Source organism: Salmo trutta, unplaced genomic scaffold, assembly GCF_901001165.1.
Source record: "Salmo trutta unplaced genomic scaffold, fSalTru1.1, whole genome shotgun sequence".
In the NCBI taxonomy this organism is placed as follows: Eukaryota; Metazoa; Chordata; class Actinopteri; order Salmoniformes; family Salmonidae; genus Salmo; species Salmo trutta.
The window spans coordinates 3687528-3759616 of record NW_021822911.1 but is presented as its reverse complement, the minus strand read 5'-3'; the positions used below and the strand labels follow the sequence as shown (position 1 = coordinate 3759616).

At 41.3% G+C, this 72089-nt stretch overlaps 2 protein-coding genes across 2 annotated transcripts; both read left to right on the top strand.

Annotated features, from left to right (window-relative positions):
* Nucleotides 1–31783: 31783 nt before the first annotated feature.
* LOC115186766 (zinc finger protein 135-like) lies at nucleotides 31784–33124 on the top strand (the record flags this gene model as incomplete). Its single annotated transcript, XM_029746272.1, has 1 exon — nucleotides 31784–33124. A coding segment is annotated over one exon (1185 nt), but the record flags the coding sequence as incomplete, so codon positions are not given.
* Nucleotides 33125–44050: 10926 nt separating this feature from the next.
* LOC115186408 (zinc finger protein 271-like) lies at nucleotides 44051–45436 on the top strand (the record flags this gene model as incomplete). The annotated part of the gene is made up of 1 exon (XM_029746049.1): nucleotides 44051–45436. A coding segment is annotated over one exon (1386 nt), but the record flags the coding sequence as incomplete, so codon positions are not given.
* Between the last annotated feature and the right edge of the window lie 26653 nt (nucleotides 45437–72089).

The following is a 72089-nucleotide window of genomic DNA, read 5'->3' as shown; positions in this document are numbered from 1 at the left end:
AACTTTATGCTTTCACCGTAAAACCTTTTTGAAATCGGAAAACGTGGTTAGATTAAGGAGATGTTTATCTTTCAAAGGGTGCCAGATAGTTGTATGTTTGAAAAACTTGAATTTTGACATTTATTTGGTTTCAAATTTGCCGCTCTTGAAATGCACCTGCTGTTGATAGGGTGCGCCACGGGTGGCACGCTAACGTCCCACATAGCCCAAAGAAGTTAAGAGCAGTTGGAGGCCACGGGTGGAGTGTTGTATGGCATTGAAGCTCGTTTGGAGGATTGTTAACAGTGTCCAAAGGGCCAGATGTATACAGAATGGTGTCATCTGCGTAGAGGTGGATCAAGGAATCACACGCAGCAAGAGCAACATCGTTGGTATATATAGAGAAAAGAGTCGGTCCGAGAATTGAACCCTGTGGTACCTCCATAGAGACTGCCAGAGGTCCGGACAACAGGCCCTTCGATTTGACACACTGAACTCTGAGAAGTAGTTGGTGAACCAGGCGAGTCAGTCATTTGAGAAACCAAGGCTATTGAGTCTGCCAATAAGAATACGGTGATTGACAAAGTCGAAAGCCTTGGCCAGGTTGATGAAGACAGCTGCACAGTACTGTCTTTTATCGATGGCGGTTATGATATCGTTTAGTACCTTGAGCGTGGCTGAGGTGCACCTGTGACCACCTCGGAAAGTGGATTGCACAGCAGAGAAGGTACGGTGGGATTCAAAATGGTCAGTGATCTGTTTGTTAACTTGACTTCCGAAGACTTTAGAACGGCAGGGCAGGATGGATATAGGTCTGTAATAGTTTGGGTCTAGAGTGTCAGCCCCTTTGAAGAGGGGGATGACCGCGGAAGCGTTCCAATCTTTAGGAATCTTGGACGATACTAAAGAGAGGTTGAACAGACTAGTAATGGGGTTGCCACAATGGCGGCGGATAATTTTAGAAAGAGAGGGTCCAGATTGTCTAGCCCAGCTGATTTGTACGGGTCCAGGTTTTGCAACTCTTTCAGAACATCAGCTATCTGGATTTGGGTGAAGGAGAAGATGGGGAGGCTTGGGGAAGTAGCTGCGGGGAGCTGTTGGCCGGGGTTGGGGTAGCCAGGAGGAAAGCATGGCCAGCCGTAGAGAATTGCTTCTTGAAATTCTCGATTATCGTGGAGTTATTGGTGGTGACAGTGTTTCCTAGCCTCAGTGCAGTGGGCAGCTGGGAAGAGGTGCTCTTATTCTCCATGGACTTTACAGTGTCCCAAAACTTTTTGGAGTTAGAGCTACAGGATGCAAATTTCTGTTTGAAAAAGCTAGCCTTTGCTTTCCTAACTGACTGTGTGTATTGGTTCCTGACTCTCTGAAAGTTGCATATCGCGGAGACTATTCTATGTTTTTGTGCTGGTCGAGGGCAGTCAGGTCTGGAGTGAACCAAGGGCTATATCTGTTCTTAGTTCTACATTTTTTGAAAGGGGCATGCTTATCTGAGGTGGTGAGGAAATTACAATTAAAGAACAACCAAGCATCCCCTACTGACGGGATGAGGTCATTATCCTTCCAGGATACCCGGGCCAGGTCGATTAGAAAGGCCTGCTTGCAGAAGTGTTTTAGGGAGCGTTTGACAGTGATGAGGGGTGGTCGTTTGACCGCAAACCCATAACGGATGCAGGTAATGAGACAGTAATCGCTGAGATCCTGATTGAAAACAGCAGAGGTATTTGGAGGGCAAGTTGGTCAGGATAATATCTATGAGGGTGCCCATGTTTACAGATTTAGGGTTGTACCTGGTGGGTTCCTTGATCATTTGTGTGAGATTGAGGGCATCTAGTTTGGATTGTAGGACAGCCGGGGTGTTAACCTCACTAGGGTAGGGGGCACTATTTTCACCTCTGGATGAAAAGCGTGCCAAAGTAAGTTTAGATTTGGATAGAAAACACTCTACAGTTTCCAAAACTGTTAAAATAATGTCTGTGAGTATAACAGAACTGATATGACAGGCGAAAACCTGAGTAAAATCCATCCAGGAAGTGGGATTTTGTTGTTGTTGTAGTGTTCCATTGACTGCCTATACAGATTCCATTGACTTAGGTCTCAAATTGCACTTCCTATGGCTTCCACTAGATGTCAACAGTCTTTAGAAATGGTTTCCGGCTTGTATTCTGAAAAATGAGAGTGTAAGACCACTCTGAATGAGTAGACCATTCAGTGTCCCAGAGATTTTTCATGCGCGAGACCGAGAGCGCGCCTTTCTTGTTTACCTTTTATATTGAAGACGTTATTATCCGGTTAAAATGTTATCTATTATTTAGGCTAAAAACAACCTGAGGATTGATTATAAACATCGTTTGACATGTTTCTACGAACTTTACTGATACTTTTCTGATTTTTCGTCTGGCTGTTGTGATTGCCTTTGAGCCTGTGGATTACTGAACAAAACGCATGAACAAAACGGAGGATTTTGGATATAAAGAGACTTTATCGAACAAAACGAACATTTATTGAGTAAATGGGAGTCTTGTGAGTTGCAACAATATGAAGATCATCAAAAGTAAGTGATTCATTTTATTCTTATTTCTGACTTGTGTAACTCCTCTACTTGGCTGGTAACTGTTTGTAATGATTTGTCTGCTGGGCGCTGTTCTCAGATAATCGCATGGGATGCTTTCACGGTAAAGCCTTTTTGAAATCTGACACCGTGGTTTGATTAACAAGAAGTTAATCTTTAAACCGATGTATAACACTTGTATGTTTTATGAATTCTTATAATGAGTATTTCTGTTTTTGAATTTGGCGCTCTGCAATTTCACTGGATGTTTGCCATGTGGGACGGTAGCGTCCCACACCCCCTAGAGAGGTTAAGCATATCCCAGTTTAGGTCACCTAACAGAACGACCTCTGAAGATAGATGGGGGCCAATCAATTCACATATGGTGTCCAGGGCACAGCTGGGAGCTGAGGGGGGTCTATAACAGGCGGCAACAGTGAGAGACTTATTTCTGGAGAGATTCATTTTTTAAAATAGAAGCTCAAACTGTTTGGGCTTAGACCTGGAAAGTATTATAGAACTTCGCAGGCCATCTCTGCAGTAGACTGCAACTCCTCTCATTTTGATGGAAAATGTTGTATTTGGGGATGGAAATGTCATAATTTTTGGTGACCTTCCAAAGCCAGGATTCAGACACGGCAAGGACATCAAGGTAGGCGGAGTGTGCTAAAGCAGTGAGTAAAACAAACTTAGCGAGGAGGCTTCTGATGTTAACATGCATGAAACCAAGGCTTTTACGGTTACAGAAGTCAACAAATGAGAGCGCCTGGGGACACACAGGGCCTGGGATAACCTCTACATCACCACCGGAGTAAGATGAGGGTACGGCTAAAGGCTTTCAGAACCGGTCAGGTCACGTTGACGACTGGCTCCCTCCGGTCAGGTCACGTTGACGACTGGCTCCCTCCGGTCAGGTCACGTTGACGACTGGCTCCCTCCGGTCAGGTCACGTTGACGACTGGCTCCCTCCGGTCAGGTTACGTTGATGACTGGCTCCCTCCGGTCAGGTTACGTTGATGACTGGCTCCCTCCAGTCAGGTCATGTTTGACGACTGGCTCCCTCTAGTCAGGTTATAGTGATGACTGGCTCCCTCCAGTCATTTGTGTGTTTTAATTATTTAATCAAATAGCATGCTTAAAGCATCAGACAAGTTCAGTACATATAGTTGACTGTATAAAAACACATGGGGCGATTTGTAGAAAGTATTTCCTAGTATTTCTGTCCGCCATCTTTGATCCAGATCAGTTCTGTGTAGGGGTACCCCTCTCTCCTAGTATTTCTGTCCTCCATCTTTGATCCAGTTCAGTTCTGTGTAGGGGTACCCCTCTCTCCTAGTATTTCTGTCCGCCATCTTTGATCCAGATCAGTTCTGTGTAGGGGTACCCCTCTCTCCTAGTATTTCTGTCCGCCATCTTAGATCCAGATCAGTTCTGTGTAGGGGTACCCCTCTCTCCTCGTATTGCTGAAGAAAGTCTAACAGTCACTAGTGCTGCAGCAGCCTCCCCTGGTCCTAGTGCCGCCCGGCAAGAAGTTTAAGAAGCGATGGAACGGTTGACGAAAAAAAATAAATCACAGAAAAAATATATTGACTAAATATTGATTTATTTAGGGGGGGGGGGCTAATGAACATTTTACTACCAGCGATGTCCCTTATTCCTACCCTTATATAAAATAAAATAAACATTTTACTCAACTGCGTTACCCACTCCAGTCAGCAGATGGCGGTCTGGGAATTTAAGGCGATGCTGTTGGTGTGACGTATAATCTAGTGGACGGAACTCTTCTTTCAACAGTAGCAACAGTTATTCAGCCACCTCGGTAGCTTGCTAGACAAAATAGCCGAAACAATAAAGCTCTTTAGACGTTTTCGAGTATATTAGCAACTGTGTTTTAAAACCACTTCTGTCGTCTAGTTAGTTATCAGATTTAATTTCATATTTACGGTGTTGTTGTTACTAGTCAGCTAGCATTAGCTTAGCTAACATCCCTGACCATGAGTTCACTAAGCTACTCTCCTGCTAAAGAAAATGAGGATATCACAGTAAAACAAGAAGTAGAGGGTGAGGCCGTTACTGTGAAAGAAGAAAAAGACGCGTTCAGAGTGAAAGAGGAGGAGGATGTTACAGTAAAAGAAGAGGAGGATGCAGTTTTTGGAGTGAAAAAGGAGGAGGAGGAGATGACCGTTACATCGATAAAGGAGGAAACTGGATATCTGGGCCCGGTTTCCCAAACACATCTTAAGGCATCCAATGGTTCTAACGGTGAACTTAGACATAAGACCTGTTCCCTGATTAACACTAGTAAGTACTGTCTTAAATACAGAGGCACAAACTCTGCAGTTTTTGAACTGATGTTTGGTGTTAAATCGGAAATCTGAAATTGCTACATCCATATTTAGACTTTTTAAATTATTTATTTATAGCCATTGATTCATATTCTTGAAGAATATAACACATGCCTCATGAGCTTAGTTCAACTGTAGTACCCCATCAGAACCCCAAATAAGCTTTTTTTTTACTCCAATGTTTAGAAATGTAAACCAACACTGTATAGCCTCAACATGGTTAAAACTATAATGTTGATATCATGGATGGTCAGTCCTTGCATCCATAGGTCTGTCTATGAATTTTGAAAGTAGTTACATTTCTCCAGCCCCATAGTCATCTTATAACCAAAACAGTGGAGGAATGACAGATTTGTTATTGTTTGAACTGCAGATTGCTGGGTTGTGTGGGTTTTTTAAACAGCAACAAAATGGCTGCCCAGAGACTTGGTTTGGTAAACAGCTGAGGGATGGGGGCTGGAGAAATGTAACCACTCCCAAATTCATAGAGAAAGCTATTGTAGCAACCGTAACCAAACACCTAGCGACCTCTTCAAGAAGTTCAGACATCTTGGCGTAACAGTTATAAGGTGTTGGCTTGACAGTTGCTGGACCCAGGTTTGCGTTCAGCTCAGGGCAACCCCCTGAATTCACTACACTATGAATACAAGGACTGGCCATCCATGATGTCATAATGATAGTTTAACCAGGTTTCTAGGCTATATAGTATATTCTAGAATTCATCCATGATGTCATAATGATAGTTTAACCATGTTTCTAGGATATATAGTATATTCTAGAATTCATCCATGATGTCATAATGATAGTTTAACCAGGTTTCTAGGCTATATAGTATATTCTAGAATTCATCCATGAGGTCATAATGATAGTTTAACCAGGTTTCTAGGCTATATAGTATATTCTAGAATTCATCCATGATGTCATAATGATAGTTTAACCATGTTTCTAGGATATATAGTATATTCTAGAATTCATCCATGATGTCATAATGATAGTTTAACCAGGTTTCTAGGCTATATAGTATATTCTAGAATTCATCCATGATGTCATAATGATAGTTTAACCAGGTTTCTAGGCTATATAGTATATTCTAGAATTCATCCATGATGTCATAATGATGGTTTAACCAGATTTCTAGGCTATATAGTATATTCTAGAATTCATCCATGATGTCATAATGATAGTTTAACCAGGTTTCTGGGCTATATAGTATATTCTAGAATTGCCAGTGTAGATTTCCTGTGGAGGCAAATTATTAGAGCTGTTGATAAGTCATTGTATAATATTCAGCCAATTGTTTTTCATGCCATTACATTAAAGGCAAGACATACCTAGATTCAATTACATTCATGAATTGGTTTGAAACCTTTGTTTTAAACCCGTCTCAAAATTGGTGCCTTGCCGGATTTGTAAAAAATGGTTTGTCATGAAACTCTATTTTTTAAATGTATTTAAATGTAACCTTTATTTAACTAGGCAAGTCAGTTAAGAACAAATTCTTATTTACAATGACTGCCTACCCCGGACAACGCTGGGCCAATTGTGCGCTGCCCTATGGGACTCCAAATCACGGCCGGTTGTGATACAGCCTAGATTTGAACCAGGGTGTCTGTAGTGACGCCTAAAGCACTGATATGCAGTGTCCGCTGCGCTACTCGGGAGCCCCAAAGTCATGTTCTAGTGCTGTCCCCAACTAAAATACATCTTGGTCAACCAAGAGTCATCTGTTCTTTCTACCAATCGCCCCATGTGTTTTAATAAAATCAACTATATGTACTGAACTTGTCTGATGCTTTCAGCACGCTGTTTGATTAAATAAATAAGACACACAAATGACTAGAGGGAGCCAGTCGTCAACATAACCTGACTAGAGGGAGCCCCCCTTCCCCCTCTGCTGCTGGACTTCGTAAATTCTGCCGTTCTGCTCCTGAAATTTTCAGTAATTGACTACACCAGCAATCAGCAACCTTTTCCAGTTTGAGTGCCAATTTATCTGACCATTTCTACCAATCTGTGTGCCAGTTATGATTTTCATATGCACATTTTCGTGGAACAGTTTCATTTAATTTATAATAGTATCTCAAAATTATTGTCTGTGATTAATCTACATTCTATCTAAATCTAAATGAAAATTTTACAAATCTAAAAGTAACTTTTATTGCCATTGCCAACTATGTAAAAATAGCCTCCATAAAGCCAACAAATAAAAACATTGCATTCTGCATGTAGAAAATATCCTGATAAAAATAAATATCATAGAAATCACATTGGCTGCACATGGCCTGTCTACAACAAACTTGAAACATTGTATCAACTGGGTCAGTGAAACTCAGATAGCAAGCTTGCAACATTGTTGTTCTCAAATTGTTGTTCTTGTTCTCAACTTGCCTACCTGGTTAAATAAAGGTGAAATAAAAAATAAATAAATAAAATTGTATCAAATATTCTAGGCCCTCAGTTTCCTGCTCCAGTGAGTTCTGGACAGACACAGCTGTAGGCTATTTTTGCAAAGAATAAGAAGTAATCAGGTATTTTATGACATTTCCACTGGATCAAAGCATTACATTTTTCCCTTTTATGCTGAGTGGTTATCGAAAGGTGGAAATATTGCTGCTGGAAATATTTAACGAAAATACTTTGAGGAACTATTGTCATTTGCAATTGATTTTGATTAGACTTTGTTTACTTGCTGTTTGGGGTGAAGAAAAATTAGCTTTGAGAAGCTCCACAGCTCATTAGTGGTGGTGCATTAAGACAATCAGAAATACTATCAGACATCCCCAAATGGGCACATTTACAGGCCAGGTAGACTAGTCCTACTTCTATATGTGTAACCAGGTAGACTAGTCCTACTTCTATATGGGTAACCAGGTAGACTAGTCCTACTTCTATATGGGTAACCAGGTAGACTAGTCCTACTTCTATATGTGTAACCAGGTAGACTAGTCCTACTTCTATATGTGTAACCAGGTAGACTAGTCCTACTTCTATATGGGTAACCAGGTAGACTAGTCCTACTTCTATATGTGTAACCAGGTAGACTAGTCCTACTTCTATATGCGTAACCAGGTAGACTAGTTCTACTTCTATATGTGTTACCAGGTAGACTAGTCCTACTTCTATATGTGTAACCAGGTAGACTAGTCCTACTTCTATATGGGTAACCAGGTAGACTAGTCCTACTTCTATATGGGTAACCAGGTAGACTAGTTCTACTTCTATATGTGTAACCAGGTAGACTGGTCCTACTTCTATATGGGTAACCAGGTAGACTAGTCCTACTTCTATATGTGTAACCAGGTAGACTAGTCCTACTTCTATATGTGTAACCAGGTAGACTAGTCCTACTTCTATATGTGTAACCAGGTAGACTAGTCCTACTTCTATATGTGTAATTAGGTGTGCGTCATTACTCAACATTGACAGGAGTGTTTCAAACAAAAGACAATTCATAAATTGACAAAACTGACGCGTCTTGAAGAGGTCAGGTCTGGGTGGTCTGCCAGGGGCCGTTTCATTTAGTATCTGTAGGGGTCGGCATGGGGAATGATTGTATTTCCCCATAGTATGTTGTACCGAAGTTGACAGACTGAAAGGGAGTGTAACTTTATGACTATAATTACTGTTCCCTGAAGGAGGGAAACGAGGTACAACACCTTCCTGGGTCGGTGAAGAGCGGTATTACATTTAAGGAATAAATCCAAGCCTCACTCTCATCACCTGTGGAAGGCGGGGCTTCCAGCGAGGCGTGGATTTGATAGTATGTTGTACCTAGTTTCCCTCCTGTTTCATATATTGCTGTTCACTGAACCCTATGATCACTTGGCTACATAGCTGATGCCTGCTGGACTGTTCATTAGTCACGGTACTCCATTTTGTTTGTTTTGGTTATCTGTCGGCCCCAGCCTCGAATTCAGGCCCTGTGTGTATTTAACTGACCCTCTCTGCCCATTCATCACCATTTTACCAGTTGTTGTTGTCTTAGCTGATTAACTGTTGTCTTACCCGTTGTTGTCTTTGCTAGCTCTCCCAATCAACACCTGTGATTGCTTTATGCTTCGCTTTATGTCTCTCTAATGTCAATATGCCTTGTATACTGTTGTTTAGGGTAGTTATCATTGTTTTATTTTACTGCAGAGCCCCTAGTCCCACTCAGCATGCCTCAGAGAACTCTTTTGTCCCACCTCCCACACATGCGGTGACCTCACCATGCATAACTAGTGCCTCCAAAGATGCAACCTCTTTTATCACTCAATGCCTAGGTTTACCTCCACTGTACCCGCACCCTACCATACCCCTGTCTGTACGTTATCCCTTGAATCTATCCTACCACCCCCAGAATTCTGCTCCTTTTATTCTCTGTTCACAACGCACTAGATGACCAGTTCTGATAGCCTTTAGCCGTACCCTCATCCTACTCCTCTGTTCCTCGGGTGATGTAGAGGTTAACCCAGGCCCTGCACCGCTCCCATTTCCCAGGTTCTGATAGCCTTTAGCCGTACCCTCAACCTACTCCTCTGTTCCTCGGGGGATGTAGAGGTTAACCCAGACCCTGTGTCCCCAGGTGCTCTCATTTATTGACTTCTGTAACCGTAAAAGCCTTGGTTTCATGCATGTTAACATCAAAAGCCTCCTCCCTAAGTTTGTTTTACTCACTGCTTTAGCACACTCCGCCAACCTTGATGTCTTTGCCATGTCTGAATCCTGGCTTTGGTAGGCCACCAAAAATTCTGAAATTTCCATCCCCAACTACAACATTTTCCGTCAAGATAGAACTGCCAAAGGGGGAAGAGTCGCAATCTACTGCAGAGATGGCCTGCAAAGTTCTATCATACTTTCCAGGTCTAAGCCCAAACAGTTCGAGCTTCTAATTTAAAAAAATGTATCTCTCCAGAAATAAGTCTCTCACTATTGCCGCCTGTTACAGACCCCCCCCCCCTCAGCTCCCAGCTGTGCCCTGGACCCCAAATATGAATTGATTGCCCCCCATCTATCTTCAGAGTTCATTCAGTTAGGTGACCTAAACTGGGATATGCTTAACACCCCGGCCGTCCTACAATCCAAGTTAGATGCCCTCAATCTCACACAAATTATCAAGGAACCCACCAGGTACAACCCTAAATCCGTAAACATGGGCACCCTCACTGATATTATCCTTACCAACTTGCCCTCCAAATACACCTCTGCTGTTTTCATTCAGGATCTCAGCGATCACTGCCCCATTGCCTGCATCCATTATGGTTCCGCGGTCAAACTACCACCCCTCATCACTGTCAAACGCTCCCTAAAACACTTCTGCAAGCAGGCCTTTCTAATCGACCTGGCCTGGGTCTCCTGGAAGGATATTGACCTCATCCCGTCAGTAGAGGATGCCTGGTTGTTCTGTAATTATAATTTCCTCACCACCTTAAATAAGCATGCCCTTTTCAAAAAATGTAGAACTAAGAACAGATAAAGCCCTTGGTTCACTCCAGACCTGACTGCCCTCGACCAGCACAAAAATATCCTGTGGCGTACTGCACTAACAGCTCCCCACCCCCCCAAGCCTCCCCAGCTTCTCCTTCACCCAAATCCAGATAGCTGATGTTCTGAAAGAGTTGCAAAACCTGGACCCGTACAAATCAGCTGGGCTTGACAATCTGGATCCTCTCTTTCTAAAATTATCCACAGCCATTGTGGCAACCCCCATTTACTAGTCTGTTCAACCTCTCTTTCGTATCATCCAAGATTCCTAAAGATTGGAACGCTTCCGCGGTCATCCCCCTTTTCAAAGGGGGTGACACTCTAGACCCAAACTGTAACAGACCTATATCCATCCTGCCCTGCCTTTCTAAAGTATTCGAAAGTCAAGTTAACAAACAGGTCACTGATCATTTTTTGAATCCCACCGTACCTTCTCCGCTGTGCAATCTGGTTTCCGAGCTGGTCACCGGTGCACCTCAGCCACGCTCAAGGTACTAAACGTATCATAACCGCCATCAATAAAAGACAGTACTGTGCAGCCGTCTTCATCAACCTGGCCAAGGCTTTCGACTCTGTCAATCACCATATTCTTATTGGAAGACTCAATAGCCTTGGTTTCTCAAATGACTGACTCGCCTGGTTCACCAACTACTTCTCAGACAGAGTTCAGTGTGTCAAATCGGAGGGCCTGTTGTCCGGACCTCTGGCAGTCTCTGTGGAGCTACCACAGGGTTCAATTCTCGGACCGACTCTAACCTCTGAAAATACTAAAGATGTTGCTCTTGCTGCGGGTGATTCCTTGATCCACTTCTATGCAGACGACACAATCCTGTATACATCTGGCCCTTCTTTGGACACTGTGTTAACAAACCTCCAAGCGAGCTTCAATGCCATACAACACTCCATCCGTGGCCTCCAACTGCTCTTAAATCCTAGTAAAACTAAATGTATGCTCTTCAACCGATCGCTGCCCGCACCCGCCCGTCCAGCATCACTACTCTGGACGGTTCTGACTTAGAATATGTGGACAACTATAAATACCTAGGTATCTGGTTAGACTGAACTCTCCTTCCAGACTAATATTAAGCATTTCCAATCCAAAATTAAATCTAGAATCGGCTTCCTATTTCGCAACAAAGCCTCTTTCACTCACGCTGCCAAACACCCTCGTAAAACTGACTATCCTACCGATCCTTGACTTCGGCGATGTCATTTTCAAAATAGCCTGCAACACTCTACTCATCAAACTGGATGCAGTCTATCACAGTGCCATCCGTTTTGTCACCAAAGCCCCATATACCACCCACCACTGCGACCTGTATGCTCTCGTCGGCTGGCCCTCGCTACATATTCGTCGCCAAACCCACTGGCTCCAGGTCATCTATAAGTCTTTGCTAGGCCGCCTTCACTCAGCTCACTGGTCACCATAGCAACACCCACACACAGCACGCGCTCCAGGAGGTATATCTCACTGGTCATCCCCAAAGCCAACACCTACATTGGCCGCATTTCCTTCCAGTTCTCTGCTGCCAATGACTGGAACGAATTGCAAAAATCGCTGAAGTTGGAGACTTATATCTCCCTCACTAACTTTAAGCATCAGCTATCTGAGCAGCTTACCGATCGCTGCAGCTGTACACAGCCCATCTGTAAATAGCCCATCCAACTGCCTACCTCATCCCCATGTTTTTATTTACTTTTCTTGCTCACACCAGTATTTCTAACTATTTGTTTCTAACTGTGTCGCACTGCTTTGCTTTATCTTGGCCAGGTTGCAGTTGTAAATGAGAACTTGTTCTCAACTAGCCTACCTGGTTAAATAAAGGTGAATAATAGTCACATGTTCAACTATCATTTGCTGATCCAGGAAATCATTTTCTGAATGCCAGTCAAATGACAAACATCACGACATATGTGAGGTTTGGGTACTACAGTAGGTCTATGTTATTGTTAGGTGAAGTTATGGGCCAATTTGGCAAAAACTTAGTGTACAACCCCTCATTGTCAGGCTGATGGAAAAGCTAGCCAAAGAGCATTTTACTGTTTGAAGTGTTTTTTAAGTATAAAGCGGTTGATTTGCGAAGAACATTAAAACGAGCCTTACAATTATAATCCAAAGTAGTGTGAAATGTACTCATAATGTACTCATAAGCAACCTGGAAATGGAGGTTACTTGCATTTTACTGTTTGAAGTGTTTTTTAAGTACAAAGTGGTTGATTTGCGATGATGACACAACCATTATATTAAGCAGGACATTCAAACGAGCCTTACAATTATAATCCAAAGTAGTGTGAAATGAACTCATAACCAACCTGGGTTTTTTCACATTCAGAATACATTGTGAAAAACTCAAATCTTTGCTCACCATTTTTGCTCCAGGCAGATATAGTACATCCATAACTTGTGGTTTCCTCATTACCAGATATACTACATCCATAACTTGTTGTTTCCTCATTGCCAGATATACTACATCCATAACTCGTGGTTTCCTCATTAGCAGATATACTACATCCATAACTCGTGGTTTCCTCATTAGCAGATATACTACATCCATAACTAGTGGTTTCCTCATTAGCAGATATACTACATCCATAACTAGTGGTTTCATCATTCGCAGATATACTACATCCATAACTAGTGGTTTCCTCATTACCAGATATACTACATCCATAACTATCGGTTTCCTTATTAGCAGGGAGGTGTTTCTGCAATCAAATTGCATGTGCATCGCCCTCGTGCCGCAATTTTATTAAACACAGAAAGGGGCCTATATTGGAGACCAAACGTCGTCTGGCACACTGCTTAGGATTTCAGCAACTTTAACTTATTTCTAGCCTACAATCATCGATTTCACTACTAATGTGAAAACAAGACAAAATATGACTATTCTTGCTCATTTTAAGACATTTGTCCAACAATTTTAACATGACATTACAGACGTCAATTGTTGTACAACAACATCATGGCTACGCTGTTGGCATCACCTTTTACAGTGGATTTCTACTGTTGTGGGCCTTTAATCATCTGTCTGACTTTGTTGTTCACACAGGAGAGAGACGTGACTATCGTGGATCCTCTGGGGAGCCTCAACAACCTCGTGATGCTGAAGAGGCAGAGAAGAGTCTCTCCAGATCAAAACACCTGCAGAGATCCACAGGGAAGAGAACTCACTGCTGCTCTGACTGTGGGAAGAGATTCACCTCATCAGGCATTAAAATTCATCAGAAAATCCACACAGGAGAGAAATCTTATAGCTGTGATCAATTAGGGATCAGTTTTGGTCAATCTGGCAAGCTGACAGTGCACCAGAGAATACACACTGGAGAGAAAGCTTATAGCTGTGATCAATGTGGGAAGAGTTTTACTACATCTGGCCATCTGACACTACACCAGAGAATACACACAGGAGAGAAACCTTATTGCTGTGATCAATGTGGGAGGAGTTTTGCTACATCTGCCTCTCTGACTCTACACCAGAGAATACACACAGGAGAGACCCCTTATAGCTGTGGTCAATGTGGGAAGAGTTTTGGTCGATCTGTCTATCTGGTATCACACCAGAGAACACACACAGGAGAGAAATCTTATAGCTGTGATCAATGTGGGAAGAGTTTGACTACATCTAGCTCTCTGACTCTACACCAGAGAATACACACAGGAGAGAAATCTTATAGCTGTGATCAATGTGGGAAGAGTTTTATAACATCTGGCTCTCTGACTGTACACCAGAGAACACACACAGGAGATAAACCTTATAGCTGTGGTCAATGTGGGAAGAGTTTTGGTCAATCTGGCTCTCTGACTCTACACCAGAGAACACACACAGGAGAGAAATCTTATAGCTGTGATCAGTGTGACAAGAGATTCACCGATAAAAGACATCTGATCAAACATCAGAAAATACATGAAGGAGTTATTTCATGATATCAATGATATAATGTCACAATGTAGAATGTTTTAACATTGTAGTTGGAGTATTTTAATAGTTTCACAATGTAGAACCCTAAACGTTTGCCCCTGTTCTATTGATTTCAACATGATATGGATATTAGCCTCAGGGGGGTAAATCCAGGCTCTGAAATGGAAGAGTTACTATTTATGAGATTTAATAAAAAGTGACTAACAAAAAGAGAGTTGTGTTACACTTACATTTTGATTCAAGTGCGTAACCAACATGGTATCTGTCTGTTTTCTACAAATTGTCCTCTAACCAGGGATGTACACATTATTCCCAGATTCCATGTGATTTTTGAGCTGTTAGTTTCAACAGGACGTGCAACCTCCTCTCGGTACAATTGATTACAACATGATATCGATGAGTTATGACAAATAAGTGTTGTGTTCCTTTGTTCAGCGACCCCTAAATTTAAATGCATCACTCCAAAATGTAGCTGACTGTCTTCTGCAGGTTGTCCTCTAACCAGTGAGGTAAAATATATCTCCCATTTCCATGTGTTTTTTTAGTTGTGTTAGTTTCAACATCATGTACAAGCTGATTTTCCCCCCTGATCGATATCAGTGATTTATTGCTACCTTTCAAAACAACAGCGTTTTTCGTGCTTATGCAATTTATAAGCTTCTTGTTTTAAAAAATACAAGTAATATGATTATTGTGGCAGATGTTTGTGTATATAGCACATTTTATGTTTAGATTTGGACATGTTAAAACTGTGTTTTGACATTGGGGCTATCCCACCTAGCAAAATGTAATTGAAAAGATGTTGAAAATAAGACTATGCAATCAAATATTTCATATTTACATTTCATATAACATTTAGTAATGATAATTATTTATGAAACCAACTGACAATTTTTTTGGTACAATTATATTGACATTGTTCCCCTGCTTTTAGAATCTCAGGTTTCATGGTGAGGACAACTTGGTTTCTGATTGTCTCAAGGTGGGCAGTCAAACAGTTTTATGTTTTGCGTTTAGCTAGTGCGTTGCCATGGATCACAGTTTATTTTGACTGCACGTTTTTCCGTATTGGAGATGAGTTTTGTGTTATTTGGGCTCGTTCCAAGGGGATGAGAGTTCTAGAAGCTAGTAAGTTTTAGGAAGACAAGAGTTCTAGAAGCTAGTGAGTTTTAGGAAGACGAGAGTTCTAGAAGCTAGTGAGTTTTATGAAGACGAGAGTTCTAGAAGCTAGTGAGTTTTAGGATTCTATTGAAAGAAAAAGGAGAAAAGATACTATTGTATATTATTATTTAGAAATACGTGTTTTTTTCTTGTTTTTAATTGTTGACATCCAGTAGACACCATGTTTATATTGGTGAAGGTGAATCATTCTAGTTGATTATAATGTGAAATGGAAGTTGTTTTCTGTTGGTGGTGAGCAAACTTGTCCAACAAAAATATAGGATATATTTGTTGTCTTGAAGGGAAAGGTGTTACAGGCTTTGGTTTTTCCATTTTATGTTTTGAGGTTGGACGCCAGCACGTCGTCTTGCTCGTCGTATAGCTCGTTAGCACGTCTAGCTCGTTAGCACGTCTAGCTCGTTAGCACGTCTAGCTCGTCAGCACGTCTAGCTCGTCAGCACGTCTAGCTCGTCAGCACGTCTAGCTCGTCAGCACGTCTAGCTCGTCAGCACGTCTAGCTCGTTAGCACGTACAGCTCGTTAGCACGTAGGACGCACTGATTGGTGTCACCTCGTTAGTCAGTATGTGTTACACCTGTGCTGGCTTGTCCATCTCGTTAGTGGGAAGGTGTTTCACCTGAGCTGGTCCAGGTTCTATTTAAGAGTGTCTGGCCCAGTGCTCCAGTTGTCTTGATACATGTGGAGAGTCAACACCTTTAGTTGCTCCACCATTTTGGTTTGTTTCCTGTCTTTAAGTTTGGTGTGGGATTTTCTTTTGTTTGCCTCTTCTTGGGCAGATTTAGTGGGTCTCATGGTGGGTGTCTTTTAGGTCCCAGTTGTTGTTACTAGTCAACTTCCAGTGGACACCCCCATAGTGTCTTTCAGAACCCCTCCTAAAAAACAAACATATTGCATCCAATTAATATTTTAATCAATGGCATTTCCTTAGAATGTTCATTAGTCTTTCAGTTGTTTATCTTCTGTTTGTTGTGTACTAAATATTTCTGTTTATTTTCATTTTTTTATTAATTTTTTTCCTGTGAAGCCATTGTGTTGCATCCATGTCTGAAATGTGCTGTATAAATAAAGCTTGATTTGATTTCAACAAATTAACCCAATGACTGACCAATCAACAGACTCCTGGTCAATCTTAGTATGAAAACAGTATCAATCCCACTTTTCCAGCCTGCTGAAGGCGTGGTGGAGTGGTAAACACCACCCCCGGCTCTACCAGGGGCTTGAGGTGGTCTCCCACAGCTCTGCTTATGTCATGTTCTGTGGCCTTGCTGTTCCATTTCTGACTGCCCCTGTAACACAGAAACACATTTAGTCATATTATATAAAACACTCAAAGTAATGGATATGGAGCATCTATGGCCTCAGTTACACCTGGCACCTAAATGCGACTTTTGTCATCTGATCACTCAATGCTGCATTAGGTTCAGATCTACCAGGATGGGCCTTTGACAGTCTGGACACAGTCAGGCCACTGAATATGCATAAGCATTGTAAAGAGATGGGGTGAATGAGTGGGGAAAAGTACATTTTACACAAATTACCTTGAGAAATCAAATGTTGTTGGACACATACAGGTGTTCAGCAGATGTTATTGCGGGTGTAGTGAAATGCTTGTGTTCCTAGCTCCAACAGTGCAGTAATATCTAACAATTTCACAGCAAATACCTAATACACACAAATCTAAGTAATGGAATAAGAATATATAAATATATGGACGAGCAATGTCAGAGTGGCATAGACAGATACAGTAGAATAGTATAGAATATACATATGAGATGAGTAATGCATAGACAGATACAGTAGAATAGGATAGAATACAGTATATACATATGAGATGAGTAATACATAGACAGATACAGTGGAATAGGATAGAATACAGAATATACATATGAGATGAGTAATACATAGACTAAGATACAGTAGAATAGGATAGAATACAGTATATACATATGAGATAAGTAATACATAGACAGATACAGTAGAATAGTATTGAATACAGTATATACATTAGAGATGAGTAATACATAGACAGATACAGTAGAATAGTGTAGAATACAGTATATACATATGAGATGAGTAATGCATAGACTAATATACTTTAGAATAGTATAGAATACAGTATATACATATGAGATGAGTAATACATAGACTAAGATACAGTAGAATAGGATAGAATACAGTATATACATATGAGATGAGTAATACATAGACAGATACAGTAGAATAGAATACAGTATATACATATGAGATGAGTAATACATAGACAGATACAGTAGAATAGGATAGAATACAGTATATACATATGAGATGAGTAATACATAGACAGATACAGTAGAATAGTGTAGAATACAGTATATACATATGAGATGAGTAATACATAGACTAAGATACAGTAGAATAGTATAGAATACAGTATATACATATGAGATGAGTAATACATAGACAGATACAGTAGAATAGTATAGAATATACATATGAGATGAGTAATACATAGACAGATACAGTAGAGTAGGATAGAATACAGTATATACATATGAGATGAGTAATACATAGACAGATACAGTAGAATAGGATAGAATACAGTATATACATATGAGATGAGTAATACATAGACAGATACAGTAGAATAGGATAGAATACAGTATATTCATATGAGATGAGTAATACAGATACAGTAGAATAGGATAGAATACAGTATATACATATGAGATGAGTAATACATAGACTAAGATACAGTAGAATAGGATAGAATACAGTATATACATATGAGATGAGTAATACATAGACTAAGATACAGTAGAATAGTATAGAATACAGTATATACATATGATATGAGTAATACAGACTAAGATACAGTAGAATACAGTATATACATATGAGATGAGTAATACAGACTAAGATACAGTAGAATAGTATAGAATACAGTATATACATATGAGATGAGTAATACATAGACTAAGATACAGTAGAATAGTATAGAATACAGTATATACATATGAGATGAGTAATACATAGACAGATACAGTAGAATAGTATAGAATACAGTATATACATATGAGAGGAGTAATACATAGACAGATACAGTAGAATAGGATAGAATACAGTATATACATATGAGATGAGTAATACATAGACAGATACAGTAGAATAGGATAGAATACAGTATATACATATGAGATGAGTAATACATAGACAGATACAGTGGAATAGAATACAGTATATACATATGAGATGAGTAATACATAGACAGATACAGTAGAATAGTATAGAATACAGTATATACATATGAGATGAGTAATACATAGACTAAGATACAGTAGAATAGTATAGAATACAGTATATACATATGATATGAGTAATACAGACTAAGATACAGTAGAATACAGTATATACATATGAGATGAGTAATACAGACTAAGATACAGTAGAATAGTATAGAATACAGTATATACATATGAGATGAGTAATACATAGACTAAGATACAGTAGAATAGTATAGAATACAGTATATACATATGAGATGAGTAATACATAGACAGATACAGTAGAATAGTATAGAATACAGTATATACATATGAGAGGAGTAATACATAGACAGATACAGTAGAATAGGATAGAATACAGTATATACATATGAGATGAGTAATACATAGACAGATACAGTAGAATAGGATAGAATACAGTATATACATATGAGATGAGTAATACATAGACAGATACAGTGGAATAGAATACAGTATATACATATGAGATGAGTAATACATAGACAGATACAGTAGAATAGGATAGAATACAGTATATACATATGAGATGAGTAATACAGATACAGTAGAATAGTATAGAATACAGTATATACATATGAGATGAGTAATACATAGACTAAGATACAGTAGAATAGTATAGAATACAGGATATACATATGAGATGAGTAATACATAGACAGATACAGTAGAATAGAATACAGTATATACATATGAGATGAGTAATACATAGACAGATACAGTAGAATAGAATACAGTATATACATATGAGATGAGTAATACATAGACTAAGATACAGTAGAATAGTATAGAATACAGTATATACATATGAGATGAGTAATACATAGACTAAGATACAGTAGAATAGTATAGAATACAGTATATACATATGAGATGAGTAATACATAGACAGATACAGTAGAATAGTATAGAATACAGTATATACATATGAGATGAGTAATACATAGACAGATACAGTAGAATAGGATAGAATACAGTATATACATATGAGATGAGTAATACATAGACAGATACAGTAGAATAGGATAGAATACAGTATATACATATGAGATGAGTAATACATAGACAGATACAGTAGAATAGTATAGATACAGTATATACATATGAGATGAGTAATACATACACAGATACAGTAGAATAGTGTAGAATACAGTATATACATATGAGATGAGTAATACATAGACAGATACAGTAGAATAGAATACAGTATATACATATGAGATGTGTAATACATAGACAGATACAGTAGAATAGGATATAATACAGTATATACATATGAGATGAGTAATACATAGACAGATACAGTAGAATAGTATAGAATACAGTATATACATATGAGATGAGTAATACATAGACAGATACAGTAGAATAGGATAGAATACAGTATATACATATGAGATGAGTAATACATAGACCAATACAGTAGAATAGGATATAATACAGTATATACATATGAGATGAGTAATACATAGACAGATACAGTAGAATAGGATAATATACAGTATATACATATGAGATGAGTAATACATAGACTAAGATACAGTAGAATAGTATAGAATACAGTATATACATATGAGATGAGTAATGCATAGACAGCATCCTCTCTGTGTTAGTGATGCTATTTAACAGTCTGATGGCCTTGAGATTGAAAAACAGCTTCTGTCTCTCGGTCCCAGCTTTGATGTACCTGTACTGACCTCGCCTTCTGGATGATAGCAGGCTGAACAGGCAGTGGCCCGGGTAATAACAAAGAACAAATGTGTGTGTCTGGGGGGAAATTAACTTTCATACAGCCAAAAGGGGTGAGAAATTACACCAATATCAGTGGACAATTTGCACTAATGTAAATAAACATAGATGATGGAACATGTTCCCTTTTGCTGACGTGATGAACCACTAAGGGGACATAAATATTTACCATCTAAACCATGTGTGACCTCTCACCTCTCTGGCTGTAGAAGTGTTCTTCCTAACCAGTCCCTCAACAGCTCTCTGACTGAGCTCCACCCTCACTGGGTCTTCAGAGGAGAGGAAGGCTGAGGAGGGATGGAAGGATGAATGGATCAGTCAGTCAATAAAGTGTAGAGCTGCTGTCTATGCTGTCTGACAAAATCACTATTTTAGTAGTTCATTAAAGTAAATTAGGCTTTATGACTGCTGAATACCAACTATCAATCACTTAGATCATGTATTTTCAGGTAGAGATACATCCTTTGGACGTCCCTAGCCCATTGAAGTTGACATTTAAAATGGTTAAGGTAGGGGTTAAGGTTAGGGTTTAGGGTAGAGATGTCCCAAGGATCCCGGATAGCATTGACCATCATACATTCTTCTGTCTCATTTACATAGCAAGTGTAAAATAAACAGACAAGACAAGTAGGCATTATGGATTATGGTCATTGTAGTTAATTAGGACACGGTTGATTGGCTATCAGACAAGGTTCATTACACTGCTAGCTGGTAGGACTGCTTTGCTGGATTATACTATAGCTGAGATCCCAATACCCATGTAGACATAGCTTACTGACAGATCAATGAGGTCAGTTCCCAATACCCATGTAAACATAGCTTACTGACAGATCAATGAGGTCAGATCTCAATACCCATGTAGACATAGCTTACTGACAGATCAATGAGGTCAGATCCCAATACCCATGTAAACATAGCTTACTGACAGATCAATGAGGTTAGATCCCAATACCCATGTAGACATAGCTTACTGACAGATCAATGAGGTCAGATCCCAATACCCATGTAGACATAGCTTACTGACAGATCAATGAGGTCAGATCCCAATACCCATGTAGACATAGCTTACTGACAGATCAATGAGGTCAGATCCCAATACCCATGTAGACATAGCTTACTGACAGATCAATGAGGTTAGATCCCAATACCCATGTATTGCGAACAGGTTGATTATAGCGGTAGTTGTTTCAATGTGGAAAGACCCACCTCATTGGTTAATATTCACTGTAGTAGAAACATCTGTTGGGTTGGTAGAATGTGGAAGTAGGTTATTATTACTTATTACAAATCTGCAGTTGTCTGACTTTTATATTATTATTTAATGAAATAAATGTAAAAATGCACTTTTTCTCTGGAAATAAAATCAACATTTATCTGCTTTAACCACTCCAGTCAACAGAGGGAGATGTGCGTCTTTCAGGCGATGCTTTCAGCGTGACGTATAATGTAGTGGACGGAACACTTCTTCAACAACATCTAGTCAGCCACTTCGGTAGCTTCCTAGCCGAATCATTCAAGCTGTTCAGACTGCTTCGGTGTATATTTGTCACTGTATTTTAAACATAATTCTGTCTTATAACTATATTCTCCATTTAATGTCATATTTCCGTTTAGTCAGGTAACGGTAGCTGGCTTGATAAATTAGCCTATCACTAGGCTAGTCGCTAACTAGCTAGGTTAGCTGGCTAACATTCCCGACCATGAGCTCACTAAGTTACTCTCCTGTGAAAGAAGAGGAGGTCTGCTGGACGGAGAAAGAGGCTCTAGTGAAACAGGAGGAGGAAGAGGGTCTGTGTCTGAACGTGGTCGTGAAAGAGGAAGAGGAGGATGTCACTACAAAAAGAAGTTGAGGCTGAGGCTGTTACATTGAAAGAAGAAAAGAAAGATGATGCTTTTTTTGGAGTGAAGGAAGGAGAGAGAACTGTCATATTGAAGGAGGAAGAAGAGGAGGAGGAGACAGAAGATCTGAACACCAGTAAGTCCTGTCTTGAAAATAGTTGTTGAACTGATGCGTGGTTTTAAAACGGCATTCTACTGAAGTTCTGAGCTTAAATGCCGTTTTTTAATGTAGGAATTGATAAAGCTACACTGTAAGATGTGAATACCATCAACAAGCTGGCCAACAACAAAACTTTAACAATGGATTTGCAGCAAAATCACAACTTAGATGTCTCACAGAATGGACTAGCCCTCAATCAATACTGCAATTCCATTGTATTAAACTGGAGGACAATTCCTAGGCCAATATTAACTGCGGTCAAGTGAGCAGACAGTCGCAAAACGCGGTCAGTCCATTTGCTCTTCAGTTTCTTCCTGAAATCGCGTGCGCAAATTGACTTTACGGAATCACGTATTTTTTCTGGTAGGGAAACTGAGTTGGATGGACTCTCATGCACAGATAGTCGAGACATGGCTACAAATCATTCCAAGAAAACCGTTCGACGCACACTTTTAATTTTCGCGTTCTCAAAAAGGACTTTGATATCGTTGCTAGAGTGAGGCTGCAGTAGTCTAACATGGTGCTGTTTAGCAAATGTTGAATTGTTAAAGCAAGTTGTTTACAGTCATGACATACACAATCTATACAAAAGTATGTGGACACCCCTTCAAATTAGTGGATTCGGCTATTTCAGCCACACCTGTTGCCGACAGGTGTATAAAATCGAGCACACAGCCATGTAATCTCCATAGACAAACATTGGCAGTTGAATAGCCTTACTGAAGCGCTCAGGGACTTTCAACGTGGCACCGTCATAGGATGCCACCATTCCAATAAGTCAGTTTGTTGAATTTTTGCCTTGCTAGAGCTTCCCCAATCAACTGTAAGTGCTGTTATTGTGAAGTGGTAACATCTAGGAGCAACAACCGCTCAGTGGTGGGCCACACAAGCTCATAGAACGGGACCGCCATGTGCTGAAGCGCGTAACGAGTACAAATCGTCTGTCCTCGGTTTCAACACTCGCTACCGAGTTCCAAACTGCCTCTGGAAGCAACGTCATCACAATAACTGTTTGTCAGGATCTAAATGAAATGGGTTACCATGGCAGCCACATACAAGCCTAAGATCACCATGCGCAATGCCAAGCGTCAGCTGGAGTGGTGTAAACGCTACAGCATACAATGACATTCTAGACGATTCTGTGCTTCCAACTTTGTGGCAACAATTTGGGGAAGACCCTTTCCTGTTTCAGCATGACAATGCCCCTGTGCACAAAGCGAGGTCCATAAAGAAATGGTTTGTCGAGATCGGTGTAGAAGAACTTGACTGGCCTGCACAGAGCCCCGACCTCAACCCCATCGAACACCTTTGGGATGGATTGGTACGCCAACTGCGAGCCAGGCCTAATCGCCCAACATCAGTGCCCGACCTCACTAATGCTCTTGTGGCTGAATGGAAGCACAGCAATGTTCCAACATTTAGTGGAAAGCCTTCCCAGAAGAGTGGAGGCTGTTATACCAGCAAAGGGGGGACCAACTCCATTTTAATGACCATGATTCTGGAATAAGTTGTTCGACAAGCAGGTGTCCACATATTTATGGTCATGTAGTGTATCTACTGTAGTCCAAAGTTGCTCTATAGCTCTGTCACCGAAATAAATGTATTTCCTGTTGCCAAGTCATTTCCGGTTTCTATGCCTTTAGTTTTCCCTGTGGACCAATTTATGGGTGAATCCTGAAAGCTATAGATGGATTGTTCCAGAAGGTTGTGTTTTTAGGGATTCATATTGATTCTTGTAGAAACGTTCAATTTTCTTCCACATTGTTCTAGGGTTCTTCCACATTGTTCTAGTGTTCTTCCACATTGTTCTAGTGTTCTTCCACATTGTTCTAGTGTTCTTCCACATTGTTCTAGTGTTCTTAAGTATGAAGCTGTTAATGTTCTATATTTTATCCTTTGAAAACAGATACGTACAATTATTGTGTGGATGAGCGAGTGCATCTTCAATCTGTACCCATTGTTCCTCTTTAGTGCATTTAACTATACAGTACCAGTCAAAAGTTTGGACACAACTACTCATTCAAGGGTTTTTCTTTAATTTTACTATTTTCTAAATTGTAGAATAATAGTGAAGACATCAAAACTATGAAATAACACATATGGAATCATGTAGTAACCAAAAAAGTGTTAAACAAATCAAAATATATTTTAGGTTCTTCAAAGTAGCCACCCTTTGCCTTGATGACAGCTTTGCACACTCTTGGCATTCTCTCAACCAGCTTCACCTGGAATGATTTTCCAACAGTCTTGAAGAAGTTCTCACATATGCTGAGCACTTGTTAGCTGCTTTTCCTACACTCTGTGGTCCAACTCATCACAAACCATCTCAATTGGGTTGAGGTCGGGTGGTTGTGGAGGCCAGGTCAACTGATGCAGCACTCCATCACTCTCCATGGTCAAATAGCCATTACACAGCCTGGAGGTATGTTTTGGGTCATTGTCCTGTTGAAAAACAAATGATAGTCCCACTAAGCACAAACCAGGTGATATGGCGTGTCGCTGCAGAATGTTGTGGTAGCCAAGCTGGTTAAGTGTGCCTCGAAATCTAAATAAATCACAGACAGTGTCACCAGCAAAGCACCCCCACACCATCACATCTCCTCCATGTTTCACGGTGGGAACCGCACATGCGGAGATCATCCGTTCACATAGTCTGCGTCTCACAAAGACACGGCGGTTAGAATCAAAAATCTCAAATTTGGACTCATCAGACCAAAGGACAAATTTCCCTGGTCTAATGTCCATTTCTTGTGTTTCTTGGCCCAAGAAAGTCTCTTCTTATTATTGATGTCCTTTAGTGGTGGTTTCTTTGCAGCAATACGACCATGAAGGCCTGATTCACACAGTCTCCTCTGAACAGTTGATGTTGAGATGTGTCTGATACTTGAACTCTGTGAAGCATATATTTGGGATGCAATCTGAGGTGCAGTTAACTCTAATGAACTTATCCTCTGCAGCAGAGGTAACTCTGGGTCTTCCTTTCCTGTGGCAGTCCTCGTGAGGGCCAGTTTCATAGTGCTTGATGGTTTATGCGACTGCACTTGAAGAAACTTTAAAAGTTCTTGACACTTTCCGGATTGACTGACCTTCATGTCTTAATGTAATGATGAACTGTCATTTCTCTTTGCTTATTTGAGCTGTTTGTGGCATAATATGGACTTGGTCTTTCAGCAAATAGGGCTATCTTCTGTATACCAACCCTACTTTGTCACAACACAACTGATTGGCTCAAACGCATTAAGAAATATTCTAGTGTTATAGTGTTCTAAAACTTTTTCTAGTGTTCTAAAACTTTTGACCGGTAGTGTATATTAAAGGAGATCTAGACTGTAGATCATCAGTTATTAGGTCTGCTATCATGTTATATATATTTATATATTAAAGGAGATCTAGACTGTAGATCATCAGTTATTAGGTCTGCTATCATGTTATATATATTTATATATTAAAGGAGATCTAGACTGTAGATCATCAGTTATTAGGTCTGCTATCATGTCATATATATTTATATATTAAAGGAGATCTAGACTGTAGATCATCAGTTATTAGGTCTGCTATCATGTTATATATATGTATATATTAAAGGAGATCTAGGCTGTAGATCATCAGTTATTATTTTTTTTCCTATTGTCATTTCGTTTTTTCCATGTTAATTTTATGTCCTGAGATTTTAGAGGATTCTGAAAATATTTTTAGCAGGGGGGCATTGAGTTTTCAATATTGGTCATGTACTGTATATCAGTACATTTAGTTTATATTCATGTTTAAAAATACTGACACCTGTTATGTGCAAACAGGAAGGGGGAGAGGGGACACTTCCGGAGCGAGCAGTCGCACTTCGCTTCGCTCCACAGGTAATATTACACTTCTTTACATTACAACGGTTTGGTTTGATTGATCTGAGCAATTTTTCTTAGCTGTCAAAGATAATTGTGTAGTTTAGAGTAATTAGAGTAATTATCGAGGCTAGCTATTTTTTCGTCCTCCTAACGTAGTCAACACTGCTAGCTGCTAGCTAGTCAACACTGCTAGCTAGCCAACCTCTACCGACTAGCAGCACTGTAGAAACTATTACATTACAACGGAACGACTTGATTAGTGTAGTGTTAGTGTTAGTTAGCTAGCTACATAGTTGTCTTTGCTGTCCTTGTATCTAAGATAATTGTGTAGTTTAGAGTAATTATCGAGGTTAGCTAGCCAGCCGCGACGCGACGCCTTGTCCAGACTCCAGACTTAGTCAACTTACCTAGTCATCAAACCCACTGCTAGCTAGTGGGTTTGCTAGCTAGCCAACCGTTACCGACTAGCAGCGCTGTAGATACTAATACATTACAACGGAACGATTTGACTAGTGCAGTGTTAGCTAGCCTCGATACTTAGTCAACCTACCTAGTCATCAAACCCACTGCTACCTAGTGTGTTTGCTAGCTAGCCAACCGTTACCGACTAGCAGCGCTGTAGATACTAATACATTACAACGGAACGATTTGACTAGTGCAGTGTTAGCTAGCTAGCTACATAGTTGTCTATTTTCGTCATTTTAGTCAATAAGATTTTCGCAACGTAAGCTTAACTTTCTGAACATTCGAGACGTGTAGTCCACTTGTCATTCCAATCTCCTTTGCATTAGCGTAGCCTCTTCTTTAGCTTGTCAACTATGTGTCTGTCTATCCCTGTTCTCTCCCCTCTGCACAGGCCATACAAACGCTTCACACCGCGTGGCCGCTGCCACTCTAACCTGGTGGTCCCAGCGCGCACGACCCACGTTGAGTTCCAGGTCTCCGGCAGCCTCGGAATTGCCGGTCTGCGGCCAACAAGGCAGAGTTCATCTCAGCCTATGCTACCCTCCAGTCCCTAGACTTCTTGGCGCTGACGGAAACATGGATTACCACAGATAACACTGCTACTCCTACTGCTCTCTTCTCGTCTGCCCACGTGTTCTCGCATACCCCTAGAGCATCGAGCCAGCGGGGTGGTGGCACTGGAATCCTCATCTCTCCCAAGTGGACATTCTCTCTTTCTCCCCTGACCCATCTGTCTATCTCCTCATTTGAATTCCATGCTGTCACAGTTACCAGCCCTTTCAAGCTTAACATCCTTATCATTTATCGCCCTCCAGGTTCCCTTGGAGAGTTCATCAATGAGCTTGACGCCTTGATAAGTTCCTTTCCTGAGGATGGCTCACCTCTCACAGTTCTGGGTGACTTTAACCTCCCCACGTCTACCTTTGACTCATTTCTCTCTGCCTCCTTCTTTCCACTCCACTCCTCCTTTGACCTCACCCTCTCACCTTCCCCCCCTACTCACAAGGCAGGCAATACGCTTGACCTCATCTTTACTAGATGCTGTTTCTTCCACTAATCTCATTGCAACTCCCCTCCAAGTCTCCGACCACTACCTTGTATCCTTTTCCCTCTCGTTCTCATCCAACACTTCTCACTCTGCCCCTACTCGGATGGTATTGCGCCGTCCCAACCTTCGCTCTCTCTCTCCCGCTACTCTCTCCTCTTCCATCCTATCATCTCATCTCCCTGCTCAAACCTTCTCCAACCTATCTCCTGATTCTGCCTCCTCAACCCTCCTCTCCTCCCTTTCTGCATCCTTTGATTTTCTCTGTCCCCTATCCTCCAGGCCGGCTCGGTCCTCCACTCCTGCGCCGTGGCTCGACGACTCAATGCGAGCTCACAGAACAGGGCTCCGGGCAGCCGAGCGGAAATGGAGGAAAACTCGCCTCCCTGCGGACCTGGCATCCTTTCACTCCCTCCTCTCTACATTTTCCTCTTCTGTCTCTGCTGCTAAAGCCACTTTCTACCACTCTAAATTCCAAGCATCTGCCTCTAACCCTAGGAAGCTCTTTGCTACCTTCTCCTCCCTCCTGAATCCTCCTCCCCCTCCCCCCCCTCCTCCCTCTCTGCGGATGACTTCGTCAACCATTTTGAAAAGAAGGTTGATGACATCCGATCCTCGTTTGCTAAGTCAAACGACACCGCTGGTCCTGCTCACACTGCCCTACCCTGTGCTTTGACCTCTTTCTCCCCTCTCTCTCCAGATGAAATCTCGCGTCTTGTGACGGCCGGCCGCCCAACAACCTGCCCACTTGACCCTATCCCCTCCTCTCTTCTCCAGACCATTTCCGGAGACCTTCTCACCTCGCTCATCAACTCATCCTTGACCGCTGGCTACGTCCCTTCCGTCTTCAAGAGAGCGAGAGTTGCACCCCTTCTGAAAAAACCTACACTCGATCCCTCCGATATCAACAACTACAGACCAGTATCCCTTCTTTCTTTTCTCTCCAAAACTCTTGAACGTGCCGTCCTTGGCCAGCTCTCCTGCTATCTCTCTCAGAATGACCTTCTTGATCCTAATCAGTCAGGTTTCAAGACTGGGCATTCAACTGAGACTGCTCTTCTCTGTGTCACGGAGGCTCTCCGCACTGCTAAAGCTAACTCTCTCTCCTCTGCTCTCATCCTCCTAGACCTATCTGCTGCCTTTTGATACTGTGAACCATCAGATCCTCCTCTCCACCCTCTCCGAGCTGGGCATCTCCGGCGTGGCCCACGCTTGGATTGCGTCCTACCTGACAGGTCGCTCCTACCAGGTGGCGTGGCGAGAATCTGTCTCCGCACCACGTGCTCTCACCACTGGTGTCCCCCAGGGCTCTGTTCTAGGCCCTCTCCTATTTTCACTATACACCAAGTCACTTGGCTCTGTCATATCCTCACATGGTCTCTCCTATCATTGCTATGCAGACGACACACAATTAATCTTCTCCTTTCCCCCTTCTGATAACCAGGTGGCGAATCGCATCTCTGCATGTCTGGCAGACATATCAGTGTGGATGACGGATCACCACCTCAAGCTGAACCTCAGCAAGACGGAGCTGCTCTTCCTCCCGGGGTAGGACTGCCCTTTCCATGATCTCCCCATCACGGTTGACAACTCCATTGTGTCCTCCTCCCAGAGTGCTAAGAACCTTGGCGTGACCCTGGACAACACCCTGTCGTTCTCCACTAACATCAAGGCGGTGACCCGGTCCTGTAGGTTCTTTCTCTACAACATTCGCAGAGTACGACCCTGCCTCACACAGGAAGCGGCGCAGGTCCTAGTCCAGGCACTTGTCATCTCCCGTCTGGATTACTGCAACTCGCTGTTGGCTGGGCTCCCTGCCTGTGCCATTAAACCCCTACAACTCATCCAGAACGCCGCAGCCCGTCTGGTGTTCAACCTTCCCAAGTTCTCTCACGTCACCCCGCTCTCTCCACTGGCTTCCAGTTGAAGCTCGCATCCGCTACAAGTCCATGGTGCTTACCTACGGAGCTGTGAGGGGAACGGCACCTCCGTACCTTCAGGCTCTGATCAGGCCCTACACCCAAACAAGGGCACTGCGTTCATCCACCTCTGGCCTGCTCGCCTCCCTACCTCTGAGGAAGCACAGTTCCCGCTCAGCCCAGTCAAAACTGTTCGCTGATCTGGCACCCCAATGGTGGAACAAGCTCCCTCACGACGCCAGGACAGCGGAGTCAATCACCACCTTCCGGAGACACCTGAAACCCCACCTCTTTAAGGAATACCTGGGATAGGATAAAGTAATCCTTCTAACCCCCCCCCCCCCCCAAAAGATTTAGATGCACTATTGTAAAGTGGTTGTTCCACTGGATATCATAAGGTGAATGTACCAATTTGTAAGTCGCTCTGGATAAGAGCGTCTGCTAAATGACTTAAATGTAAATGTATGTAAATGGGACATCCCTGTCTTGTGCCCATTTCTAAAGCAATTTAATCAGATAATGATTGTAAGTTGCTTTGGATATAAGTGTCTGTTAAATGGCATATATTATGATAAGTAAAGAAAATAAACCTGGCAAATGTCTTGCAGCTCTCAGAAAAGGAATACATGCTAAACCGGTTATGATTTTAAAAGATAGAAAAGCAGTAATTAGAAACAACAATGTGATTTAATTACAATTTTAAAAGCTTCTATGAACTTTTATATAAATAAGAATAAAACAACAGTTGAATGGATCCTATGCCTTCTTAGACTCAACAACTCTGAAACCACTATCAGCAAGAAAAAATATCTATACCAACAGTACTGCCGGGAATCGGAGTTGAGATTTGTTTCCCTTTTCCTCAAGTGACTGTCTGATCGGAATGATTTCTTTTTTTCTTCAGCCTAGAAGACAGGTCCTGGACGAATCACATGGACTGGACCTTGATCTCCCCCCCCCCCCCCCCCCCCCCGCTCTCAGAATGTTGACTTTGTTCTGATAATTCCACATCTTAAGGGTATTACCAAGGGTATTTAGCGTTTTTCTGCTTAACGCCGGTTCAGTGGCATTGGGCATCTTTGACTATTGTTATCTACATTGCTCCAGATCCTCCGGTGATACAGCCACGCCAAGCTCCTCCAATATCAGCTTGATAATGGAACTGGAAAGGTCTCTTTTTTTTACCTCATTTTCCGGTAGGGACAATATTCTCATGTTTTGTCTCAATCTGTTTTCTAGCTGATCCAGCTCATCTTCTAAAGTTTGCACCTTTGTTTCCAGATGGGGTATTGTGATGTGATTATGGGGTATTGTGATGTCATTATGGGGTATTGTGATGCCAATTTTGTTGTCTTGTTTGTCCACGCACCCACCCTGCACATCTGACAGATTCCACTTTCCTTTCTAACAAATCCACCCTTTTAACAACAGATTGCTACAGTTTGTGTATTTTGGTGTTGTAGCATTGAGAGTATTTTAGCTATGCTTTCCTGGATATCCTTTAGCTGTTTGTTGCTCTCATTTGCATCTCCAAGTTGTTCTTTGTCTTTTTTCCTCTGAGGGAATCCATGGCTTGTTGGGTTCGAGTCTCAGCGTCGCTTTACTCACAGATTGGTTCACTGTTGTATGTAACTGACCTCTCACTCTCCCCCGGTTGCTTGGAGAAAGATTCATCTATCAGTTTTAAATGCTTCGTTTAAACTATGTTGTCTGGCTTCTACATGTAATCACAGTTTTGATGTTCATGCGCCTCTTTACTGAACCAAGTTTATTTTTAAGGATGAAAGGTTTTAGGATGAAAATTTGTCTCAGGTTGAGGATCTGATTGGGATTTAAAACCTAACAGGAAGACAGTGTTATCAGTTTTGATCTCTCTGTTAAACTAAATACCCTCTTTGTCTTTGGCAGGAGCGAGACCAAACTCAGAGGAACCAGAGGCAGAGGTGTCCAAAACAGCAAGACGACACCACTGCTCCCAGTGTGGAAAAGTTTTTTCCCGTTTAGCATCCCTGAAAAGACATAAAAGAATACATACAGGAGAGAAGCCTACTACTGCTCCCAATGTGGAAAGAGTTTTACCCAGTTAGGAACCCTGAACATACATAAGAGAATACACTCTGGAGCGAAGCCTCACCAATGCACCAAGTGTGGAGAGGGTTTTTCCCATTTAAGGTTCCTAAAAATACACGAAAGAATACATACAGGAGAGAAGCCTTTCCACTGCTCCCACTGTGGAAAGTGTTATATCAAGTTAGGGAACCTAAAAGAGCATGAGAGGAAACACACAGGAGAAAAGCCTTTCCAATGTTCCCAGTGTGGAAAGAGTTTTACCTATTCACGGAACCTAAAAGGGCATGAGAGAATACACACAAGAGAGGAGAGGACTTACTACTACTGCTCTCAGTGTGGAAAGCGTTTTAGTTGGTTAAAGGATCTAAAACGGCATGAGAGAACACACACTGGAGAGACCCCTTACCAATGCTCTCAGTGTGGAAAGGCTTTCTCTCGTTTAGTGTCCCTGAAGATACACAAAAGAATACATACAGGAGAGAAGCCTTACCACTGCTCCCAATGTGGAAGGAGTTTTGCCCAGTTAGGAAGCCTGAAAGGGCATGAGAGAATACACACAAGAGAGGAGAGGACTTACTGCTCTCAGTGTGGAAAGCGTTTTATTTGGTTAAAGGACCTAAAACGGCATGAGAGAACACACAATGGAGAGACCCCTTACCAATTCTCTCAGTGTGGAAAGGCTTTCTCTCGTTTAGCGTCCCTGAAGATACACAAAAGAATACACTCTGGAGCGAAGCCTTACCATTGCGCCGAGTGTGGAACCGTTTTTCCTCATTTAGGTTCCTTGAAATTACATGAAAGAATACATACGGGAGAGAAGCCTTACCACTGCTCCCACTGCGGAAAGCGTTTTACCAGGTTAGGGCACCTAAAAGAACATGAGAGGACGCACACAGGAGAAAAACATTTCCAATGTTCCCAGTGTGGAAAGAGTTTTACCCATTCACAGACCCTCAAAGGGCATGAGAGAATACACACAAGACAGGAGAGGACTTACTATTACTGCTCCCAGTGTGGAAAGAGTTTTAGTTGTTTAAAGTACCTGAAAAGGCACGAGAGAACACACACTGGAGAGACCCCTTACCACTGCTCCCAGTGTGGAAAGAGTTTTACCCAGTTTGGGAGCCTGAACAAACATAAGAGAATACACTCTGGAGAGAAGCCCTAGCGGTATACAATAAAGACTGTATACCGGGGTATTTGGAAATAGCCACCACGGGATGGTTTTTCAATACATTATAATATTTGTAGCCACTTCAGTAAATACCTGTAGTCAACTTGTGCAATACATTAGGAGATAAAGCAGATGGCGATCTTCATTTCACCTGTCACATTATTTTACATTATGAAGCTAACCGTAGTTCCCCAGAACAGTTGAACCAGTCATGTGTTTGTTTGTAAATAAGAACAGAAAGCGAGAGCAGCTGAGTTCAGATGTGTATTGACGGGGGTCACGTTATATAATGAAAGTCATCAGTGTTTTTTTGGTTCAATAGCCTGATCACTTAAGTGTCACTAAAGCTTTAGCTTCACAGAAAATACATTAGTGCAACACATTTGTCCAGAAAATAGCTTAATTTTCATCAGATGACAAACAGAAATTCAACGCTATTTGGCTGGCAGCCACACAAGTAAATGAGTTTACAATGAAAATCAAGGTCTTTTTTTTTTAAATAATGCATGGCCATCATCATATTTCTAAACTTTTTATAATAGAAAGAATGTAGCCAGCTACCGTTCCTAATGTTTTGTTTTAAAGTGAATCTGTCATTTTAGCTGATAAAAGTAGTCTACAGGAGAACAGCACCAAGTAGCTCCACAAAGTCTGATGCAGAAATCACAATAACAAGCATCTTAGCTCTACAGGTACAAAACGCAGACAGATTTTTCTGACGAGTTTTACATATTTATCCTGCATGAAAAACTCATAATTCTGCATAAACGCCAAGTTTAACTTGCTAGTTATCTCAGTAGGTGGCTGAATTAGTAAGGAGACGGGTCATCATATATTGTTAACTTTCTGCTATGTTTGAAAAGGTCAAAGCACTTTGAATTAGTTATTTTTTTAAATCTACACACAATACCCCATAATGACATCACAATACCCCATAATGACAAGGCAATAACAGGTTTTTAGATACTTTTGCAAATGTATTAAAAACTAAAAATAGAAACCTTATTTACATAAGTATTCAGACCCTTTACTATGAGACTTGAAATTGAGCTCAGTTGAATCCTGTTTCCATTGATCGTCCTTGAGATGTTTCTACAACTTGATTTGAAGTCCACTTGTTTTAAATTCAATTGATTGGACATGATTTGGAAAGGCACACACCTGTCTATATAAGGTCCCACAGTTGACAGTGCATGTCCGAGCAAAAACCAAGCCATGAAGTCGAAGGAATTATCCGTAGGTTTCCAAGACAGGATCTGGGGAAGGGTACCAAAACATTTCTGCAGCATTGATGGTCCCCAAGAACACGGTGGCCTCCATCATTCTTAAATGGAAGAAGTTTGGATCCACCAAGACTCTTCCTAGAGCTGGTCGTCTGGCCAAACTGAGCAATCGGGGGAGAAGGGCCTTGGTCAGGGAGGTGACCAAGAAGTCACCTCCATGAGTTCCTCTGTGTAGATAGGAGAACCTTCCAGAAGGGCAAACCAATCAGGCCTTTATGGTAGAGTGGCCAGATGGAAGCCACTCCTTAGTAAAAGGCACATGACAGCCCGCTTGGAGTTTGCCAAAAGGCACCTAAAGGACTCTGACCATGAGAAACAAGATTCCCTGGTCTGATGGAACCAAGGTTAAACTCTTTGGCCTGAATGCCAAGCGTAACGTCTAGAGGAAACCAGGCACCATCCCTACGGTGAAGCATGGTGGTGGCAGCATCAGGCTGTGGGGATGTTTTTCAGAGGCAGGGACTGGGAGACTTGTCAAGATCGAGGGAAAGATGAACGGAGCAAAGTACAGAGAGATCTTTGATGAAAACCTGCTCCAGAGTGCTCAGGACCTCACACTGGGGCGAAGGTTCCCCTTCAACAGGACAATGATCCTAAACGCAGAGCCAAGACAACGCAGGAGTGGCTTCGGGACAAGTCTCAATGTCCTTGAGTGGCCTAGCCACAGCCTGGACTGAAACCTGATCGAACATCTCTGGAGAGACCTTAAAATAGCTGTGCAGCAAAGCTCCCCATCCAACCTGACAGAGCTTGAGAGGATCTGCAGAGAAGAATGGGAGAAACTCCCCAAATACAGGTGTGCCAAGCTTGTTGTGTCATACCCAAGAAGACTGGAGGGTGTAATTTCTGCCAAATGTGCTTAAACAAAGTAATGAGTAAAGGGTCTGAATACTTATGTAAATGTCGTATTTCCATTTTTTTTATTTTTATACATTTGCAAAAATTTCTAAAAGCCAGTTTTTGCTTTTTCATTATGGGGTATTGTGTGTAGATTGAAGAGGAAAAAAACTATTTTAATCAATTTTAGAATAACGTAACAAAATGTGTAAAAAGTCAAGGGGTCTGAATACTTTCCGAAGGCATTGTATGGTATGAGCATTTCTTGAGTCTAAACTTGAAACCTCATGAATTTAGTCGTTTTGTTTCATTTAGATAATTAGTATTCATCAAGCTAAATTAATATGAAAATGTGATTACGTTGTTGACATGAAACATTCACTACATCATGACTGTTCCCATATTAAAACATTCACTACATCCTGACTGTTCCCATATTAAAACATTTACTACATCATGACTGTTCCCATCAGTATTATTAAAACATTCACTACATCATGACTGTTCCCATATTAAAACATTCACTACATCATGACTGTTCCCATCAGTATTATTAAAACATTCACTACATCATGGCTGTTCCCATATTAAAACATTCACTACATCATGACTGTTCCCATCAGTATTATTAAAACATTCACTACATCGTGACTGTTCCCATATTAAAACATTCACTACATCATGACTGTTCCCATCAGTATTATTAAAACATTCACTACATCATGACTGTTCCCATCAGTATTATTAAAACATTCACAACATCATGACTGTTCCCATCAGTATTATTAAAACATTCACTACATCATGACTGTTCCCATATTAAAACACTCACTACATCATGACTGTTCCCATCAGTATTATTAAAACATTCACTACATCATGACTGTTCCCATATTAAAACATTCACTACATCATGACTGTTCCCATATTAAAACACTCAATACATCATGACTGTTCCCATCAGTATTATTAAAACATTCACTACATCATGGCTGTTCCCATCAGTATTATTAAAACATTCACAACATCATGACTGTTCCCATCAGTATTATTAAAACATTCACTACATCATCGCTGTTCCCATATTAAAACATTCACTACATCATGACTGTTCCCATCAGTATTATTAAAACATTCACTACATCATGACTGTTCCCATCAGTATTATTAAAACATTCACTACATCATGGTTGTTCCCATATTAAAACATTCACTACATCATGACTGTTCCCATCAGTATTATTAAAACATTCACTACATCATGACTGTTCCCATATTAAAACATTCACTACATCATGACTGTTCCCATCAGTATTATTAAAACATTCACTACATCATGGCTGTTCCCATATTAAAACATTCACTACATCATGACTGTTCCCATCAGTATTATTAAAACATTCACTACATCCTGACTGTTCCCATATTAAAACATTCACTACATCATGACTGTTCCCATCAGTATTATTAAAACATTCACTACATCATGACTGTTCCCATCAGTATTATTAAAACATTCACTACATCATGGCTGTTCCCATCAGTATTATTAAAACATTCACTACATCATGACTGTTCCCATCAGTATTATTAAAACATTCACTACATCATGACTGTTCCCATATTAAAACATTCACTACATCATGACTGTTCCCATATTAAAACACTCACTACATCATGACTGTTCCCATATTAAAACATTCACTACATCATGACTGTTCCCATATTAAAACATTCACTACATCATGACTGTTCCCATATTATAACATTCACTACATCATGACTGTTCCCATATTAAAACATTCACTACATCCTGACTGTTCCCATCAGTATTATTAAACATTCACTACATCATGACTGTTATGTGATTTTCTTTCAAGGAAAAGGACATTTCTAAGTGACCCCAAACTTTTGAACGGTAGTTTACATCTACATGATGTATTGTTACACCATGTGGGAGCAGTATAGACCTAGTCTGTTCATTATATACATTTACATGGTGTATTGTTACACCATGTAGCAGCAGTATAGACCTAGTCTGTTCATTATATACATCTACATGATGTATTGTTACACCATGTAGCAGCAGTATAGACCTAGTCTGTTCATTATATACATCTACATGATGTATTGTTACAACATGTAGGAGCAGTATAGACCTAGTCTGTTCATTATATACATCTATACGATGTATTGGTACACCAAAATAAAGGGAAATTACATCATTTTATACTAATACAATTGCTCAGAGAGAAATATTTAGTTTAACATGTAATTCTCAAAATGTAGGGGTCTGAATTATTGCCACCCATGTTTTCAATACTCCAGCACTCTCCCCTTGGGAGGATAACGACACTGAAATGTTTTATGAGATTAGAGAACACATTGGGTGGGATCTTAGACCATTCCTCCAAACAGAATCTGTCCAGGTCCTTGATTTATTTTGTCTGCGCTTGTGGACTGCCCTGTTCAATTCAAACCACAGGTTTTCAATGGAGTTCAAGTCCGAAGACTGAGATGGCCAATGAAAATGTTTATTTTTGTGCCCAATTAACCATTTCTTTGTGGATGTTGATGTGTCTTGCTGGAAGATCCACTTATGGCCAAGTTTCAGCCTCCTAGCAGAGAGGTAACTAGGTTTTGGGCTAAAATATCCTGCTAATGGGTAAAGTTAATTTATTTATTTTATACAGTAATTTTTGCTAATCTTTATCAAGGGTATCAATAACTAGGTGCTTATTTTGATATCTAGTTATTTGACTGAATATGAAATACAGATGTGGAGTAGATGTAGAGTTTGTTTTAAATTCTCATAAAAAAATCTGAACTAATCAAACAATACTTCTTGCTCTTTGTACGTGTTGATATAATATTCATATTTAATGAAGAGAAAAAAACGTTTCCCTAAACTGCTTTATAATATTATAATTCAATGAAGAAGAAAAATAGTTTTCCGTCCTCAACTGCGTTTCCTCCCTCCAGACAGCAGATGGCGATATGTGTCTTTCAGGCGATGTTTCTAGTGTGACGTATAATCTAGTGGACGGAACGCTTCTTCAACAACTGCAGCCACCTCGGTAGCTCGCTAGCCAACAAAGTCGGAACATTCAAGTTCTTTAGACAATTTCGTGGTTCATTTACCACTTTGCTTTAAACATACTTATGTGGAAACAACTAGCTACCCCATTTAATTGAATATTTACGTTGTAAGTCAACTAGCTGGCTGGTTAAGTTAGCACTAGTCTAGTCGCTAATGCTAACTAGCTAACATCCCCGACCATGAGTTCACTAAGCTACTCTCCTCCTGTTAAAGAAGAAGAGGTCTGCTGGACGGAGAAAGAAGCTCTGGTGAAAGAGGAGGAGGAAGAGGGACTTTGGCTCAACGTTGTCGTGAAAGAGGAAGAGGAGGGTGTCACACTACAAAGACAAGTAGAGGGTGAAGCTGTTACAGTGAAAGATGAAGAGAAAGACGTTACAGTTAAAGAAGAGAAAAACGCCTTCAGAGAGGAGGAGGATGTTACTGTGAAAGAAGAGGAGGAAGATGCAGTTTTTGGAGTGGAGGATGAAGTGAAAGAAGATGAAGACGTTTTTGGAATGAAGGATGAAGAGGGGGAGATTACTGTCACATTAGAGGAGGACGAAGAAGAGAAGACTGGAGAACTGATTAACACCAGTAAATACAGTGAGTACTATCTTATAAAACAGGGACATTGATCTGATTAACACCAGTAAATACAGTGAGTACTATCTAATAAAACAGGGACATTGATCTGATTACCACCAGTAAATACAGTGAGTACTATCTAATAAAACAGGGACATTGATCTGATTAACACCAGTAAATACAGTGAGTACTATCTTATAAAACAGGGACATTGATCTGATTAACACCAGTAAATACAGTGAGTACTATCTTATAACAGTCTTCCCTGTAGCTCAGTTGGTAGAGCATGGTGTTTGCAACGCATGGTGTTTGCAACGCCAGGGTTGTGGGTTCGATTCCCACGGGGGGCCATGTATGAAATGTATGCATTCACTACTGTAAGTCGCTCTGGATAAGAGCGTCTGCTAAATGACTAAAAATGTAAATAAAACAGGGACACAAGCCATTTTCTGGTATATAAATTATAAACACACTAAAGGGAAACAAATAAATGTTTTGTGCAAAATAGTGTTTTTTTTTTAGACAACTGCAAACTAGAAGGAGTGAGTGATGTCATAGTAAGGCCTCCAAGGAGTTGGCTTGATGGGAAGTCGTGATGTCATCCAATAGGATGCTGATCTTCATGTGAATATTCATTATTCTTTTTAAAATCCTTCCTGTTCTGTCAAGTTGGTTGTTGATCATTGCTAGAAAGCCATTTTCAAGTCTTGCCATTGACTTTCAAGACGATTTAAGTCCAAACTGTAACTAGGCCACTCAGGAACATTCAATGTCATCTTGGTAAGCTCCTCCAGTGTAGATTTGGCCTTGTGGTTTAGGTTATTGTCCTGTTAGGACAGTTTTTTTGTATTCAGATCTCTGAAATGCTCTCTACCTACGTAACATTTAGTGTCTCCTTATGTTACGCTGGGAAAACAGTTTTCATGGGCACAGAAATCTTAAATCATTTCAGAGTTTGCTAAATCCAGTGGTTCTAACCGAGAGTCACCTTAACTTTATTGACAACACCCAAATGGATACTGTCATTAATGCGGTTCTTAAATAATTACGCATAATACTTAATACTGTAGCTGTTTAGTTACAGTCACATGTTCAACTATCATCAGCTGATCCAGGAAATCATTTTCTGAATGACAGTCACATGACAAACATCACAACATGCAACAACAACCAAAGTGCTTCTTCATTCATTACACCGGTAAAGACAGTTATGCCGTGCTCCATGTTGGATCCAACATCTCAAACAAATTTATGTTTAGAATGTGTTATTGTCTACTTGATTTACAGTAGGGTCTCATTAGTCTGTCTGGACACAGAGATACTTAGCTCATAATATGTAGAGAACTGTTCCTTGATGGGTAGTCTATTGCACAACACACAGAGATATTTTCCTTTATTCAGGACATTTAGAATGACAACACATTACAGAGTAGCCTAGTGGGATTATTCACAAAATTATCTGGTGATCAGGTTATGAAATGTCATGACAAAGCCAGTTTAGTTCCCATGTTTTACCTGAAATATTAAATGATTTATAGTCCTAGGTCTATGTTGTTGTTAGGTGAAGTTATGGGTCCTACACTAGGTCTATGTTATTGTTAGGTGATGTTATGTGTCCTACAGTAGGTCTATGTTTTTGTTAGGTGATGTTATGGGTCCTACAGTAGGTCTATGTTTAAAGCATTTGATTTGGGACAATAACACAAACATTATATTAATCAGGTGATTCAAGCGAGCCTTACAATTATAATCCAAAAGTAATGTGAAATGCACTCATAAGCAACCTGTAAATGGAGGCTATTTTTGCTGTCAGCCTATGAGAACTCCCCTGAGTTTTCCCCCACGGTGGTGAATTAGTGAATAGACACAGAGCTTAATGTGAGTTTCCTTGAGGAGCACTCCTGATCTTGCGATGTAATATTCAGAATACATTGTGAGAAACTAAAATCTTTGCTCATCATTTTTTGCTCCAGGCAGATATACTACATCCATATCTAGCGGTTTCCTCATTTGCAGGGAGGTGTTTCTGCAATCAAATTGTGTATGCTTTGCCCTCGTGCTGCAATTTTAGAAACACAGAAAGGAGCCTATATTGGAGACCAAAAGTCGTCTGGCACACTGCTTAGGATTTCAGCAACTTTAATAACTTATTTCTAGTTACTACTAATGTGAAAACAAGACAAAATATGATTGTTGGTAAGTTGACTGTCTTAATGGTCAAATATTTTAACAGAAGTCAATCGTTGTACAAGTTCATGGGTATGATCTGGGCATCACCTTTTACCTCAAATAAACAATGGATTTCTGCTGTTGTGGGCCTTTAACCTCTTGCTTCTAGGCGTTCCGCTAGCGGAACCCCTAGCCAACAGCCAATGGGATAGCAGGGCGCGAAATACAAAACATCAAAAATCGAATAATTAAAATTTCTCAAACATACGACTATTTTACACCATTTGAAAGATACACACACTTCTCCTTAATCACACCACATTGTCCGATTTCAAAAAGGCTTTACGGTGAAAGCAAAACATTAGATTATGTTAGGCTACCACCCCAGCAAATAAACAACAACACAGCCATTTTCCAAGCAAGGGTAGCCATCCAAAAGCAGAAAACCAGCTAAAATTATGCACTAACCTTTGACGATCTTCATCAGATGACACTCCTAGGACATTATGTTAGACAATACATTCATTTGTTGTTCTATCAGGTTCATATTTATATAAAAAAAAAACATTTTACATTGGCGCATGACGTTCAGAAAATGGGCACATCAATTTACAGAAATACTCATCATAAACGTTGACAAAATATATAACAATTAATTAACCTCTCTAGGGTAGGTGGCAGTATTTTCACATCCGGATAAAAAACGTACCCGATTTAATCTGGTTATTACTACTGCCCAGAAACTAGAATATGCATATAATTGTTTGATTTGCATAGAAAACACCCTAAAGTTTCTAAAACTGTTTGAATGGTGTCTGTGAGTATAACAGAACTCATATGGCAGGCCAAAACCTGAGAAGATTCTGTACAGGAAGTGCCCTCTCTGACCATTTCTTGGCCTTCTATACCCTCTTTATCGAAAACAGAGGATCTCTGCTGTAACGTGACATTTTCTAAGGCTCCCATAGGCTCTCAGAAGGCGCCAGAATGTTGAATGATCCCTCTACAGTCCCTGGCTGAAAAACAGTAGCGCATTTGGATAGTGGTCGATCTGAGAACAATGAGACGGGCGTGCACGTGAAGAGTCCATTTTACATTTTCAGTCTTTGAACAAAAAAGACGTCTCCCGGTCGGAATATTATCGCTATTTTACGAGAAAAATTGCATAAAATTTGATTTTAAACAGCGTTTGAGATGCTTCGAAGTACGGTAATGGAATATTTTGAATTTTTTTGTCACGACATGCTTCCGCGCGTCACCGTTCGGATAGTGTCTTAAACGCAAGAACAAAACAGAGGATATTTGAACATAACTATGGATTATTTTGAACCAAAACAACATTTGTGGATGAAGTAGAAGTCCTGGGAGTGCATTCTGACGAAGAACAGCAAAGGTAATCCAATTTTTCTTATAGTAATTCTGAGTTTAGTGAACGCCAAACTTGGTGGGTGTCAAATTAGCTAGCCCGTGATGGCGAGCTATCTACTCAGAATATTGCAAAATGTGCTTTTGTCGAAAAGCTATTTTAAAATCTGACACCGCGATTGCATAAAGGAGTTCTGTATCTATAATTCTTAAAATAATTGTTATGTTTTTGGTGAACATTTATCGTGAGTAATTTAGTAAATTCACCAGAAGTTTTCGGTATGTTTGCTAGTTCTGAACGTCACATGCTAATGTAAAAAGCTGGTTTTTGATATAAATATGAACTTGATTGAACAAAACATGCATCTATTGTATAACATAATGTCCTAGGAGTGTGACATTATATGCTAGCTTGAAAAATGGGTGTCTGATTATTTCTGTCTGGGTACTCTCCTGACATAATCTAATGTTTTGCTTTCGTTGTAAAGCCTTTTTGAAATCGGACAATGTGGTTAGATAAAGGAGCGTCTTGTCTTTAAAATGGTGTAAAATAGTCATATGTTTGAGAAATTGAAGTAATAGCATTTTTAAGGTATTTGAATATCGCGCCACTCGATTCCACTGGCTGTTGACTAGGTGGGACGATTTCGTCCCACATACCCTAGAGAGGTTAAAGAATTATAGATAAACTACTCCTTTACGCAGCCGCTTTGTCAGATTTCAAAATAACTTTACGGAGAAAGCACATTGTTCAATATTCTGAGTACTGAGCCACATCATCAATCCAAGCTATACAGTTAGCCGTCCAGCCACGGCATCCACAAAACTCTGAAATATGTTTAAAATATTTTCTTACCTTTGCTGATCTTTGGCTGAATGCACTCGGAAGGACTCCCACTTCCACAGAAATGTTAATTTGTTCGATAAAGTCCATCATTTATGTCGAAATAAATCTGTTTTGATGGCGCGTCCAGATCACCATTCCAAAATGCATGAAGCGCGTCTATCCACCGTCGACGAAAAGTTATAATGTTCACTCAGCGTTTGTAGAAACATGTCAAACCATGTTCACAATCAATCTTTAGGGTGTTTTTAACGTAGAATTTCGATAATATTTCAGCCGGACAATAGCAGTTTCATTTCAGAAGAAAAAGAAAAATGGCTAACCCTTCGTGAAAACGCGCGAGGTAAGTCAGTGACCCCAGCGAGACCACTTACTGTTCCGGGTATTATTCAATCAAATTGCATTGTAGAAGCCTCAAACAAGGTTCTAATGACTGTTGACATCTAGTGGAAGCCTTAGGAAGTGCAAGTTGTAGTTTGGATAGAACATCATTTGAAATGACTACAACCCTGAGTGCCCACTTCCTGGCTGGATACCTCTCAGGTTTTTGCCTGCCATATGAGTTCTGTTATACTCATAGACATCATTCAAACAGTTTTATAAACTTTAGAGTGTTTTCTATCCAAATCTACTAATAATATGTAAATATTTGACTCTGGCCCCGAATAGTAGGCTGTTTCATTTGGGTACGTTTTTCATCCGGCCGTGAAAATACTACCCCCTATAGCGAACAGGTTAACCGTCTGTCTGATTTTGTCATTCACACAGGAGAGAGGCGGGACAGTCGTGGATCCTCTGGGGAGCCTCAACAACATCATGATGCTGACGAGGCAGAGAAGAGTCTCTCCAGATCAGAACACCTCAGGAAACACCAGCAGAGACCCACAAGGAAGATATCTCACTGCTGCTCTGACTGTGGGAAGAGATTCACCTCATCAGGCATTAAAATTCATCAGAGAATCCACACAGGAGAGAAATCTTTTAGCTGTACTCAATGTGGGATGAGTTTTACTGACTCTAGCAGTCTGACTAAACACCAGAGAATACACACAGTAGATAAACCTTATAGCTGTGGTCAATGTGGGAAGAGTTTTGTAAAATCTAGAGATCTGACAGTGCACCAGAGAATACACACAGGAGAGAAACCTTATAGCTGTGGTCAATGTGAGACAAGTTTTGGTCAATCTAGCCATCTGACAGTGCACCAGAGAAGACACACAGGAGAGAAACCTTATAGCTGTACTCAATGTGGGAAGAGTTTTGTTCAATCTAGCCAGCTCTCATTACACAAGAGAACACACACAGGAGAGAAACCTTATAGCTGTGATCAATGTGGGAAAAGTTTTACTAACTCTAGCAGTCTGACTCTACACCAGAGAATACACACAGGAGAAAAACTTTATAGCTGTGGTCAATGTGGGAAGAGTTTTGTTCAATTTGGCCAGCTGACTCGACACCAGAGAATACACACAGGAGAGAAATTGTATAGCTGTGATAAATGTGGGAAGAGTTTTACTAACTCTAGCAGTCTTACTAAACACCAGAGAATACACACAGGAGAAAAATCTTATAGCTGTGGTCAATGTGGGAAGAGTTATGTTAAGTCTACAGATCTGACAGTGCACCAGAGAATACACAAAGGAGAGAAATCTTATAGCTGTGATCAATGTGGAAAGAGTTTTCCTGCATCTGGCAATCTGACTCGACACCAGAGAACACATACAGGAGAGAAAGCTTATAGCTGTGATCAATGTGGAAAGAGTTTTGCTGCATCTGGCAATCTGACTAGACACCAGCGAGTACACACAGGAGAGAAACCATTCCACTGTTCAGATTGTGGAAAAAGATTCTCAACTTCACAGAACTTGAAGATGCACCAGAAAACACACACAGGAGATAAACCTTATAGCTGTGGTCAATGTGGGAAGAGCTTTATTACATCTAGCCATCTAACACGACACCGGAGAACACACACAGGAGATAAACCTTATAGCTGTGGTCAATGTTGGAAGAGCTTTATTAAATCTGGCCATCTGACAGTACACCAGAGAACACACACAGGAGAGAAACCTTTTAGCTGTGATCAATGTGGAAAGAGTTTTACTGACTTTAGCAGTCTGACTAAACACCAGAGAATACACACAGGAGATAAACCTTATAGCTGTGGTCAATGTGGGAAGAGTTTTGTAAAATCTAGAGATCTGACAGTACACCGGAGAACACACACAGGAGAGAAACCTTATAGCTGTGATCAATGTGGGAAGAGTTATGTTTCATCGAGCGGTCTGACAGTACACCAGAGAACACACAGAGGAGAGAAATCTCTTAGCTGTGACCAGAGATAATCTGATAAAAGATCTCTGATCAAATATCAGAAAATAGATGGAGTTGTTTCATGATATCAATTAATTAATGTCACAATGTAGAATGTTTTAACATTGTAGGAGTATTTTAATGATGTCACAATGTAGAACCCTAAACGTTTGTCCCCTGTTCTATTGATTTCAACATGATATGGATATTAGCCTCAGGGGGAAAATCCAGGCTCTGAAATGGAAGAGTTACTATTTATGTGATTTAACAAAAAAGAGTTGTGTTACACTTGCCACGTTGGTGACGCACTTTAATCAAAATGCAACACTTCAAAATGTAGCTAGCTGTTTTCTACAAATTGTCTTCTAACCAGGGATGTACACATTATTCCCAGATTCCGTGTGGTTTGTGAGCTGTTAGTTTTAACAGGATGTTCAACCTCATCTCCCTCCTCTCGCACAAATGATTTTAGCATGATATTGATGAGTTATGACAAATAAGTGTTCCTTTGTTTAGCGACCCCTACATTTAAATGCATCACTCCAAAATGTAGCTGACTGTCTTCTGCAGGTTGTCCTCTAATCAGTGAGGTAAAATATATCTCCCATTTCCATGTGTTTTGTTTAGTTGTGTTAGTTTCAACCGCACAAACAACCTGATTTCCCCCCTAATCGATATCAGTGATTTATTGCTACTTGTCAAAACAACAGTGTTGTTAAATATTTCTGTTTATTTTGTTAATTTTCATTGTCTTTTATTTGTTTTTTCCTGTGAAGCATCCATGTCTGATATGTGCTGTGTAAATAAAGCTTGATTTAATTTGAACATATTGCAAAATAAATTAACCCAATGACTGATAATCAACAGACTTCATTTTTTATTTTATTTAACCTTTATTTAACTAGGCAGTTAAGAACAATTCTTATTTACAATGATTGCCTACCAGGGAACAGTGGGTTAACTGCCTTGTTCAGGGGCAGAACAACATATTTTTACCTTGTCAGCTCTAACCACTAGGCTACCTGCTGCCCTCTTGCATAACCAATGAACACGTATTTTAGAATGAAAAACAGTATCAATTCAGTGTATCTTCCACTATGTCAAAACAGTATCACTTTTCAACCAACTCAGTGCATTTGTTGAAACTGAAAAGTTTTGAAATCAACAATACGTCAAAATCAGACGTTTCATTCAGACCCTGCAGGGCTTAAATTAAGCCAGGACTTGATAAACTAGGACAATTAAGTAGCTTTCCTGAACTTGGCTTAAATTAGGTTTAGTTAGTCGGAGACTGGAGTCCTGGAGTCAGGTAAGTAAGCCTAAATGAGAACACATGGGTTAATCCTGATTAGGTTCAGTATGAACACCTGGGTTAATCCTGATTAGGTTCAGTATGAACACCTGGGTTAATCCTGATTAGGTCCAGTATGAATACCTGGGTTAAGCCTGACTAGGTTCAGTATGAACACCTGGGTTAATCCTGATTAGGTCCAGTATGAACACCTGGGTTAATCCTGATTAGGTTCAGTATGAACACCTGGGTTAATCCTAATTAGGTTCAGTATGAACACCTGGGTTAATCCTGATTAGGTTCAGTATGAACACCTGGGTTAATCCTAATTAGGTTCAGTATGAACACCTGGGTTAATCCTGATTAGGTTCAGTATGAACACCTGGGTTAATCCTGATTAGGTTCAGTATGAACACCTGGGTTAATCCTGATTAGGTTCAGTATGAACACCTGGGTTAATCCTGATTAGGTTCAGTATGAACACCTGGGTTAATCCTGATTAGGTTCAGTATGAACACCTGGGTTAATCCTAATTAGGTTCAGTATGAACACCTGGGTTAATCCTGATTAGGTTCAGTATGAACACCTGGGTTAATCCTAATTAGGTTCAGTATGAACACCTGGGTTAATCCTGATTAGGTTCAGTATGAACACCTGGGTTAATCCTGATTAGGTTCAGTATGAACACCTGGGTTAATCCTGACTAGGTTCAGTATGAACACCTGGGTTAATCCTGATTAGGTTCAGTATGAACACCTGGGTTAATCCTGATTAGGTTCAGTATGAACACCTGGGTTAATCCTGATTAGGTTCAGTATGAACACCTGGGTTAAGCCTGATTAGGGTCAGTATGAACACCTGGGTTAAGCCTGATTAGGTTCAGTATGAACACCTGGGTTAATCCTGATTAGGTTCAGTATGAACACCTGGGTTAATCCTGATTAGGTTCAGTATGAACACCTGGGTTAAGCCTGATTAGGTTCAGTATGAACACCTGGGTTAATCCTGATTAGGTTCAGTATGAACACCTGGGTTAATCCTGATTAGGTTCAGTATGAACACCTGGGTTAATCCTGATTAGGTTCAGTATGAACACCTGGATTAATCCTGACTAGGTTCAATATGACCACCTGGGTTAAGCCTGATTAGGTTCAGTATGAACACCTGGGTTAATCCTGATTAGGTTCAGTATGAACACCTGGGTTAATCCTGATTAGGTTCAGTATGAACACCTGGGTTAATCCTGACTAGGTTCAGTATGAACACCTGGGTTAATCCTGATTAGGTTCAGTATGAACACCTGGGTTAAGCCTGATTAGGTTCAGTATGAACACATGCTGTTGGTCTAGTGGTGCTCATTAAAACCCGGAATAGAAAACACCAATACTGGTGTGAATCTTGAGACGAAACAATGGCAGAGGCAAAAATAATTTGTTCCAAAAAACTTTTGTGTGCATGAAAAAAATGCTCCAAAACAAATGTTGTCAAACCATCCAGTTATTCAAGGTAAAAACCACACTGCTGCTACTGAGCAGTAGAACAAGAGGGTTGGGCTGCAATTTGCAGTGAATTCAATGGAAATGTAACCACAAGAAGAGTACAACAACTTCAGGTGAGATATCTGCATTATTATCAGGATTACAAGAAGAAACAACAACTAGAGGTGAGATATCTGCATTATTATCAGGATTACAAGAAGAAACAACAACTAGAGGTGAGATATCTGCATTATTATCAGGATTACAAGAAGAAACAACAACTAGAGGTGAGATATCTGCATTATTATCAGGATTACAAGAAGAAACAACAACTAGAGGTGAGATATCTGCATTATTATCAGTATTTAACATTTCTCATATTCATATTTTTGTGACATGATTTCTATTATAAAATGATATCTGCCTTTTATAGACTCTGTGGAAGAACCTTAAACTGGCTTTAAAAAGAGAGAAAGCAGAGATCAGAAGAGAGAGATTTACTACTGGTGGTGGACCACCAAAACAACACAACACTGATGAATTGAGTGACTTCCTGTCAGGAATAATAGAGCAGCAGCAACCTCTGGATGGTATACCAGATGATGACCAACCTCTGGATGGTATACCAGATGATGACCAACCTCTGGATGGTATACCAGATGATGACCAACTTCTGGATGGTATACCAGACGATGACCAACCTCTGGATGGTATACCAGACGATGACCAACCTCTGGATGGTATACCAGACGATGACCAACCTCTGGATGGTATACCAGACGATGACCAACCTCTGGATGGTATACCAGACGATGACCAACCTCTGGATGGTATACCAGACGATGACCAACCTCTGGATGGTATACCAGACGATGACCAACCTCTGGATGGTATACCAGACGATGACCGACCTCTGGATGGTATACCAGACGATGACCGACCTCTGGATGGTATACCAGACGATGACCGACCTCTGGATGGTATACCAGATGATGACCGACCTCTGGATGGTATACCAGATGATGACCGACCTCTGGATGGTATACCAGATGATGACCGACCTCTGGATGGTATACCAGATGATGACCGACCTCTGGATGGTATACCAGATGATGACCGACCTCTGGATGGTATACCAGATGATGACCGACCTCTGGATGGTATACCAGAAGATGACCATTTGGACAGTTCAGATGAAGAACTGAGCACTAATGGTACATAAACCAAAGACAGTAAATTGGTTACTTCCTTTGTTAAATATATTCCACTGTCTGAGTCAATCTTTATTCTTCTTCATTCTAAGAACCATAGGAGTTTATTTGTGCTCTAACCATGTTCTTTTTCCAGAGGAAAGGAATGTGAACAGGTTGGAAGAGCCAGTACACAGTGAGGGTGGAATGTGAACAGGTTGGAAGAGCCAGTACACAGTGAGTGTGTAATGTGAACAGGTTGGAAGAGCCAGTACACAGTGAGGGTGGAATGTGAACAGGTTGGAAGAGCCAGTACACAGTGAGGGTGTAATGTGAACAGGTTGGAAGAGCCAGTACACAGTGAGGGTGTAATGTGAACAGGTTGGAAGAGCCAGTACACAGTGAGGGTCGAATGTGAACAGGTTGGAAGAGCCAGTACACAGTGAGGGTGGAATGTGAACAGGTTGGAAGAGCCAGTACACAGTGAGGGTGGAATGTGAACAGGTTGGAAGAGCCAGTACACAGTGAGGGTGTAATGTGAACAGGTTGGAAGAGCCAGTACACAGTGAGGGTGGAATGTGAACAGGTTGGAAGAGCCAGTACACAGTGAGGGTGTAATGTGAACAGGTTGGAAGAGCCAGTACACAGTGAGGGTGGAATGTGAACAGGTTGGAAGAGCCAGTACACAGTGAGGGTGGAATGTGAACAGGTCGGAAGAGCCAGTACACAGTGAGGGTGGAATGTGAACAGGTTGGAAGAGCCAGTACACAGTGAGGGTGTAATGTGAACAGGTTTGAAGAGCCAGTACACAGTGAGGGTGTAATGTGAACAGGTTGGAAGAGCCAGTACACAGTGAGGGTGGAATGTGAACAGGTTGGAAGAGCCAGTACACAGTGAGGGTGTAATGTGAACAGGTTTGAAGAGCCAGTACACAGTGAGGGTGTAATGTGAACAGGTTGGAAGAGCCAGTACACAGTGAGGGTGTAATGTGAACAGGTTGGAAGAGCCAGTACACAGTGAGGGTGTAATGTGAACAGGTTGGAAGAGCCAGTACACAGTGAGGGTGTAATGTGAACAGGTTGGAAGAGCCAGTACACAGTGAGGGTGTAATGTGAACAGGTTTGAAGAGCCAGTACACAGTGAGGGTGGAATGTGAACAGGTTGGAAGAGCCAGTACACAGTGAGGGTGGAATGTGAACAGGTTGGAAGAGCCAGTACACAGTGAGGGTGGAATGTGAACAGGTTGGAAGAGCCAGTACACAGTGAGGGTGTGATGTGAACAGGTTGGAAGAGCCAGTACACAGTGAGGGTGGAATGTGAACAGGTTGGAAGAGCCAGTACACAGTGAGGGTGGAATGTGAACAGGTTGGAAGAGCCAGTATACAGTGAGGGTGGAATGTGAACAGGTTGGAAGAGCCAGTACACAGTGAGGGTGGAATGTGAACAGGTTGGAAGAGCCAGTACACAGTGAGGGTGGAATGTGAACAGGTTGGAAGAGCCAGTACACAGTGAGGGTGGAATGTGAACAGGTTGGAAGAGCCAGTACACAGTGAGGGTGGAATGTGAACAGGTTGGAAGAGCCAGTACACAGTGAGGGTGGAATGTGAACAGGTTGGAAGAGCCAGTACACAGTGAGGGTGTAATGTGAACAGGTTGGAAGAGCCAGTACACAGTGAGGGTGGAATGTGAACAGGTTTGAAGAGCCAGTACACAGTGAGGGTGGAATGTGAACAGGTTGGAAGAGCCAGTACACAGTGAGGGTGGAATGTGAACAGGTTGGAAGAGCCAGTACACAGTGAGGGTGGAATGTGAACAGGTTGGAAGAGCCAGTACACAGTGAGGGTGGAATGTGAACAGGTTGGAAGAGCCAGTACACAGTGAGGGTGGAATGTGAACAGGTTGGAAGAGCCAGTACACAGTGAGGGTGTGATGTGAACAGGTTGGAAGAGCCAGTACACAGTGAGGGTGGAATGTGAACAGGTTGGAAGAGCCAGTACACAGTGAGGGTGTAATGTGAACAGGTTGGAAGAGCCAGTACACAGTGAGGGTGTAATGTGAACAGGTTGGAAGAGCCAGTACACAGTGAGTGTGTAATGTGAACAGGTTAGAAGAGCCAGTACACAGTGAGGGTGGAATGTGAACAGGTTGGAAGAGCCAGTACACAGTGAGGGTGGAATGTGAACAGGTTGGAAGAGCCAGTACACAGTGAGGGTGGAATGTGAACAGGTTGGAAGAGCCAGTACACAGTGAGGGTGGAATGTGAACAGGTTGGAAGAGCCAGTACACAGTGAGGGTGGAATGTGAACAGGTTGGAAGAGCCAGTACACAGTGAGGGTGGAATGTGAACAGGTTGGAAGAGCCAGTACACAGTGAGGGTGTAATGTGAACAGGTTGGAAGAGCCAGTACACAGTGAGGGTGTAATGTGAACAGTTTGGAAGAGCCAGTACACAGTGAGGGTGGAATGTGAACAGGTTGGAAGAGCCAGTACACAGTGAGTGTGAACCCTCCACATCTGCTATAACATCCCTGAGAGAAGATGCTGCCACCACCTTTCAGCAGAGAACAAAGAAGACGACAATACATGAAACGTTAACCAGAGAATTTCATGAGCATAAAATGAAATATCTGAAGGAAGAACATGAGATGAGAATTGTCCAGGTTGAATTTGATATGAAGTTGGAAGAGAGAGGTATGATCCTAAAACGAGACAGTAATGAGACAATAGTGATGACCAGCCATGGTGAACAATATGATATGTAAAACTATACATGTTTTGGCATTTGGATATTCATGAGTGAGAGTATTTTAATCACCACAAACTACATTTTAAACCAGCCTTGGTTTAGTCACTCAATTCATTTTGCTGCATACTATTTGAATTTTGTACAGAACAAACATTATCAAAGCAAACCTAAGCCATAATGAACACATGCCTCAGCCACGGACACATCTACCTCAGCCACCGGTACACCTGCCTCAGCCACGGACACATCTGCCTCAGCCACCGGTACACCTGCTTCATCCACGGACACATCTACCTCAACCACATCTGCCTCAGCCACGGACACATCTACCTCAGCCACCGGTACACCTGCCTCAGCCACGGACACATCTACCTCAACCACATCTGCCTCAGCCACGGACACATCTGCCTCAGCCACCGGTACACCTGCCTCAGCCACGGACACATCTTCCTCAGCCACCGGTACACCTGCCTCAGCCACGGACACATCTACCTCAACCACATCTGCCTCAGCCACGGACACATCTGCCTCAGCCACCGGTACACCTGCCTCAGCCACGGACACATCTGCCTCAGCCACCGGTACACCTGCCTCAGCCACGGACACATCTACCTCAACCACATCTGCCTCAGCCACGGACACATCTGCCTCAGCCACCGGTACACCTGCCTCAGCCACGGACACATCTGCCTCAGCCACCGGTACACCTGCCTCAGCCACGGACACATCTACCTCAACCACATCTGCCTCAGCGACAGACACATCTGCCTCAGCCACCGGTACACCTGCCTCAGCCACGGACACATCTGCCTCAGCCACCGGTACACCTGCCTCAGCCACGGACACATCTACCTCAACCACATCTGCCTCAGCCGCATATTACTATGTATTACTATGTAGTAACTATTAGTAGACCATGTTACTATGTAGTAACTATTAGTAGACCATGTTACTATGTAGTAACTATGTAGACCATATTACTATGTAGTAACTACTAGTAGACCATATTACTATGTAGTAACTATTAGTAGACCATATTACTATGTAGTAACTATTAGTAGACCATGTTATTTTGCAGTAACTATTAGTAGACCATGTTACTATGTAGTAACTATTAGTAGACCATGTTACTATGTAGTAACTATTAGTAGACCATGTTACTATGCAGTAACTATTAGTAGACCATGTTACTATGCAGTAACTATTAGTAGACCATGTTACTATGTAGTAACTATTAGTAGACCATATTACTATGTAGTAACTATTAGTAGACCATATTACTATGTAGTAACTATTAGTAGACCATATTACTATGTAGTAACTATTAGTAGACCATGTTACTATGTAGTAACTATTAGTAGACCATGTTACTATGTAGTAACTATTAGTAGACCATGTTACTATGTAGTAACTATTAGTAGACCATGTTACTATGTAGTAACTATTAGTAGACCATATTACTATGTAGTAACTATTAGTAGACCATATTACTATGTAGTAACTATTAGTAGACCATGTTACTATGTAGTAACTATTAGTAGACCATGTTACTATGTAGTAACTATTAGTAGACCATGTTACTATGTAGTAACTATTAGTAGACCATATTACTATGTAGTAACTATTAGTAGACCATATTACTATGTAGTAACTATTAGTAGACCATGTTACTATGTAGTAACTATTAGTAGACCATGTTACTATGTAGTAACTATTAGTAGACCATGTTACTATGTAGTAACTATTAGTAGACCATGTTACTATGTAGTAACTATTAGTAGACCATGTTACTATGTAGTAACTATTAGTAGACCATGTTACTATGTAGTAACTATTAGTAGACCATGTTACTATGTAGTAACTATTAGTAGACCATGTTACTATGTAGTAACTATTAGTAGACCATGTTACTATGTAGTAACTATTAGTAGACCATGTTACTATGTAGTAACTATTAGTAGACCATATTACTATGTAGTAACTATTAGTAGACCATGTTACTATGTAGTAACTATTAGTAGACCATATTACTATGTATTACTATGTAGTAACTATTAGTAGACCATGTTACTATGTAGTGACTATTAGTAGACCATATTACTATGTAGTAACTATTAGTAGACCATGTTACTATGTAGTAACTATTAGTAGACCATGTTACTATGTAGTAACTATTAGTAGACCATTTTACTATGTAATAACTATTAGTAGACCATATTACTATGTAGTAACTATTAGTAGACCATGTTACTATGTAGTAACTATTAGTAGACCATGTTACTATGTAGTAACTATTAGTAGACCATATTACTATGTAGTAACTATTAGTAGACCATATTACTATGTAGTAACTATTAGTAGATCATGTTACTATGTAGTGACTATTAGTAGACCATGTTATTATGTAGTAACTATTAGTAGACCATGTTACTATGTAGTAACTATTAGTAGATCATATTACTATGTAGTAACTATTAGTAGACCATGTTACTATGTAGTAACTATTAGTAGACCATGTTACTATGTAGTAACTATTAGTAGACCATGTTACTATGTAGTAACTATTAGTAGACCATGTTTCTCACCCTAATATCCACTGTCACCAAGTAGTTGTCCACTATGTTGTCCTCTCTGAAACTGAGACCAATGAAGAGTTGAGGGAAATCCTTCCATCCTGAGTTGCACCTTTCCAACGGGAAACAATGTTTGACAACTCTAAATGAGGAGTTCATCCACCCTGAACATTGATGGATACCCAGATGTTACAGTTACGGTACTCCTCCGCATCAGGAGTTGATGGAAAACCAGTTGTTATGGTTACGGTACTCCTCAGCATCAGGAGTTGATGGAAAACCAGTTGTTATGGTTACGGTACTCCTCAGCATCAGGAGTTGATGGTAAACCAGTTGTTATGGTTACGGTACTCCTCAGCATCAGGAGTTGATGTAAAACCAGTTGTTATGGTTACGGTACTCCTCAGCATCAGGAGTTGATGGAAAACCAGTTGTTATGGTTACGGTACTCCTCAGCATCAGGAGTTGATGGTAAACCAGTTGTTATGGTTACGGTACTCCTCAGCATCAGGAGTTGATGTAAAACCAGTTGTTATGGTTACGGTACTCCTCAGCATCAGGAGTTGATGGACACTTGATGGGAACATGACATCCGTCTAACCAGCCAATCACTCCTGGGAACTGTCCATATTCAGATATTCATATTGCACTATATACACTGCTCAAAAAAATAAAGGGAACACTAAAATAACACATCCTAGATCTGAATGAATGAAATAATCTTATTAAATACTTATTTCTTTACATAGTTGAATGTGCTGACAACAAAATCACACTAAAATAATCAATGGAAATCCAATTTATCAACCCATGGAGGTCTGGATTTGGAGTCACACTCAAAATTAAAGTGGAAAACCACACTACAGGCTGATCCAACTTTTATGTCATGTCCTTAAAACAAGTCAAAATGAGGCTCAGTAGTGTGTGTGGCCTCCACGTGCCTGTATGACCTCCCTACAACGCCTGGGCATGCTCCTGATGAGGTGGCGGATGGTCTCCTGAGGGATCTCCTCCCAGACCTGGACTAAAGCATCCACCAACTTCTGGACAGTCTGTGGTGCAACGTGGCATTGGTGGATGGAGTGAGACATGATGTCACAGATGTGCTCAATTGGATTCAGGTCTGGGGAACGGGCGGGCCAGTCCATAGCATCAATGCCTTCCTCTTGCAGGAACTGCTGACACACTCCAGCCACATGAGGTCTACGCAACTCAACCATGTGTCATTCTGTTAATTATTAAGGTAGAGACTTCTTATTCAGGATTCTGTTTATGTCTACCCCAAAGACAACGTGTGTTGAGTAAGAACTTCCTGTGACAACCGGAAGTGGTTAAAAACAGCCTAGAGCTTTTGTCATATTTCAACATGACGGAGAGTAAAGTCAGTCAGGAGTCCCTGACCTTATCTTCTCTCAAGAAGATGCCTGGTAGGCCCATTTAAATACCTTTTTTGGACATTTCAAGATAGCAGATGTTTGAGTTGGGTCTATTAACACAGCTGTGAGTTGTTATTTTTTTCATTTTTTCATTTTTGACAAAATGAGCACTCATGGAAGTGACAGATTTTGACTCATATTGAGTGATAAGACTGAGCTATTTAAAAACACTTTTTCAACATTTCAAGATAGCAGTTAGTTCAGTTTGATCTTATTAAAGACAGCTGTATCATTTTTTTATTCATTTTGACATATTGTTTGGGACCAGTTTTTTTGCTCTGTTTGAAGGCTGTCAGCTTCTTCTCAGGAGGAGAATCACTTAGCCTTTCAACTAATTTTCAAATGATAGGATGCCTATTTAAAAACACTTTTTCAACATTTCAAGATAGCAGTTAGTTCAGTTTGAGCATATCAAAGACAGCTGCAACTTTATTTTATTAATATTCACAATGTTTTTTTTTTCCAGTCCACAGTCTCTGTCATTGAACTATGTTGAGCCGTGTGCCTGGTGATTGAACAGGTTACCAGGTGTGTTTTTGAATATAGTTCTTAATGGCTTCAGTGGTGTGCTGGGGTCCATTGCTTGCTAAGGGGGAACCTCCCACCCGGGTTCAGCCAACAGGGGGCGCACCCAACCCCTCTAGTAAAACTGAATGTCTCTCTCTCTCTCTCTCTCTCTCAGGCTATGAAAAAAGCCCCACCTCCTCTCGCTCAGCCATTCTAACAGTGGAAGCCAGGATCTGTGAGAAACTATGATAATAAACTGTGAACAATAATGAAGCCATGTTTGTCTGTGTGAGTGAGGATTTATTATTTAATTGTGTGATAACTTTAAATGTGTGATAACTTTATGTAATACATCCTCTGTTTCCTAACTGAATAAACATTTTAAGATAGCAGTTGGTTCAGTCTGATCATCTCATGTACTGTTGGAACTTTATTTTAATCCTTTTTCACTATTTTTATTTTTATTTTTTTTATGACAAATTCCAGAGCCTCTGTATACATTTGTACACATTTTTTCCCCATCTCTACTTTGTACAATGACAGAGAAAGTGGGACTCTGTCGTTTTTTCTGACAAGTTCTCTCATTGATCTCAGGTTCAGCCACCAAGGGGGTCACCCACCCCCCAATGAAAACTTTCATAGGCTCTCTTTCACTCAGTAATCATGTAACAAGTGGACAGGCTCCCAGAGGCAGGGCAATCAAAGGCTCCAAGTCACTGAAGTGCCCATCAGCCCAGCCATTGTTATTATTCCTGTAAAAAAACCTGGGTTTAAAGTTGTGTTAAATTGATCATTCAGGAGATGAGATTAACACCTTGCATTGATTGTCCATCCAAGGTGGTTGCCTACGTCATTGTTATGTTGAGGTCAGAGGATCATCAGGGTGATTCATTTCAGGGCTGGGCTCTCTTTCATTCAGTAATACAGAGGCAGGGCAATCAAAGGCTCCAACTCACTGAACTGCTCATCAGCCCAGCCATTGTTATTATTCATACTTTTCAGAACCTCTCAGACTAGAAAATATAAATAAAATTTACTATAGTGTTTTAAATTGTTTGCATCTGTGACAACTTTCAACTTTCTCTCTCTCTCTCTCTCTCTCTCTCTCTCTCTCTCTCTCTCTCTCTCTCTCTCTCTCTCTGAAAAAAGACAACAGACATGACATTGACTCCTGAGTGATGAACTGTTGCCCACTCTATAGTCACCCTGGTTATTATATTTCCATGCAAGGTTGTTGCCTAGGTGATTGAAGTTGGACACTCATCAGAGTCATTACAGTTTTTCTCAATTGCTAAAACACAATTTCTGAAACCTTGCTCCATTTCCTGAAAACATTAAACACAAAACCTCATCTTCAAGCACTATTTATATAACCTCTGACTCCTCTCCTCTCCTCATCTTCAAGCACTATTTACATAAACTCTAACTCCTCTCGCAAAATGAAACATTCACCTCAAAACAGTTTTACCTGTGTTCAAAATCAAACACTGCTCTCAAATCATAAACAAAGTGATCAAAATGATATACACTCTCAAGCAGTCAGTAAACAATACACCGAAAAATAGAAAACACATTGTTCAAAACATACAAAATTCTCAGGGAGAAGTACATTTTTAATCTAAAAAAAAATCATATTTTTCCGTCATTGTCTTTTGATGAACGAAAACATGTTCTATCATAGTAGCTCAAAATTGATCAGAAATATTGTCCCTCCTGAGGCAACGGGGGAAGAAGCCTCTTGTGTGCCCTATCCAGCCCTGACATGATTCCTCACCTATATCACCACAGGATAAATCCATGGCTTGCAGCAGATTTACTCTGGTGGAGGGTTGTCTATCATACACTGTCCATCTCCAAGAGGAGAAAAAACTCCTCAATTGGATTCAGGAAAGGCGAGTATGGAGGGAGGTACAAGTTCATAAACTGCCCATTGATGTTAAACCAATTCCCTTACCTGAGCAGCTCGCTGGAAACTGACATAGTGTGGGACAATCACATAGGTGGGGATGGGATTCTCATTTAGCTCTAGACCCTGCTGCTCTTGAACCTGCTGCTCAAATAAAATATATCTTAGATTGGCCATAAATGTTAGAAGGTGCTGGGTGTTATATGGCCCGAGTGTAACATGGTGATGTAGAACACCATGGTTGCTGATAGCAGCACAGATTGTGACATTGCCACCTCGTTGACCAGGGACTTCAACAATGGCCCCGCTGTCCAATCATGACAGATTTTGACTCATATTGAGTGATAAGACTGAGCTATTTAGAAAATCCCTTAGCCTTTCGACTAATTTTGGGTTAGTTGGACTAATTTTGGGTTAGTTCTCTCAAGAAGAACTAACCAATCTCAACATGACAGAAAGTAAGACAGGGAAACCAATCTCAACATGACAGAAAGTAAGACAGGAGAACCTATTTCAACATGACGGAGATTAAAGTCAGTCAGGAGTCCCTGACCTTATCTTCTCTCAAGAAGATGTCTGGTAGGCCCATTTAAATACCTTTTTTGGACATTTCAAGATAGCAGATGTTTGAGTTGGGTCTATTAACACAGCTGTGAGTTGTTAATTTTTTCATTTTTTCATTTTTGACAAAATGAGCACTCCTGGAAGTGACAGATTTTGACTCATATTGAGTGATAAGACTGAGCTATTTAGAAAATCCCTTAGCCTTTCGACTAATTTTGGGTTAGTTGGACTACTTTTGGGTTAGTTCTCTCAAGAAGAACTAACCAATCTCAACATGACAGAAAGTAAGACAGGGAAACCAATCTCAACATGACAGAAAGTAAGACAGGAGAACCTATTTCAACATGACAGAGAGTCAGTCAGGAGTCCCTGACCTTATCTTCTCTCAAGAAGATGTCTGGTAGGCCCATTTAAATACCTTTTTTGGACATTTCAAGATAGCAGATGTTTGAGTTGGGTCTATTAACACAGCTGTGAGTTGTTAATTTTTTAATTGCTCTGTTTGAAGACTGTCAGCTTCTTGTCAGGAGGAGAATCACTTAGCCTTTCAACTAATTTTCAAATGATAGGATGCCTATTTAAAAACACTTTTTCAACATTTCAAGATAGCAGTTAGTTCAGTTTGATCTTATTAAAGACAGCTGTATCATTTTTTTATTCATTTTGACATATTTTTTTTTCTCTGTCATTGAACCTTGTTGAGCCGTGTGCCTGGTGATTGAACAGGTTACCAGGTGTGTTTTTGAATATAGTTATTAATGGCTTCAGTGGTGTGATGGGGTCCATTGCTTGCTAAGGGGGAACCTCCCACCCGGGTTCAGCCAACAGGGGGCGCACCCAGCCCCTCTAGTTAAACTGAATGTCTCTCTCTCTCTCTCTCAGGCTATGAAAAAAGCCCCACCTCCTCTCGCTCAGCCATTCTAACAGTGGAAGCCAGGATCTGTGAGAAACTATGATAATAAACTGTGAACAATAATGAAGCCATGTTTGTCTTTGTGAGTGAGGATTTATTATTTAATTGTGTGATAACTTTAATTATGTGATCCATCCTCTGTTTCCTAACTGAATAAACATTTTAAGATAGCAGTTGGTTCAGTCTGATCATCTCATGTACTGTTGGAACTTTATTTTAATCCTTTTTCATTATTTTTATTTTTTATGACAAATTCCAGAGCCTCTGTATACATTTGTACACATTTTTTCCCCACTCTCTACTTTGTACAATGACAGAGAAAGTGGGACTCTGTCGTTTTTTCTGACAAGTTCTCTCATTGATCTCAGGTTCAGCCACCAAGGGGGTCACCCACCCTCCATGAAAACTTTCATAGGCTCTCTTTCACTCAGTAATCATGTAACAAGTGGACAGGCTCCCAGAGGCAGGGCAATCAAAGGCTCCAAGTCACTGAAGTGCCCATCAGCCCAGCCATTGTTATTATTCCTACCAGCCGTTCTACAGTCCCTGAAGCGGGTTGGTTAGTAGGTTGGAACCCCGTTACAACAGACACTTTACAATGACGCAACAATCAGCGTTTGAGCTGGACACACTCATTTAGAACGCTGGTTTAGAACGCTGGTTTAGAACGCTGGTTTAGAACGCTCGTTTAGAACGCTCGTTTTGAACGCTTGTTTAGAACGCTCATTTAGAACCCTCTTTAAAACGGACAGTTACCAATGACGCAACAATCAGTGTTTGAGCTGGACACACTTCTTTCAGAAACTATTTACACAAAACACACAGTCCTTACAAAGTTTATCTCCAGAATGTGAGCAGTTTATTTTTGGATGCAAATGGTTCAGATATTCACAGAAGTATATATACGTATGGTATGAACAGTATGAATGATAACAATGGCTGGGCTGATGGGCAGTTCATTGAGTTGGTGCCTTTGATTGCCCTGCCTCTGTATTACTGAATGAAAGAGAGCCCAGCCCTGAAATGAATCACCCTGATTATCCTCTGACCTCAACATAACAATGACGTAGGCAACCACCTTGGATGGACAATCAATGCAAGGTGTTAATCTCATCTCCTGAATGATCAATTTAACACAACTTTAAACCCAGGTTTTTTTCTTGTTTCGATATTTAAATGTTGAAAAGGGTTGTGCCTATCTGAGTGTGTATATAATGGCCTTCTCCAGAGAAGTCATTCTCAATAGAACTTTATACTGAGAGAGAACACACTTCCAAGGAGCTGATTTTGGATTGTTACCTTTGCTGTATTCTGAAAACATTTCGTTGAGAAATTACTTGGAGCAAGATGGCATCTGCTACTGGTTCAAGGTAAGATATGTCTTTATTCATTCAATATATATATTACTGTAATTGTCTTGCTGTTAATACAAATGTTCTTAGTAGTTCTGCCAGACTTAGGAAGGTTGGAATTAGGGCAGCAGGCAATGTATTCCTATTGGAAGAGATTTAGAGGTCAAGGCTGCACCCTGTTTTAACTCTTAACTGTATTGTTGGTTTAAGAGCTTGTATTCAGCATTTGACAGTAAGGTCACCTGTTGTATTTGGCACATGTGACAAATTTAGATTTGATTTGTTTGGTAATAATGTTTTGTGTGTTTTTTTTTCCAGGACGGTCTCAATGAAGTGTGGCAACCCAGACAGGGTTTGGCCACGCACCCAGAAGGAGGGGCTAAGACCAATGTAGACAAACTAACGGACCGATTGGTCCTGTTCTCCGCTAAACTCCTCCCCCTCTTGTATGGAGCTGGCCAATAGGATCGCAGGGTGAGGTCGATAGGCCGTTCCAGGTTACAGCCAGGGCTGTTGCCCTGATAGAAACACACGATTCCCCTCTCAGATAGACATGTTTGTTCTACGTTACATATTTTATATCTGAACGTTTCTAAAACGTTTTGTCCTGCTGAATGCATCCCCCTCCCAGGGTTCTCTGAACTACCCGCTGGGAAGGCTTCTCCTCCAGCCCTGCTTTAACACGCCTGGTTCAGAAACTCTTCACCGGGACCGTGGTTGAGTTAGAGCAGGGACGGAGCTAAACCCTGCAGTTGAATTAGGATGTTACGTCTGTCTGTCTGTCTCTGTCTGTCTATCTGTTCAGTAACACCTCCTAACCTGTCTGTCTGTCTGCCTGTCTGTTCAGTAACACCTCCTAACCCTAACCTACCTACCTACCTACCTACCTGTCTGTCTGTCTGTCTGTCTGTCTGTCTGTCTGTCTGTCTGTCTGTCTGTCTGTCTGTCTGTCTGTCTGTTCAGTAACACCTCCTAACCCTAACCTGTCTGTCTGTCTGTCTGTCTGTTCAGTAACACCTCCTAACCCTAACCTGTCTGTCTGTCTGTCTGTCTGTCTGTCTGTCTGTCTGTCTGTCTGTCTGTCTGTCTGTCTGTCTGTCTGTCTAGTCAAATCAAATCAAATTTATTTATATAGCCCTTCGTATATCAGCTGAAATCTCAAAGTGCTGTACAGAAACCCAGCCTAAAACCCCAAACAGCAAGCAATGCATGTGAAAGAGGCACGGTGGCTAGGAAAAACTCCCTAGGAAAAACTCCCTAGAAAGGCCAAAAACCTAGGAAGAAACCTAGAGAGGAACCAGGCTATGAGGGGTGGCCAGTCCTCTTCTGGCTGTGCCGGGTGGATATTATAACAGAACATGGTCAAGATGTTAAAATGTTCATAAATGACCAGCATGGTCAAATAATAATAATCATTGTAGTTGTCGAGGGTGCAACAAGCACGTCCGGTGAACAGGTCAGGGTTCCGTAGCCGCAGGCAGAACAGTTGAAACTGGAGCAGCAGCATGGCCAGGTGGACTGGGGACAGCAAGGAGTCATCATGCCAGGTAGTCCCGAGGCATGGTCCTAGGGCTCAGGTCCTCCGAGAGAAAGAAAGAAACAGAGAATTAGAGAGAGCAAATTCAAATTCACACAGGACACCGGATAAGACAAGAGAATACTCCAGATGAAACAGACTGACCCTAGCCCCCCGGCACATAAACTACTGCAGCATAAATACTGGAGGCTGAGACAGGAGGGATCAGAAGACACTGTGGCCCCATCCGATGATACCCCCGGACAGGGCCAAACAGGCAGGATATAACCCCACCCACTTTGCCAAAGCACAGCCCCCACACCACTAGAGGGATGTCTACAACCACCAACTTACCGTCCGAAGACAAGGCCGAGTATAGCCCACAAAAATCTCCGCCATGGCACAACCCAAGGGGGGGGCGCCAACCCAGACAGGAAGACCACGTCAGTGACTCAACCCACTCAAGTGACGCACCCCTCCCATGGACGGCATGGAAGAACACCAGTAAGTCAGTGACTCAGCCCCTGTAATAGGGTTAGAGGCAGAGAATCCCAGTGGAAAGAGGGGAACCGGCAAGGCAGAGACAGCAAGGGCGGTTCGTTGCTCCAGCCTTTCCGTTCACCTTCACACTCCTGGGCCAGACTACACTTAATCATAGGACCTACTGAAGAGATAAGTCTTCAGTAAAGACTTAAAGGTTGAGACTGAGTCTGCGTCTCTCACATGGGTAGGCAGACTATTCCATAAAAATGGAGCTCTATAGGACAAAGCCCTACCTCCAGCCGTTTGCTTAGAAATTCTAGGGACAATTAGGAGGCCTGCGTCTTGTGACCGTAGCGTACGTGTAGGTATGTACGGCAGGACCAAATCGGAAAGATAGGTAGGAGCAAGCCCATGTAATGCTTTGTAGGTTAGCAGTAAAACCTTGAAATCAGCCCTTGCCTTAACAGGAAGCCAGTGTAGGGAGGCTAGCACTGGAGTAATATGATCAAATTTTTTGGTTCTAGTCAGGATTCTAGCAGCCGTATTTAGCACTAACTGAAGTTTGTTTAGTGCTTTATCCGGGTAGCCGGAAAGTAGAGCATTGCAGTAGTCCAGCCTAGAAGTAACAAAAGCATGGATTAATTTTTCTGCGTAATTTTTGGACAGAAAGTTTCTGATTTTTGCAATGTTACGTAGATGGAAAAATGCTGTCCTTGAAACAGTCTTGATATGTTCTTCAAAAGAGAGATCAGGGTCCAGAGTAACACCGAGGTCCTTCACAGTTTTATTTGAGACGACTGTACAACCATCCAGATTAATTGTCAGATTGAACAGAAGATCTCTTTGTTTCTTGGGACCTAGAACAAGCATCTCTGTTTTGTCCGAGTTTAAAAGTAGAAAGTTTGCAGCCATCCACTTCCTTATGTCTGAAACACAGGCTTCTAGCGAGGGCAATTTTGGAGCTTCACCATGTTTCATTGAAATGTACAGCTGTGTGTCGTCCGCATAGCAGTGAAATTTAACATTATGTTTTCGAATGACATCCCCAAGAGGTAAAATATATAGTGAAAACAATAGTGGTCCTAAAACGGAACCTTGAGGAACACCGAAATTTACAATTGATTTGTCAGAGGACAAACCATTCACAGAGACAAACTGATATCTTTCCGACAGATAAGATCTAAACCAGGCCAGAACTTGTCCATGTAGACCAATTTGGGTTTCCAATCTCTCCAAAAGAATGTGGTGGTCGATGGTATCAAAAGCGGCACTAAGATCTAGGAGCACGAGGACAGAGGCAGAGCCTTGGTCTGACGTCATTAAAAGGTCATTTACCACCTTCACAAGTGCAGTCTCAGTGCTATGATGGGGTCTAAAACCAGACTGAAGCGTTTCGTATACATTATTTGTCTTCAGGAAGGCAGTGAGTTGCTCTGCAACAGCTTTTTCTAAAATTTTTGAGAGGAATGGAAGATTCGATATAGGCCGATAGTTTTTTATAATTTCTGGGTCAAGATTCGGCTTTTTCAAGAGAGGCTTTATTACTGCCACTTTTAGTGAGCTTGGTACACATCCGGTGGATAGAGAACCATTTATTATGTTCAACATAGGAGGGCCAAGCACAGGAAGCAGCTCTTTCAGTAGTTTAGTTGGAATAGGGTCCAGTATGCAGCTTGAGGGTTTGGAGGCCATGATTATTTTCATCATTGTGTCAAGAGATATAGTACTAAAACACTTTAGTATCTCCCTTGAGCCAAGGTCCTGGCAGAGTTGTGCAGACTCAGGACAATGGAGCTTTGGAGGAATACCCAGATTTAAAGAGGAGTCCGTAATTTGCTTTCTAATGATCATGATCTTTTCCTCAAAGAAGTTCATAAATTTATTACTGCTGAAGTGAAAGCCATCCTCCGTTTGCAAATGCTGCTTTTTAGTTAGCTTTGCGACAGTAGCAAAAAGAAATTTCGGATTGTTCTTATTTTCCTCAATTAAGTTGGAAAAATAGGATGACCGAGCAGCAGTGAGGGCTCTTCGATACTGCACGGTACTGTCTTTCCAAGCTAGTCGGAAGACTTCCAGTTTGGTGTGGCGCCATTTCCGTTCCAATTTTCTGGAAGCTTGCTTCAGAGCTCGTGTATTTTCTGTATACCAGGGAGCTAGTTTCTTATGACAGATGTTTTTACTTTTTAGGGGTGCAACTGCATCTAGGGTATTGCGCAAGGTTAAATTGAGTTCCTCGGTTAGGTGGTTAACTGATTTTTGTCCTCTGACGTCCTTGGGTAGGCAGAGGGAGTCTGGAAGGGCATCAAGGAATCTTTGGGTTGTCTGAGAATTTATAGCACGACTTTTAATGCTCCTTGGTTGGGGTCTGAGCAGATTATTTGTTGCAATTGTAAACGCAATAAAATGGTGGTCCGATAATCCAGGATTATGAGGAAAAACATTAAGATCCACAACATTTATTCCATGGGACAAAACTAGGTCCAGAGTATGACTGTGGCAGTGAGTAGGTCCAGAGACATGTTGGACAAAACCCACTGAGTCGATGATGGCTCCGAAAGCCTTTTGGAGTGGGTCTGTGGACTTTTCCATGTGAATGTTAAAGTCACCAAAAATTAGAATATTATCTGCTATGACTACAAGATCCGATAGGAATTCAGGGAACTCAGTGAGGAACACTGCATATGGCCCAGGAGGCCTGTAAACAGTAGCTATAAAAAGTGATTGAGTAGGCTGCATAGATTTCATGACTAGAAGCTCAAAAGACGAAAACGTCATTGTTTTTTTTTTTGTAAATTGAAATTTGCTATCGTAGATGTTAGCAACACCTCCGCCTTTGCCGGATGCACGGGGGGTATGGTCACTAGTGTAACCAGGGGGTGAGGCCTCATTTAACACAGTAAATTCATCAGGCTTAAGCCATGTTTCAGTCAGGCCAATCACATCAAGATTATGATCAGTGATTAGTTCATTGACTATAACTGCCTTGGAAGTGAGGGATCTAACATTAAGTAGCCCAATTTTGAGATGTGAAGTATCACAATCTCTTTCAATAATGGCAGGAATGGAGAAGGTCTTTATACTAGTGAGATTACTAAAGCGAACACCGCCATTTTTAATTTTGCCCAACCTAGATCGAGGCACAGACACGGTCTCAATGGGGAAAGCTGAGCTGACTACGCTGACTGTGCTAATGGCAGACTCCACTAAGCTGGCAGGCTGGCTAACAGCCTGCTGCCTGGCCTGCACCCTATTTCATTCTGGAGCTAGAGGAGTTAGAGCCCTGTCTATGTTCGTAGATAAGATGAGAGCACCCCTCCAGCTAGGATGGAGTCCGTCACTCCTCAACAGGCCAGGCTTGGTCCTGTTTGTGGGTGAGTCCCAGAAAGAGGGCCAATTATCTACAAATTCTATCTTTTGGGAGGGGCAGAACACAGTTTTCATCCAGCGATTAAGTTGTGAGACTCTGCTGTAGAGCTCATCACTCCCCCTAACTGGGAGGGGGCCAGAGACAATTAATCGATGCCGACACATCTTTCTAGCTGATTTACACGCTGAAGCTATGTTGCGCTTGGTGACCTCTGACTGTTTCATCCTAACATCGTTGGTGCCGACGTGGATAACAATATCTCTATACTCTCTACACTCGCCAGTTTTAGCTTTAGCCAGCACCGTCTTTAGATTAGCCTTAACGTCGGTAGCCCTGCCCCCTGGTAAACAGTGTATGATCGCTGGATGATTCGTTTTAAGTCTAATACTGCGGGTAATGGAGTCGCCAATGACTAGGGTTTTCAATTTGTCAGAGCTAATGGTGGGAGCCGTCGGCGTCTCAGACCCCACAGCGGGAGGAGTAGAGACCAGAGAAGTCTCGGCCTCCGACTCCGACTCGCTTAATGGGGAGAACCGGTTGAAAGTTTCTGTCGGCTGAATAAGCGACACCGGTTGAGCATTCCTACAGCGTTTCCCTCCAGAAGCCATGAGAAAGTTGTCCGGCTGCGGGGACCGTGCGAGGGGGTTTATACTAACGTTACTATCTGTACTTACTGGTGGCACAGACGCTGTTTCATCCTTTCCTACACTGCAATTACCCTTGCCTAACGATTGCGTCTGAAGCTGGGCTTGCAGCACAGCTATCCTTGCCGTAAGGCGATCGTTCTCCTGTATATTATAAGTACAACGACTGCAATTAGAAGGCATCATGTTAATGTTACTTAGCTTCGGCTGTTTGAAGTCCTGACGATCCATGTCCAGATAAAACCTCCGGGGTAAGAAAGTTGAATGAAAAAAGTTGAGTGAGGGTAAAAAGTAAAAATATACGGTAATGAAAAAGTAAAAACCGTTAGGTAGCAAAGTAAGATCGGCAACAAAAACGCACAGCAGCGTAAACAAGTCTGCAAGTCTAGTAACACCTCCTAACCCTAACCTGTCTGTCTGTCTGTCTGTCTGTCTGTTCAGTAACACCTCCTAACTCTAACCTGTCTGTCTGTCTGTCTGTCTGTCTGTCTGTCTGTCTGTCTGTCTGTCTGTTCAGTAACACCTCCTAACCCTAACCTGTCTGTCTGTCTGTAGGAGACTGGGAGTAGATCTGGGGGAGACTGACGTCTACCAGGATTCTAATGGAGGTGAGGAAGAGGAGGAGGATGATGATGGTGGTAGTGATGGTTCTGTGTGACCCCTGACCTGACCTCGTCTCCATAGAAACGCGTATCCAGATCCAGGAGTCGGTCAGAGGGAGAGACGTTTATTCTGGATACACCGGGTGTACACCGTTTAGTTTATACTGGATACACCGGGTGTACACCGTTTAGTTTATACTGGTAACAGGGTGTACACCGTTTAGATTATACTGGCTACACCGGGTGTACACCGTTTAGATTATGTGATCTGTCTGTCTGTCTGTCTGTCTGTCTTTATAGTAACACCTCCAAACCTGTCTGTCTGTCTGTCTGTTCAGTAACAACTCCTAACCCTAACCTGTCTGTCTGTCTATCTGTCTGTCTGTCTGTCTGTTCAGTAACACCTCCTAACTCTAACCTGTCTGTCTGTCTGTTCAGTAACACCTCCTAACTCTAACCTGTCTGTCTGTCTGTTCAGTAACACCTCCTAACTCTAACCTGTCTGTCTGTCTGTCTGTCTGTCTGTCTGTCTGTCTGTCTGTCTGTCTGTCTGTCTTGTGACACCTCCTAACCCTAACCTGTCTGTCTGTCTGTCTGTCTGTCTGTCTGTCTGTCTGGTAACACCTCCTAACCCTAACCTGTCTGTCTGTCTGTCTGTCTGTACAGTAACACCTCCTAACCTGTTTGTCTGTTCAGTAACACCTCCTAACTCTAACCTGTCTGTCTGTCTTGTAACACCTCCTAACCCTAACCTGTCTGTCTGTCTGTCTGTCTGTCTGTCTGTCTGTCTAGTGACACCTCCTAACCCTAACCTGTCTGTCTGTACAGTAACACCTCCTAACCTGTCTGTCTGTCTGTCTGTCTGTCTGTCTGTCTGTCTGTCTGTCTGTCTGTCTGTCTGTCTGTCTGTCTGTATAGTAACACCTCCTAACCTGTCTGTCTGTCTGTCTATCTGTCTGTCTGTTCAGTAACACCTCCTAACCCTAACCTGTCTGTCTGTATAGTAACATCTCCTAACCCTAACCTGTCTGTCTGTCTGTCTGTCTGTCTGTTCAGTAACTCCTCCTAACTCTAACCTGTCTGTCTGTCTGTTCAGTAACACCTCCTAACCCTAACCTGTCTGTCTGTCTGTACAGTAACACCTCCTAACCTGTCTGTCTGTCTGTATAGTAACACCTCCTAACCTGTCTGTCTGTCTGTCTGTCTGTTCAGTAACACCTCCTAACCCTAACCTGTCTGTCTGTCTGTCTGTCTGTCTGTCTGTCTGTTCAGTAACACCTCCTAACCCTAACCTGTCTGTCTGTAGGAGACTGGGAGTAGATCTGGGGGAGACTGACGTCTACCAGGATTCTAATGGAGGTGAGGAAGAGGAGGAGGATGATGATGGTGGTAGTGATGGTTCTGTGTGACCCCTGACCTGACCTCTTGTCTCCATAGAAACGCGTATCCAGATCCAGGAGTCGGTCAGAGGGAGAGACGATTATACTGGATACACCGGATGTAAACCGTTTAGTATATTCTGTATACACCGGGTGTACACCATTTAGTTTATACTGGATACAACGGGTGTACACCGTTTAGTTTATACTGGATACAACGGGTGTACACCGTTTAGTTTATACTGGATACACCGGGTGTACACCGTTAGTTTATACTGGATACACCGGGTGTACACCGTTTAGATTATACTGGATACACCTGGTGTACACCATTTAGTTTATACTGGGTACACCGTTTAGTTTATACTGGGTACACCGGGTGTAAACCGTTTAGTTTATGCTGGATACACCGGGTGTACACCGTTTAGTTTATACTGGATACACCGGGTGTACACCGTCAGTTATACAGCTGTGAGTTGTTATTTTTTTCATTTTTTCATTTTTGACAAAATGAGCAGTCCTGGAAGTGACAGATTTTGACTCATATTGAGTGATAAGACTGAGCAATTTAGAAAATCCCTTAGCCTTTCGACTAATTTTGGGTTAGTTGGACTAATTTTGGGTTAGTTCTCTCAAGAAGAACTAACCAATCTCAACATGACAGAAAGTAAGACAGGGAAACCAATCTCAACATGACAGAAAGTAAGACAGGAGAACCTATTTCAACATGACAGAGAGTCAGTCAGGAGTCCCTGACCTTATCTTCTCTCAAGAAGATGTCTGGTAGGCCCATTTAAATACCTTTTTTGGACATTTCAAGATAGCAGATGTTTGAGTTGGGTCTATTAACACAGCTGTGAGTTGTTAATTTTTTCATTTTTTCATTTTTGACAAAATGAGCACTCCTGGAAGTGACAGATTTTGACTCATATTGAGTGATAAGATTGAGCTATTTAAAAACACTTTTTCAACATTTCAAGATAGCAGTTAGTTCAGTTTGATCTTATTAAAGACAGCTGTATCATTTTTTTATTCATTTTGACATATTGTTTGGGACCACTTTCTTTGCTATGTTTGAAGGCTGTCAGCTTCTTCTCAGGAGGAGAATCACTTAGCCTTTCAACTAATTTTCAAATGATAGGATGCCTATTTAAAAACACCTTTTCAACATTTCAAGATAGCAGTTAGTTCAGTTTGATCTTATTAAAGACAAATGAATCCACTGTCTGCCTTTCCACTGTGAAGACAGGTTCTACTGCCCCCTGCTGTCTGTTGATGGTACTACTACTAGACACAGCGGCAGAATAAATTAAACTAGACATTTGTTTTCATCTCAAAACCAGAGAGCAACCGCTGTCCGGTGAAGTCCACACAAAGCGTATTGCAGGTAACCAAACAGTTAGGTGACCTGCAGCACGGTCAAAGCAAAATATATGTTTCAGACGTTTTAGGGACGACAAAACGACTATTGCTTTAAAACGACACAGAGAGTTCAGCACCTACAGTTACGATCTGTCTTTAATTTTGCCCTTTTTTAAAACCATAAATTTGGATTAGCACAGCTAACACAGCTAGCACAGCTAACACAGCTAGCACAGCTAACGCAGCTAGCACAGCTAACACAGCTAACACAGCTAGCACAGCTAACACAGCTAACACAGCTAACACAGCTAGCACAGCCAACACAATCAAAGGAAGCCAAATGCTCACTGGCTTCCCTTGCCTTCAACGCTACGGGCAGCAACAATGTTATACTCTTTATGACCAGACAGCATCAGACAGGACTGAGACAGACTGTTTCACTGTCCAGACAGCATCAGACAGGACTGAGACAGACTGTTTCACTGACCGGACAGCATCAGACAGGACTGAGACAGACTGTTTCACTGACCGGACAGCATCAGACAGGACTGAGACAGACTGTTTCACTGACCGGACAGCATCAGACAGGACTGAGACAGACTGTTTCACTGACCAGACAGGACTGAGACAAACTGTTTCACTTATCAGACAGGACTGAGACAGACTATTTCACTGACCAGACAGCATCAGACAGGACTGAGACTACCCCAAATACAACGTGTGTGAAGCAAGAGCTTCCTGTGACAACCGGAAGTTGTTAAAAACAGCCTAGAGCTATTGTCATATGGCCACCTGCAGATAGTGAAAATTACTCAACTCAACCATGTGTCATTCAGTCAATTATTAAGGTAGAGACTTCTTATTCAGGATTCTGTTAATGTCTACCCCAAAGACAACGTGTGTTGAGTAAGAACTTTCTGTGACAACCGGAAGTGGTTAAAAACAGCCTAGAGCTTTTGTCATATTTCAACATGACGGAGAGTAAAGTCAGTCAGGAGTCCCTGACCTTGTCTTCTCTCAAGAAGATGTCTGGTAGGCCCATTTAAATACCTTTTTTTGGACATTTCAAGATAGCAGATGTTTGAGTTGGGTCTATTAACACAGCTGTGAGTTGTTATTTTTTTCATTTTTTCATTTTTGACAAAATGAGCAGTCCTGGAAGTGACAGATTTTGACTCATATTGAGTGATAAGACTGAGCAATTTAGAAAATCCCTTAGCCTTTCGACTAATTTTGGGTTAGTTGGACTAATTTTGGGTTAGTTCTCTCAAGAAGAACTAACCAATCTCAACATGACAGAAAGTAAGACAGGGAAACCAATCTCAACATGAC